We start from the raw sequence: 72,089 nt of genomic DNA, 5'->3' as shown, positions 1-72,089 counted from the left end.
TTACCATGGGGAGGGAGGCCTGGAATGGGCAGGGGAGGAGGAAGAAGGAAGAGGGGAAAAGAGGGGAGGAAAGGAGAGGAAGAAGGGAGGAGGGAGAGGAGAGGCGAAGGAGGGGAAAGGCAGGTCTGATCATTTGCATGCTTACTGAGTCCAGTGGGATTTACTTCCATGGAGTCATGGCTAGGATAGGTAAAACTGACCATGGGGGAGGAGGAGGGGGAGGGGAGAGCAGAGGGAAAGAGGAAGGGGGGAGAAAAGAGCAGAAAGAGGGGGACGGGGAGGAGGGGATTGGAAGGGGAGGGGAAGGGATGAAGGAAGGGGGAGAGAAGGGGCAAAAGGGAGGTGATGGGAGGGAGGAGGAGGGGAGGGCAGGTTTGATCATTTGCATGCTTATTGAGTTCAATGAGATTTACTCCCATGCTATCATGCTTGAAAATGAAATGGGCTGCCTTCAAGTCGATTCCAAGTTATGGTGACCCTATGAATACGGTTTTCATGGTAAGCGGTATTCAGAGGTGGTTTACCATTGCGTTCCTCCAAGACTGAGAGGCAGTGACTGGCCCAAGGTCACACAGTGAGCTTCAAGGCTGTGTGGGGATTCGAACTCTGGTCTCCCAGGTCATAGTCCTAGGATAGGTAAAACTGACCATCAGGGAGGAGGAGGGTGGAGGGGAGGGCAAGAAGGAGGAAGGGAAAGGAGGGGATTGGAAAGGCATGGGGGAGGGGGAGGGAACGGGTAAGAGGAAGGGGATTGGAGGGAGGAGGAGGGGAGGGCAGGTTTGATCATTTGCATGCTTTTTGAGTTCTGTGGGATTTACTCCTGTGCAATCATGCTTAGGATAGGTGAAACTGACCTGGGGGAGGGGAGGGAGGGGAGGGGAGGAGATTGGATTGGTGTGCCCTGGGCAGAGGGGAAGCCCTTTTGCTTTCCAAAAGGAAAACATTGTGAACAGTATTATTGTTTTTAGTGTTTCCCCTATCTTTTTGGTCTCCAGCAGGCACATGTAGCCTCCCATCCAAATTTAAACCAAAGTTATCCCTGGTCACATCCACACCAGACCTTTATTTCACTTTAGATAGTCATAGCTTGTGAGTCTGGCTTTTAGAACACTAACAGTTGGTTGTTACTGAGCGTGCCCGACATTATCATTGAGTTCAATGCTAAATTTCTTAAATTAATTAAAAATCAGCCAGGCATTTTTTTTAACTTTTAAACTGCAGAAAATGAAGGTCAGAGTATGGGGTAAGTAATAGGATTACAGGTACTCTGTGAACATGGCTGATTTTTAATTAATTTCAACAAATTATGAGAACTCTGACAGAAAAATGTCCCAAAGGGGTCTGTTTTCTCTCTCTTTTTACACTTTGAACTCTCAATTCTTTCTGTTTTGTGTATCCCATTGGAAATTTAGAGGGTTGTTAAGCAAGCGTTTCTGAGTTTAGGACTATAAGTTTTGTAAGGTTTTGTTTTGAAATGAGCTTATGGGAAGCATCAGAATGGCATGGGGGGTATTTTCAATTTAACATTGCGGAATGTGAAAAATCCCCACTGGGTGTAGTATACAGCCACTCTCGTGACTGTATAATATGGCATGTTTTTCTCTGTGTCTTTATGTGTTAACCTTCTGGGATCCACTGCTGCCGCACTTACCCTTTTTCTATGTTTTTCCCCTACACTCAACCCTTTGTCTTTCCTGTTGCTTAGTATATCTCGGGTGTGGGGAACCATTGCCCCTCCCAATGTTGCTAAACTACATCTCCATCATCCCTGGCCATTGGACATGCTTGCTAGGGCTGATGGAAGTACAGTTCAGTAACAACTGGAGGGCCAAATGTTCCCCACACCTGCTATACCTGTATGCTTGCTATAGCCTTCTACCCTTTCCCCCCACCCTTTCCTTACTTTCCCTCTGTTGCAGAGGTGGGGAGCTCATGGCAACCCCTCCTTCTCTCTATAGCCCCCAGTGCCCCCCGTTCTCCCACTGTTCCCCCAACCCTCTGGGGGAATTTAAGAGGAATGGGGGGTGCTACAGAGGCAGGAATCACAAATAATCACCTCCTCCTCACCCTTTTGCCTGCCAGGAACATCCATTTCTGGAGTTCCATCAAAGACAAGACTAGATCTAACCCAATATTTTGGATTTGTTTGTACTTTTTATCAAAACCAATAAACTCTTAAGAATAGCATGTCTACCCTCACACAATAAAATGGAAGACCATGGAAGTTCACCATGTGAATACTTGAAACTGCCTTGGATTGGAGGGAAGGAATTCTTACTGGCAGTCACTGATATGGGGAACATTTTGAAAATCTGAATCTCAGGTTTCAAATTTTAGAATTTGACTGAAGTACATTTGGGGTGGGAGGGAATGAAACTCAAGCTAAAAACCAAGGTTTGTTTTTACATTTTAGGGCACTGATGACAAATATTAACTTCCCAGCACAGCTTTACAACTGCCTCTCTCCAAGGATTTTGAACTTTTTGAAAAAAAAGACTAGAGGTAATGGGAAGGCAACAGATCGTTCCAAACTGAAGGAACAGAGACTCCTCTGATGACTAAAAGCATGTATAAATATATATTATATTGAAATAAATAAAGATAGCCAGCAATTCTACAACCTAATAATCTCTTTGTTCAATCCAAGTGCCATTTCTATTAGTTGTTGCACTTGTTGGTGACATTTATGTGGTCAGAAATCTCTGTGTGAGAACTATTTTTTAATTGTTTCTTAACTGGCTAGTTCCAATTTGGATACTTTATTGTTTGTTATTGATGCTTGCACTCCAGGTGATGGTTGAAAGGAAAATAGTTTCTACCCTGTGTCAATAATCCTGTTTAAACTCTGACGGCACTTGAGTTTATTTTAAAACTTTGTTAGCAGGTTTTCTACTTTCCATGACGCTCTGAGCTCATTAAGTTGCATTATTTTAGAACTCTAGACCTGGCTCTGTCCACTGCCTTCCAAAGCTATTAATCCTGTAACAAGGGAAATCGGCAACTATTTGTATAAATCACTGAATGAAGGGAATCAGTGCCGTGAAATAACCAAACTTTTCTTCAAGAGGACAGACAAAGCCTGTGGCCCTTTTCCTCAGCACTCCTCCCAGTATAATTTGCCATCCTAGCAGGGCTTCGGTCTGTCTATATCATACACTCCAGTTGTCCCTATTTCTCAGCCACAGACCCTGTTTTGTGGTACGTGCTATGTCCGGTAAACCAAATCATGACTGTTTTGTGCCTATTTGCCTTTTCAGAGATGCTCCATTAGCATTTTGTCAGCGCGAAATGTTAAGAGTAGTCATTTTTCAAAGTTCCTCCCCAGGTTTCCCAGAATTTAGATCATTAAGATGTGAGATGAGTACATTTTTTCTCTGGTGTGCATGCATACAGTCTGACTTATACTGAGTCAGATCATTGGTCCATCTAGCTCAGTGATTTCTAGAATGATTGGCAGTGGCTCTCCAGGGTTTCAGGCAAGAGTCTCTCAAATCCCTGCCTGGAGATACCTGGTATTGAACCTGGAACCTTCTGCACACAAGGCAGAAGCTCTACCTACTGACCTATGGCCCTTCCCCTAGATCAGCATGGAGTACACAATCTGCTGTTTCACACATTGTAGCCGGTAGGGTATGTTATGAAATGATGAAGAACACTTCTCATTTCCTGCTGTATCTTGAACCAAAAGAACATCACCTAATAAGAGGGGGATGACAGGCAGTGGTGATTGTTTCGAAAATAGAATTCTTTTAAGCATGTCCCTATTTTTGACTGTACAATGTTGAAGGGCCTCACTCCAGAAGTTTCATGTGTTTTTATGGTCATACAGGTTGCTTCCACAATTTAGAACTGCTCTAGCATTGGTTTTCTGTAAATCAACTGGATGTGGAATTAAGATGATAGTTCCACGGAGCACTATTTTCCCTATAATAATCTATCAAAGCCTATCCCCATGGACAAAATCTTACTCCCATAGCAGTGCTGGAAAGCTCCGGGTCCATAATTTCTATGGTTCAATCAATGGGAACAGATAAGATCTGTGATTCGATGGTAGGGGTGTGTGGTGTGTGTGTGTGTGTGTGTGTGTGTGTGTGTGTGAGAGAGAGAGAGAGAGAGAGAGAGAGAGAGAGAGAGAGAGTAAGGAACCTGGGGGAGGGGGATACACAATTTCAAGAACATCTATTTTTCTTAGATCTAACTTTTGTGTGCACACTTCACACACACACCTTTGACTCCTGCAGCAATCCAGTTTGTCTGCCCTTCCTCCCCCACCACAATAACTCTGTTTTCCTCCCACCACATTCCCTTTCCCCTCCTCATCTCCCCCTTTCCCCTCCTACCCTCTTTGTCACTCTACTTTCTGTGATAGGATGGATATTCTTTATTCACTCAGTTATCATGGAGAATGCGGATTATATCAGCGCCGGCACATTGCACTCTAATGTTTTCTATGCAGTTCTGATATCTCAGACTTCAGATTTGTGGTGACGTTTTTTGTCTTAAAATGCAGTTGCAGTGCCAGCTTGTCCAGTGCAATGCAATGTGCTGCCACTGACATAATCCATATTCTCCATGATAACTGAGTGAATAAAGGATGTCCATCCCAGAATAAACAGCCCGTGTGAAAACAACTATCATGATAACAGAAAATCTGCCTTTACGTTTCCTTAATTCATTTCCAGTGCATCCTATACATGCTTACTTAGTAGTTAGTCCCATTCAATTCAACAGGGCCTACTCCCAGGTATTTGCAGCCCTCGAAGCCTTGCTATGTGGCCCACAGAATTCTCTACAGGCCACCATCCCCTCACTGGCCTTTTTTTTAGTTTTGCCTGCCTGGAATGTGGTTTTGAACGCTGATAACGCCTCTTGCTTGTTTGGATGGGAGACAAAGAAGGGTGTGTGAATGTGTATAGAAACTAGCCTAATGTATAGAGGTAAAATTTACATTTGTTGCCCTGCCCACTTTGGCCTCTGGCTCTACCCACCACTGGCATGTGGCCCTCAGACTGAAAAAAGGTTCCCCGTCCCTTCCCTAGTAGGAAACATACATTCCTGTATAACAGCAATCCATAATGTTTATGTTTCTGCAGATGTTTGGTATTATTTCAAAGGCCGCCAGGTGAGAGGTATGGATGCCTTATGCTTCCCACACATGCAACCAGCTGGAAGCACATTCAAATACTAAAGACGCTGATGAAAGACTCACTCTGATAAGAAACACTGAGATATCAGCTAATGAAGGGCATGAATACGGAGAATTTTTTAAAATCCAAATATATTAAGATTCCCTTTATGAAAGAAAAAAAAATACTTTTTCTCCCTTTTATCTATGTTCCAAGCACTCCATAGGACCAAACTCAAGGCAAATGGTTCTCAGTCTTCCCATATTCATTAAAGCTGCTGCTCACAGAGCTGCAAAATACTGGGTGTTTCCTAACACAGCATATTTCCTGATTAATTAGCAAGCTTTCTGTTAACCCTTTTTAAAGCCTTGGGCAACTGGTAATGTGCCCATAAGAAATGACATGCACAACAAACCTCCCAGAAACACACACACTTTGGGTATCAAGTCATGGGAACTAAGAAATGATCCACACAGTGATTATAAATAAGGGTGCCACCTTTGTTACCGGCCTGTATGGTTCTTTGCCTTTACATTTAGCCAATGAAGATTTTCCTGACATTGAGATAGATTGTTTTTAAAAATTACCTGCTACATTTCTGTGAGCTGTTACAGGTGCAATGTAAAGACAGTAAAAAAAAAAAAGGCAACCCAAACTACAATAACAGGTCATTCAGTTTAGTATTATGTTACAGGAGTGGTTCTAAACATTATTCACTACAGAAGAATGCCCACAGAAGAATATGTGTGAAGAATGAAGAAACCAAATGGATTTTATCATTCTCACTCCAACTCAAGAGGTTTTCTCAGAAAGCCCTTATAGTGTATAGTCCAAGATAACATTTTTCACTGGCGTTCTTCCATGTAGACATTCCATAGGGGTCACTGAGTTCATCTGTTGCATCAAAAGCAGCAAAGAGTCGCATTGCACCTTAAAGACTAAAATATTTATTATGACATAAATGTATGATGGCATTTCTTTCTACTATGAAGGAAGCCCATGATATTGGAATCAGTTCCAACTAGGGATGGGGTTTGGTAGCTGGTTCCTATCCATTTGAATTCTGACAGTCTGGCTTTCAGCACCGATCCACCATTTTTTGTTCCTGATTGTTTGCGCAATTGCTGGTTTGTGGGTTTTTTTCCAGTGAAAAAAAATGTAATTGCTAACAAAAATGCTAATGAAAATGCTTAAGCTGTAGGCACTTGTTCCACTGAGAAGTTAAGAATACATCAGTTTAGAGGAAAGCTGATTACGAAGACAATAACATAAAATTTGGAGCACTTTTTAAAAAAGTGTCGATGACAGCTGCAACCCGCCTCAAGAAATCAATGCCAGTCCGAAAACAATGCGGATTGTTGGATTATATCAACATCTGGTAATAATTCCAATTCAGAGAATCTTCTCCCCCATCCCTAGTTCCAACATGGGGCTGATTCGAGTCCAAAAACATGTGCAGGGCCACAGGTTAGCCACCCCTGTTTTAATAGGACAAGCAAACCAGTTGGAGCACAGCAGAGGGAGCTAAACTTGCCCTAGACAGTGAGGTCACCTTTATTATTGATTGATTGATTGATTCGATTTATATCCCACCCTTTCTCCCAGTAGGAGCCCAGGCCTGGGTCCCAGCCAAAGACATACCTGCAGCCTTTCCCAACCTTTGTGTCCCCAGATGTTGCCAGACTACAATTACCATCATTCCTGACCACTGGCCATGCCGGCTGGGGCTGATGGGATTTGTAGTCCAACAACATCTGGGGACGCAAAGGTTGGGAAAGGCTGCAAGTATGTCAGTGGGACCCAGGCCTGGGCTCTGGTGCACACCTTGATTTTCTCCTACATATGTGAATCAGTTGCCATTTACCATTATGGGGAACAGTGATACGTTTGGGAAAACTGTTGCTATGAAAGTAAATTTCCTTCCATCCCTGACACCAAAAGCCCTGATTTGCTCTGACAGGAACCTGCAGTGGTGGACAATATGATGCTTTGCGCAGAGCACACAAAGACTTATTGTGCCCCTAAACACTCCTGCCTTCCTTCACATATGTGCCTGTCCTAATGCAGACATTTCACTAATAATGAAACAATACCTATCTAACAATAAGAACCAGCAGGGACTGCATCACAGTGATTTCAACAATCATACAAGAAAGCAGTTATTGCAATACTGCCAAGAATGACAAGAAAACAGACTCTAGAAAAGTATCATGGGTGAGCAGACGTTGGGCCTATTAAATGCTTCATTTATTAAATGCAGTCACCTAGACCAGGGATCGCTCACATAGGAGCATAGGAAGCTGCCTTATACTGAGTCAGAGAAATGGTCCATCTAGCTCAATACTGTCCACACTGACTGGCAGCAGCTCTCCATGGTTTCAGGCAGCGTTCTCACCCAGCCCTACCGGGAGATTCCAGAGATTGAAATGGGGACCTTCTGCATGCTAGGCAGATGCTCTCCCACTGAGCTATGTCCCTTTCCCTTCCAACTTTTTTGGACCAGTGGGCATATTGGGAATTTGAAGAAAGTGCAGTGGGTACCAGTCACAAAATAGTTGGTGTGTGTGTGTGGCAGAACACAAAATAGCAGCCACATCTAAAAGGGCAGAAACAGAGACAGGATCACAAAATGGTGTGGGCATGCTTTCCATCAATGGGAAAAGGCACCAACATCAGCCACTGGGGTGCTTACTCACAGAGAGAAGCTCTGTGCCCCTCTCCTTTGTTCAGAACAGATGGGAGGATGGGTGTACAATCCTGACATCCAGTGAAATGTGGATGTGTTCAATGTAGGAGAAGCTGAATCAGTGCAAACAGAACTGAGCAGGAAGAGAAAACCATCTCTCATGGATTGTGTCTTTTTGAGGGACTATTTATTGAGACCTTTCACAGGTAACTGATGAAATACTGGTGGGTACACTGTTGCCCACAGGTGCAGTGTTGGTGACCCCTAGCCTAGTGCATAATTAGCACAGAATTCACCAAGAGGTTGTGATGGCTGCCAACTTAGATGACTTTAAGAAAGAACAGAATAATTTCATGGAGGATAGGTCTATCAAAGGTTATTCGCTGTTATAGCTAAATGGAACCTCTAGTCTGCAGGCAGCTCACTGAATTGCAACAGAGGGCTCTGGACATTCCTAAACCATCAGCTACATAGCTTCAAGGGTAACCTCAAGATGGGGTTCAAAGGGAGGTCATAGATCACACGAGAAATCAGTGTTTCTGAACAGTCTGAATTATACCTTCAGATCACTCTGCTCTCAACTCCATCTCATCTTTTTACATTATTGAGTTCTATGTTCTGTTTCTTGCTGTGTCCCTGCATTTGCTCATTGCCTGCCTTTGTTTGTTACAGATATGTTTAGGTTTGCAGGGGGAAGGGAGAATTCCATATTGTGGTTTTTCCCATTACAGTGTTGCAAGAACACCTGCACTTGGCTGACTTTCTCTTCTCCTAAAGATACAGGATCAGTCTCAGGCCCTGAGCCTGTCAACCCTAGCCCATGCTGGTACCTCTCCTAAGCTTCATGCATTCAAGGTCCCATTTGTACAGGGACCCATGCATGAACATGGGTATATGAATGAACAAATGTGTATATGCTCCTTTGGGGCTTCAGGGGGTACCCACCCCTGCACTAAGGCCACAGTACACAAGAACAGGATCCTGGTTGAGGGAAGACAGCAAAACAGGTCTTCCAACAGCTATTCTGCGCAAAGGTCCTTGGGCTGCAAATATCGAGTCTGTACAGTAAGCTGGTGGCTATCCAGACCATTGCTAACTGGACCCTTTACCATAATTCCCATGACCTGGTGACTACAAAACTCAGTGCTTGCCAGTAAGGGATAAACTGTTTATCCAAATTCACCCTCGTTTTAGGCAAACACAAGAAGACTTCTAAATATTGTCCTTGGAGGATGCCTTCCTATGGTGATTCTTTACCATACTGTGCCTAGCTTCTTTGCTGCTATGCAAAGCACCATTAAAGAACACCCACACACCCCAAAGAATCATGAGAATTGTAGTTTGTTAAGGGTGCTTGGCATTGTAGCTCTGTGAGGGGTGAACTATAATCCCCACGATTTTTTGCGGGAGAGGGAAACGTGTTTGGATATTTTGAATACATTGGAAGACAGTGTTCTTGCAGTCAAGAAAGATGGACTGATTAAGCCCCTCTGCCCTCTACTTAGCCCACATCCTGCCAGGGCTGCCGTACTAGATGAACGGCTCTACACATTACAAGGATCAGGGTTGGATCTTGAATCCTGGAAAGATGCGATTATGATGACGAAGGGACTTCCTCCTCCGGCTCCTCCCCTCTCTCTCCTAAGCCCAATTAGCTCAGCTGCCTCCTACCTCCGAGGGAAGCCTTCCTACGGTGTTCTCCTTCTGCGTCACCCTGCAGCTCCTCTTTAAGTGGGCGCCCGCGCTCCTCCTCTCGTTGTTCTTTAAGTGCCTGGAAAAGTGCAGTCCGAGAGGAGGGAATAATTCGCCGCGGCGGGCGGGCGCATGGTGACTTGCGCCGCCTGGTGCCACTACGCCTCTGCAGCCGGGGAGAGCGCTGCGCGGTGCTACTGTGTCCCACAGGACCAGGTCATTGTGACTAGGGGAAGGCGTCAGTCGGCGACAAGGCAGAGCCCGGCGAGCCCTAAAGGGGAAGCGAATGAATGGGTGATTGCGTCTGGCAAGGGATCCGATTGACCGTCGGGGCTTCAGACGAGACGTTTCCTTGCGTTTCGGAAGCCACGTTTTCTGACGTTCTGATTACTAATTCCATACTATATGTGACGAGAGACCCTGGATATGCTCAGAGGCACTCTTTATTTCATTTCATTTTATACATATTCTAGAGCTCAACCCTGCTTCAGATAAGACTAGATGATTTGAGCCTCCGCCACTTTGAAGGTCAAGTCCCGCGCCGCCTCACCTCTTCCTACGGCTGCCTCAACTCTGTAGCGTTTTTTTTGGGGGGGGGACGGAGCGTTCATAAAGGATGCCACTCATGGATGGCTAGGAGGGGGCGAGGGTTTGGGATGACCACCGAGGACAACATTTTCGCTTGAAATGCGATGTCGCGCCCACGTGTTTGCTTCTGCGCACGCACTAGTCAACAGGAAGCTGTACGGTGATATATTTGGCAAGCATAGAAATGTTCGCGGTGCCTGTGACTCACTTTTAATTACTTTTTGCCTCAGTAAAAGGGCATTCCTCACTTGCAACACACAGATATTGGCTGCAGGCATTCAATCAGCTTATAAGAGTTTTTGCTGGAATCAGGAGGTACTTTGAACTTTCTTGCATGTCGCCACAGGAGAAAAAGCTTGATGTACTGGATAGAATGAATGTGGGAGTTGGAAGAGGGAGAAACAGATCCAGACTGCAATCCTATCAACACTTACATGGGAGCAAATCCCACAGAGCTCAATGGGGGGTCCTTCTGACTTGTACAGTGGCAAATTCAGAAGTTCAGGGCCCCTTCATAATAGTCACAGCCACAGCCCTCCCCCCCCTTTTTTTTCTTTTGCTGCTGGATTGAGAATGAGATCCTTCTTAATTCCTTCTCTCACAACAACAGATGGCCCTAGGAGCCAATCAGCATGAAAGGGGAGTGTTTTAGCTACTAAAAAGAGGCTTCTCAGCGTGGGACTCACCTCCTTTCTCATTGATTGGCTACAATCAGCAGGAAAGGACAAGGAAGCATGTTAGAAGACTCTTCTCAGTGGCTGACAGGCTCCCCTTTCATGCTGATTGGTTCGTAGGATGCTGGAGACATAGGGACCCTGTTCCCCAAAAAGTCTAGGACCCCCTGAGACCCTGGACAACTTCTCCGCTGCTTGTATACAACTGAATTGTCAAACCCCTGCACAGCTCTGAGCCTCAGTGGCAACAAGTCACTATCCCTCTGGGCAAGTCACTGTTCCTTAGCCTCACAGGGTTGGCCCTACTATTTTTTTTTTATTTTATGTTTTCATACATGTATATCCCACCTTCCCTCCAAGGAGGTCAACGTGGGAGGCATGGTCCTTTCCTTCCCCATTCTATCCTCACAACACTGCAAGGTTGGCTAAGCTAAGAGACAGCAACTAGCCCAAGGCCACTCAGTGAGCTTCAGGGCTGACGGGATTTGAACCCTGGTCTCCTAGGTCATAGTCCAACACTAGAACCACTACACTGCACTGGCTTTTGCGCCTACTACTACTAGGCAGAATTGAGGCAGCAGATGCTGGTGTGGGAGCAGTGAGGTGTAGGAGGGCAGAACCAAGTGTGCTACACAACCTGCCCTGCACCACCTAAGCTGCCCAGCTGCCCTTAGGTGCCCTGGAGGACATGGCCCCGTTGCCTGTCCAGCAGCTTTTGCAGGTGGAATGGGGAGGGCTGGGGTAGGGAAAGAATCTTATCCATTGCTTCAGGCAGAACAAGTCATGTATTTATTTAAGGGTGCCCTTCCATTCAAAATGTCCTGGGTAGTCTACAACATGCTACCCTGAGCTCCTTGGAGGATGAGCAGGATACAACTGTGATCAATAGACTCCCAGTGTAGCCTTAGGGAGTTTTATGTACAATTCAGAAATATCGTAGTGTGCTAGGTGCTGAACTGATCACCATGGTGCTTTACAGTCGGTAAGAGTCTGTGCTCTGCTCTAATTATTGTCAGTGTCAACCAGTCATATAAATACATCTGTTAATCAGTGGCTGCCAGGAAGTTCACATGAACTTAAAAATAAGGGAACTACCCAAACAAGTTCTATACACTCATGAAGTCACTGCTGGGTAATTGTGGCTTGGCTATTGATGGAATGCTCTGTAAATCAGTTTTTTTCTTGGTTGATTGGCTGTGACAGTCTATTATTCTTAAAAATTTTAAGAATCTTAGAAAAGGGACTACACCCCTCTGGACACGCACCATTCTATGTCTACACATAGCTCAGTTTCATGCGAGTTAGCAGCATGAGTAACTTGCGTCATGTCATAACAGATACTTACAGGAAAGGGAGTGTTGTGTTTTTATTATATAACTTCCCTGCTGTATTTTTATCCATTTTGTGAACGATAAATCTTAGAGACCATGATGTCCTTGTCATAATAGTGTGTTCAGCACTGTTGCCTTCACTGACTACAAAGATGTGTAGATGGACACATACATCCTGCATCTACATTTGAGCTGCCTGTGTTGTGTTTCCTTGAAGCTTCTTGCTGTAACTTCCAAGATACTTGTATACAGTTCCAGGGCTCTTTATTTTTGAACAAGCCCCATATCATGTGTCATTGATTTAAACCCTCACCACTTTTTACATGTCCCCCTCTCACCCCCCTTGCCTTAGCACCTTTTTTCACTATAATTCCTAAATATCATTGTTGCGGAACTAGCCCTGAACATGTTGCTGGGCTGCTACCATCAATGGCATATCATGTTCTTCCCAGAGCTTGGAAGTAACTAGTTACAAGTAACAAATTACTTGTAATTCATTACTTTTTTGAGTGAGTGGGTAATTCCTTTACATTTTGATTGTAATAGAACTAGGAGTAATTTTATTACTTTTGTGGAGTAATTGTAATGTTTCCAGAATTACCTTTGGGCATTACTGGGGGAGGGGGGGAGCAGGGAAAGTCTTCTTTCGATACCGTTGACCACGGTATCCTGCTAAACCACCTGAAGAGCTTGGGAATGGGAGGCACTGTTTTACAGTGGTTCCGTTCCTATCTCTCAGGCAGGTACCAACGGGTGGCATTGGGGGATGAGGTTTCAGACCCTTGGCCTCTTAATTGTGGAGTGCCACAGGGTTCTATCCTCTCCCCCATGCTATTCAACATCTATGTAAAGCCGCTGGGGGCTATCATCAGGAGTTTTGGGCTGCAGTGTCACCAGTATGCGGATGACACTCAGCTCTATCTCTCATTTAAGTCCTCACCAGAGTTGGCTGTGAACACCATGTCCAAGTGCCTGGAGTCCGTAAGTGGATGGATGGGCGAGAACAGACTGAAGCTGAACCCTGACAAGACCTAGGTGTTGCTCGTGGGTGACAAAAGAAGGCTGGGAGATATCGACTTGGTGCTGAATGGGGTGAGATTGCCCCTGAAGGACCAGGTCCGCAGCCTAGGGGTCATTCTTGACTCCCAGCTGTCCATGGAGGCTCAGGATTCAGCAGTGAGCCGGGCAGCTTGGTATCAATTGCATCTGATACGGAGGCTGCGACCCTACCTTCCTGTGCATCCGCTCCCACGAGTGATACATGCCCTGGTCTCCTCTCGCTTAGACTACTGTAATGCGCTCTATGTGGGGTTACCCTTGAAAACGGTCCGGAAATTGCAGCTGGTACAAAATGCAGCGGCACGTTTGATCACACATTGTCGCCGCCGGGATCATATCACCCCAGTGTTAAGAGATCTGCACTGGTTACCAGTTGTTTACCGGGCCCAATTCAAGGTGTTGGTCTTGTCCTTTAAAACCCTATACAGTTTCGGCCCAGTTTATCTGAAGGAACGCCTCCAGCATCATCAATTAGGCCACCTAACAAGATCAGCCACACAGGACCTTCTCTCGGTCCCACCAGTCAAAACAGCTAGGCTGGTGCAGACCAGAGAGAGGGCATTTTCGGTTGTGGCCCCCACTCTCTGGAATTCTCTTCCTTTGGATCTCCGACATGTCTCCTCCCTGATGGGTTTTCGCCGAGCCTTAAAGACCTGGCTATTCAGGCAGGCCTACAGAATCCTCGGGGTGGATGAGTTTTTATAATGTATTAATTGATGTTTTAGACTACCTTGTGCCTTTTATGATTGTATACTGTATTTTATTATGTTTGCTGTAAGTCGCCTAGAGTGTCCGTTAATTCGGACAGATAGGCGACTAACAAATAAAATTTATTATTATTATTATTATTATTCTGCTCCTCTGATTTGTGGATGAAAATCATGTGCCTCAAACTGGGCTTCTGTGCAGTGTTGCTCTTTCCTCGTGCTCTGTGGATGGGTAGGAGGTGACAAGGGAGGAGGCAGAGAGTGAGACGGGGTGGAGTGGAGAAAACAATTATTTAAAAAGACAAATAGTGGTGGTGAAGAATGGAGTGGAGGGAAAAAGGATCCGGAGGTCAAGAACATGGATAAAGAAGGAGGCAGCAGCAGAATGGAGATAAAGAACTGTGGAGGTGAAACATGACAACATGTGTGTGTGTGTGTGTGTGTGTGTGTGAGAGAGAGAGAGAGAGAGAGAGAGAGAGAGAGAGAGAATACTGTGTTTGCACTTGGCCTCCACCACCCTCTCTGGCTACTGTGCTGCATTTGCAGTATTTTAACTTTTTTGCATCTCAGGGGAAAATGTTTGGGGCAGGGCAGGGTCTGGGAGGTGGTTAAGTGAGAGAGATTATGCTGGCTGGCCGAGTGGGGGGATTGCACTTGGTTTGACATGCAAAGATCTGAGCAGTGGCCTCTGCCTCCCTTCCCACCACCCTTACCAGTGGAGAGACCACCTCTGCTATCTTATGAATAAAAATAATTATTCTACTACCCCTGTATGTGTTTGTTTATTTTTAATGTTGTTTTAGGCTACTTAGATGTGCAGCAGCCAAGGCCAGCACCTTGTAGGCGTTTTTTTAAGTAACTGAAATGTAATTGTAGTGATTACTTTGGGGGGAAAGTAAAGTAATCAGTTACTTTCAGAGCAATTGTAATTGTAATGGTAATTACTACTTTTGTGCCATGTAACTGTAACTGTAATTTATTGCTTTTTAAAAGTAATCTTCCAAGCTCTGGTTCTTCCCCTCCCCTTTCACAACATTTAGTTATATTTAACTCATGGCACAATGTCATCACATTGTAAGTTTGTCCACCCTGCTCCTTTCTGCCATCCGTCATGCATGTAACTGGGTGCAAGATTGCAGGCTAAAAGATAATCATCCTCAAACAGGGTTGTGCTGTTAATCTGGATCCAACTCTACACATCTCATTATTGTTCATGGCAAACTGCAGAAAAGTTTTGGAAGTCACAATCCTGTCACTCAATACATGCAGGTTAATTCTTTTGCAGTTCTGCTCCTAAGGAATATTGATTACACACAAAAAATGTGAAAAAATCACATTTTAATATAAACATATAAAAAGATAATATAAAAATAATATAAAAGATCAATTTAACTTTGTTTCTGCAGAGTCCTGCCCTCTTGTGGGAAAGAAATTACATTTTTTGACAGTCCACTGCCAGATGGTTTACATGAAACATCCTCTTCGTTTTTACTAGACTCCAGATCCCATATTTGCTGAAGTATTTCATAGCCTACTAGAAAATACTAGCCCACTGTGTTCTTTCAAGATCTATAGCAAAATAAATAACTTACAAAAATATTCATTATCCTGGACATTACTGATTTACTACAAAATATAGATTTGGGGAATAATTACATTGTGTGTTTGTTGGACTGCCTTCAAGTCGATCCCGACTTATGGCAACCCTATGAATAGGGTTTTCATGGTAAGCGGTATTCAGAGGGGGTTTACCATTGCCTTCCTCTGAGGCTGAGAGGCAGTGACTGGCCCAAGGTCACCCAGTGAGCTTCATGGCTGTGTGGGGATTCGAACCCTGGTCTCCCAGGTCATAGTCCAACACCTTAACCACTACATCACACTGGCTCTCCTTAATAACTACATTACCTCTTCTTTACCTTAAAAAAATCTGTCATACAATGAAGTTTATATTTCCTAATCCAGAAAAACAAAATTACTGTCATATCAGGAACACTGACATTCCTCCCCTGCCATTGCAATAAACATTTGGCAGAAATTGGAGCAGCCCTTATCAAATCCAATGTTCTCTTTCTGTCAATGCAAGATCAAATGCAAAACTAATTTCAGTGCCTAAGAGACCCAGCCTGTGGCACATGCTTTCAAAGAAGTACCCAATTAACAACTCTAGCTGTTGAACAAGGGGAAGTGTCAGTCAGCAGAATATCAACAGGCAACACCTCAAAGAATGACAAGGTGTCTCTTGTCATCATCCCTTATCCTTTGAGTGTCAGACAAGAAACTTCAGTGCTAAGCACTCCACTGTGAAGATCCTATTTTTTCTTTTTTGCTCAGACTTATGGAGAAGCCGTTGTCATGTTTTTGTTCATTATCAGTGTTGATTACATTTTGCTTAGATTTTCTATCGTATCATTCAGTGTGTTCTAGTTCACCTCAATGGTGCTAGTACCAACTGTGTTTTGACTGTTATTGTATAAAACAAACATGTTTATTTCCACACCATGAAATGGGCATGGAGAAAAGCTCTCCCACACATTGTGTTTTGCTAAAATAATATTTCCACTGCTGGGATTTGTTTTTTGTTTTTTTTTACAGAGATTTGGTGGTGTGTTTGCATTTTCAACAAGCAGGGGTGGAAAGAGGCAAGGTTTGAACAATACTATCACATAAAGAAATTACAATGGCTTCTGCAGAAGTAATAATAGATAGAGATATACATATACAACTAAATAGGTAAATATCTTTTGTTGACCCACATTTTGTTGTTGCAAATTTTGTTAACTTTTGGGTTACACAGAATTCTTCTGTCAGGCATAAGTGAAAGGGAGATTAGATCCAACATGAGCAAAGTTTCCATCAGGGGTTAATGCCAATTTGAAATATGTTTCTGGCCAGTGCTGTCTGCACTGTACACTTCTGGAGATCTGTGCAGCAGTGACGACTAGTGTCCATTTGGACTGGTAGAGCAGAAGGCTGGTGGGGCCAGAGCCAATGACAACTGGAGCCCCACCCCCTAATCGGTTGCAAGTAAGAAGGCCGGCAGGTGAATGCTGGCTGAAGGCAGACTGAGGTTGTTGGGGCAGTGCCACACTTGCCCTAATGGTCCAGCTTCCACTGCTGTGCAGGAATTGTATTATTTTTAAGAGCAAAATCCCCTTCTTTAATTTACTTTGCTTCAAATTTGTGTGATTTCATTTATTTTATTTGTCCATTACATTTATATCCTGTTCTTTCTTCAAGAGTCTCAGGATTGTCCTCTCCCTTTTATCCTCACAACAGCCATGAAGTAGGTTAGGTTCAGAAAAAGAAAGGTCTGACATTCTCATGCAGTCTAGACTCGTGTAGTCTAGTCTTATTGTTAATTTCTAAAAAGGGCTCTGACATTCCAACATGTCTGGAAATTGCATCGTCTGATATGGAAGCCCTATTCCTAAACCCATATGTGGAAAGGGAGAGAAAAATGCTCCCTGCATGTGCTCAGATGTGCAGTTATCATACTTGCTGCTTCATGTGTTCTGGGACTTGAGCCTTGGCTTTAAATACAAGTTCTAAATACTGGCAGGTTCTGACTAGTGTTATCCAGTCTTGTTTGAAGCTGCTGATATGGTCACAGCCTGTCATGTGGTTCTTATGCCTTACTTGTGATTTGCCTTGGATCAAAAGTTCATAATTGCATGGGAGGGGAGGACCAGGTTGCAGAAATGCATACATTCATTTTGCTAGTATCTGTGGATGATATGCAAAGAAGCACGAAGCAGATATGTTTTTAAAGTATCTCATTTAATACATCTATATGCACACTTCTGGAATTTTCACCGGATGTTTAAAACAAAGAAGGGAGAGAAGACCCACAAAGACTAGAAACTAAACTGGGTTCAGCTATCCTTGGGGATATCCCAGCTATCTGAATATGAATATGTGGAAATCTAGGATGTGCTTTTAAGGGCATGTTGCAAAGCAAATTGTCATGTGCGTTGGTTAGGTGTGCCCAACTGGAATGTGGCAAAATGTCCTGTGAACATGCAAGTTGTGTTGTCTGTGGTATGCCCCTGCACCAAGAGACGGAAATAAGTGTAGACTGCATAGCTTATGTCTTGGTGGAATATTGATGGGGGGACCAAAGCCTCTACTGTGTCTCTGCTCTGAGCACTGTGAGGAGATCTGAAATCAATTTTAGAGTGCATACAGTCCCCTTGATGTGCCATGCATGCAAACATTCACTAATTTGGATGCTGCACAGTGCTACTGATGTGTTTCACATGCAATAAACCAATATGATATGAGATCATTTAGCTGCAGATAGTGCAGACATCATCTAATTGCAGCTATACATAGACAGTGAGGTTACATATTAATGTAACTGTGTTTTGTCATTTCAGAAAGATAGCAAAATCATGTAATGTAGCTCTTTAACACACATGCACAGACACATACAAAGAAAATAATAAAAGTTATCATTACCAGGTCAGTTTCTGGAGGCAGCTGCAAAGAAGCCTCGGTGTAAGAGTTCCATTAAATAATGTGAGAGGGATGGTGGTAGTAATCCCAGGAACCAACGCCGGCACTTCAGATTCTGAGACCATTGGTGAATAGTTCATGTTCCTCCACTATTCCACAATGCATTTGCACAATAATTTTGCCCACTGTGACTACTAAGGAGTGGTCAAAATGTGTCATGTAAATATGCTGTTGGACCTCATATGTATGTGTTGGTGTGTGTATATGTATAGCTATAGTTCATTGTATCACCTGGCTTAAATGAACAGGAAGGAGCCCACAATTATGTTTTCCTGGAGAGTGTAAGGCATTAATACCAAAGCGGTAAAAACTAGCATGTGATTTGCTGCTATTTTTCTCTCTGTCGTCAAACGTGCATGAACACTGATACAATACCAAAGAGCTATTAATTGATAGAAAATGAGTACCAAGATGATATTGTGCTCCTAAATTGATATGTGAATCGTCTGCCAAGAAGTTTAGAAAACCAGCACACCTACATGATATACAGAGTTTTCCAAGAGTGGGAGGCAGGAAAGCAAAACATCCTTAATTGCTTACATCTTCCTAGCACAGCCTAAAATGGCAGATAGCAATTTTGGTCCATTAGAAAAAAATCCAAAAGTAACAGCTGTGTAACATCTTTATTTATGACCAAATAAAATGTCACAAAGCACTTGAGAGCTTCCAACTGACTTCTTTCTAGGACATCCTTGCTCTAAAGTTGTGTACAAGTTTTTAACAACCCCTCAAGATATTACTTTTTTTAAATAGCTCCACCCCTTTTTGTTCTTCCTTTCACTTTATCTATATAGCTTGCTAAACAGGTTGGATCAAACAATGCAAATATCAGGTGATATGTCTGATTATTTCTCACAGGTATTGTGTATGCACATATATCTCCTCCACATCTTCTTTGTTGGTGAGAATGTTACTAAGTGAGATGGTGAGTCTTTTTTTATTGGCACTCAGAAGGGTCTCCCAGAACTTGGGTGTGCTCATTTGTTGCATCTAAGCACATCTGGAACCAGCTTGGATTCCTTGCATGCTTGAATGGCAGAATGCTGGGTTGAACATTAAGCCCACAAGATGCAACTGGGTATAAGAAACTCCATCAGTCACTGCTAATCATATTACTTCTAGTGTCTTTTTTCTGTATTGTATGGTATGTTATCTGAGGTTATCATACTTTGGACACATCATGAGAAGACATGATTCACTAGAAAAGACAGTAATGCTGGGGAAAACAGAAGGGAGCAGTAAAAGAGGAAGACCAAACAAGAGATGGATTGATTCCATAAAGGATGGCACAGACCTGAACTTACAAGGTCTGAACAGGGTGGTTCATGACAGATGCTATTGGAGGTAGCTGATTCATAGGGTCGCCATAAGTCGTAGTCGACTTGAAGGCACATAACAACAACAATAATGGTATGTTAGTCTGCACTTTAGATGGAAATGCAATTGGGGCATCTAGTTAAATCAAGGCAGGATATGCTGGTTGGTTGGCATCTATTCCAGGGATGATTAATAGACAAATTATACATGCTCCTATTAGGTATGCCTTTAAATTCTGGGGATCAATTGGACAGTTAGAACCTTCTGCTGTTGTTAGTACATGCTGGGTGCAACAAAGGGGCTTTCTCGATTACCACAATGACACACTCATTTCTCACAGGCAAGCCAAATCACACATGACAGTCTCAGGGTATGTAAAGAGTTCCAGCTGAACTGTGCTACTACATGACAACTCTCAGTCTAAAGAGACTGATAGAAGGGTCTGTGAGTGCACCTGACATCTGCAGTCCAAATTGGGATTCTGTTGATGTGAGATTATGTTGATGTGTCCAAACAGTCAGGTAGGCTCAGTATGGCACAGCAACTGTGGTGAAAAGTCACCCAGAATAGTGCCACCCCACCAGGTTAGCTTGTACTTTTTCCTCGTTGACTTCCCGTTTTGGTAACATACTTACAGGGGAAGCTGCCATCTGAAAGTACCCTGATTTGCCAATCAGATTTTCTTGGAATATGGGTGGTTCAAACAGGGACAGTGTGAGGGCTAGCAAAAGATCTGCAATATATTCTCCTTATACTTTCCTGATTATTTATTATTTATTTATTTATTTAGTATATTTGTATGCTGCTTTTCATCACCAGGTGACCTCAAAGTGGCTTCCATAGCAAGAACAAAACAATATAATAACAACAATTCATATCATCATCATCATAAACAACTACAAGAGTATCAATAAACAACACCACAAAATAACACAAAACAGGCTGAAATCTCAAATCAGTCTAGTCTGCAAAAGAGAGAGAGATGAAAGCCTTCCAGATTCTGATTACCTCTTCTACATGCAGGCATATATTTAAATTAAATGTCTATTTTGGTTTGATTTGTTAATGAATAAATCCCTGCTCAATTAAACTCTAAGTCCTTATCATGCCAGTGCCACCTATAAGTTTCTGAAGGATTTTGGTCTGTACCCATCTTGGGTAACACAGCATCGTTCAGAAATGGGCTGGCAATGTCCAGCCTCCATTGTTTGGAACAGAGCTGCAACTGGTGCTGCTCATACCATGAATATTCATAATTACACCCATAAGAAAAATAATTTCATAATGGAGCCACTATTAATGGATAAGAACATAAAAAGAGCCTGCTGGATCAGCCCAATGGCCCATTTAGTCCATCGTCCTGTTCTCATAGTGGTCAACCAGATGCCCGGGCAAAGCTCGCAAGCAAGACTGAGCACAAGAGCCCTCTCCCTTCCTGCAATTTCCAGCAACTAGTATTCAGAAGCATGCTGCCTCTGATCATGGTGTCAGAGCATAGGCATCATGGCTAGTAACCATTGATAACCTGATCCTCCATGTATTTGTCTAAACCTATTTTGATAAACATGAACATACGAACTTTTGGCTTGGTTCAAATGACATGGTAAGCCAAACTACAGCTTGCCAGAACTGTGCAAATGTGCAGGTACCCAGAGAGGAGCTCACAATCACTTTGCTCCCACACTGCACAGCACTGAGCTAAGCCAAAGTTTGGCTTGGTGTGTTGTCTAAACCTGGACTCACTTGTGGTTGAGCATTCTCCTTGCTGCCCACAAGCTGAAGTTAAGGTTTGATCTTGGCTGCAGCTTGTAGTCAGGGAGGGGTAGGGAGAGGTGAAGCTATCAGTCTTGGCTTCTCTAGGATTTTTGCAGTCTTGAAAACAGTTCTATACATTTCTACAACAGTTTGCATATTCTTTTTAAACTATTTCTCAGGAGAATTTTTCAGCATGTTAGTGTGAATTCCTCGCAATATATACATTTTTATGCAATCTTGCCTAATATACATATTATCCCTAATATAATTCATTTTGCATGCAAATTTCATGAATATATGCATTTTATGCACATTTTTTTTCTTATATACACATTTTTGTACACATCATTTGGTTGGAGAACTGTGTCTTAAAATTGGGAGAAGTGTGAATTTTGAGGAATGTTCATGCACCATTTTGGGAAGTGTGAATTTGGTAGGTTCACATTAAAGTTGGAATGGAACCAAATTTCTTCTCCAATGAGAGGAGAGAGCTTAACCATGAACCTGGGTTCAGGCAACATGCTAAGACAAACTTTGTCTTAGCTCAGCACGATGTAGGAGTACAAAAGCCCAAGAACAAAGCAGTTATGAGCTGGAAGTCAACAGATTTGCATGGTTCCAGTATGTCATAGTTTGGCAGGCCTTTGCCTCTGTCTTTTTAATCTCTTACTCACTTGCTCAAATCTGCAAACATTTGCTTGGAACACTCATAAATATCAGTGGAATTTGCTTCCAAGTAACTGATTGGGATCACTGCTTAAGGTGCCCAGATGAATCCCTTGGTGTCCTCTTGTCATTTTCTCAGTCTTGCTAGAAGATGGTGATCAGACGGTGGTAAAATGTGTCATGAATTTTCTGTGTTGGATCAGACCAGGACTGATTTGAGGTTGTGGTGAACAGCCTCTAACACAGTGTGAACATACTCTTATCACAGTGGGTGGGCAGAAAGTGGAGTGAGATCTACTGGTAGAGCTCCCAGTGATTTTCTGCACATTGGCAAGAGTTTTGATTCCCAGTTGTTTTAAAATAACAACAATAAAACAATATTTGCACCTAAAAGAGGTTGCCGAAATGAAGAAAGCTAATGAGGAGTAGATTTTTGTGTGATTTTTGAGCTCAATTCAGTTCTGGTACTGAAAAGCAAATTCTTGGCTCAGAATGTGCCCAGACTCAGAGGCACCCTGCATTTATAATTGTCACTGTATATGTTTTGTACCTGGATATGGATAACGGATCTTGAAGTTCAAATAAAAAACCAAGTAGATCCAACAAGCCTGAAGCCTGCCAACCTCTGCTCTAAAATATAAAAAAACCTGGCCTGGAATCATCACTGATCAGCCTAGGCCAGCAGCCATGCCCAGCACCTGGGAGAGATATTGATACCTGCTCTGAGCCACCCATGCCAAATGGCTAGATCTGGAAGCCACTATTTTAGTTTCCCATACTGGGGTGAAGCTACATGGGAGGCATTGTGTAGGATTTAAATGGCAGCTGTCATCCTCTCACTACTGACAGGCAAGTTTGTGGAGGTCAACAGATATAGGATGGCACCTACCAGAGGGCCCTGCCAAGAGCCCCCTCAAACATGAAGCTGGCCCTGATCAAAACAAGGACATTTCATTTCAGTTGCCCTGCCCGATGTGATACAAAGTTCAATCAATCACCAGTTACACAAAGTACATGATGTTGTGATCATTAATCCCCAAAAGCAAAGAAGTTGACAAATAATCCCAGTCTACGCAAGGAAGGATCAAGCCCATGGAATGGCAAATTCATTAATCGTAAGTGCTGTAGTAATCTCCAGATGAGAAATGAAGGGCTGTAGCTCAGTGGTAGAGCATCTGCTTTGCATGCAGAAGGTCCCAGGTTGAGTCCCTGGCATCTCCAGGTAGGGCTGGGAGAGAACCCTGCTGCCAATCAGTGTAGACATTACTGAGTTAGATAGATCAGTGATCTGACTCAGGATAAGGCAGCTTCCTATGCTAGATAAAAACTGTGGACTGAAGTCGAGCACCACTGAAAGACACAAACTATTACGCATGATGCCTTTTAGAGCAGGGGTTGTATAGTGGCAGAAGTATCTCTCTACTACAGAGGTTTATTGTACTTTATCGTTCTCACCAGAGCACTGTGGGGAACTGTAAACTTCTAATAAAGTCTTCTTGGCACCCTCATCAAACTATAATTCCCAGGAGTCTTAGGAGGAAGCTAGGCCTATTACATTAGTATACAGCTAATAAGTTTATTGTGTAGAAATGCCATAAGAGTGTGTGTTGTCCCCAGGAAGTCCCTAGTTCAAGTTTATTTTATTTATTAAATCGCTTCTAGATACAGCCACAAGCACCGTTAGAGAAACTAGGCAAGACACACTATTCTCTCTGCCTCTGACATCTGTAATCTGGGGATAATGATTCTGGACTACTTTACAGGGCTGTTGTAAGGATTACTGAGATGTACGGGAAGCCCTGTGAAAATGAAGTGTGCTATATAAATGTCAGTGGTGTTAATAACGGATTTATTTTCATTGATAAAATGAAGTGCAAGCCTTAAGACTTTTGCAAGGCTCTTCTTGTGGTTTGAAAGCCAGAAGGGCAATTGGAAAAATGCTTAAAATGAAGTTTATACACTGATTGAGCCCCTCCCCTAACTGTTTGAGATAGTTCTGGCAAATTATCTCTTATAAAAGCCTTGAGAACACCCAAGATCCCTCAACATGGCTTAAACAACAGGTGATGTTTCATAAATTGATAGTGGCTGAAGAAACTGTGGTTCTGCCTTCTAATTTTTTTTAAAAAAATCTGGTATGACTGCATATTTTAGTCAGCGGATATGTCTCTCAGTGGGACAGGTTCACCATCTGATGACGGTTTAAAATAAAGGCAGGTTGACTTCACTGTTGCATGATCTATTTTTTTTTTTAAACCAGGCTAGAACCCCTATGGTCTGATCAAATTTACAAAGCAAGAGTGTCTCTTAAGAATTAAGACATATAACTAATACATGTTAAGTGATCATAGTTGCTCATTTACATTAGAAGTGCCTCACAGGATCAGACCAACTCAGTCTAGTCCAGCATTCTTTGCAAGAGTCACAGCAACTTGTACAGGACTGGCTCTACCATTACGCAGAGTGAAGTGCCCACTTTAGGCAGCTGATTTTGGGTGTCATGAAAGGACAGCAGATTGTTAGTAATTTAATTTATTGTTGTGTTTTTACTGCCAGGCAGAGGAAGAGGTGCTTGTGGAATTTCTTGACTCAGGTGCCAAAATAATTTAGCCTGTCTTGGGTACTCCCCAGGGGCAGGGTTCAGGGTGCCATTTGCTCTTCTGCCTCAGGCAGCAAGATGTCATGGACTAGCCCTGCCAGCAAATGCTGAAAATTGCACTTGCTGGGAATTGGCCAATTGTCTGCCACTAGACCACAGTCTACTTTCTGTCCACCCGCAAATTAAAAAAAATACAGGGTTGTAAGTCCTATGCAGAGTAGACCCATTGAAATTAATGAACTGAAGTTAGTAATGTGTGTTAATTTCAATGGGTCTACTCTGAGTAGAACTAACAATTAATACCACCCATAGAAACACAGTGGTAATGTCAGGGGAAAAATTTCCTCAAGGTGAAAGCTTACACTTTGCCACAATATTTTTTTCTGTGTGTATTGTTTGTTTTGTGAGCTCGTGGACTGTTGTTTCCTGCAAATCTGAAAAAAGTAATAGGAATTTTGAAATAATAAAGAAGAATCGCACACTACTTATTCCAAGTATAAACTATTCAAATGTGAAGAGGTTCCCACATGAATCCCCATCTTTTTAATTCAGCTCAACCAACACATTGAAGCAGCCATACAGTTGGTTCTTAAGGTGGAATTTTCTGAAGGGTGTTACACATTTATCTGAACTTGTCACTAAAATTCTCTGGAGCTGGGCCAAGATTTGTCCAAAGAGATTTTTCTGAGATTTTCTTCTTCAGCCCCCCCAAGGTCATTTTGCCAATTATTCTCCGGATATTTGACACCATTTTTTGTAATGGTCACAATTTACCACCACCACCATGACCTGGAATGATGCTGGATCCAGGGCACTGAGGAAAACACACAATGGTGGCCAGGCTGCCAACACAGCCACCACAGCAGTAGCAAAACAACCTTAGGAAAAAAGAAAAACTGTCCTGCTACCACCACTAATGATGAAGCCCACTTTCAAGAAAGTAAAAAGTTTCTTCTTTCCCTGGAGAATATTTGGTGAAGTGATTTCCCACACACACTCACACACACATACACGCACAGTCCAATTTTGCCACTGATGAACAAGTTAGAGAATTTCAGGACACTCTTTTCACTCAGATTTAGAAATTGTCCACTAATGTACTGAATTTGTATCAAAACCTCAGCTTGAGTTGACAGAGATTTTACAAGGGCAGAAATGCAGTGAGTACAAATAAGCAGGGAGTTCTTATTGCTGCCTGTTTCTATTTTATACCTTCATTTTAAACATTATAAATGCCATTGATATGTGGATTTAGATTTTTTTTCCCCATGAGAATTAATAGGGAAGGTTATAAGGCTAAATAAATATTGACCTGGGAGGTCGGAGAATTCATGTGTTTGCAATCAACATTTTCCTATTTGTTTAGCTTTGCCTCTGAAAACCTGGAAGGTGTGCTTGATTTTTGCCATTCTGTTTTTTAAAAAACCAGGAACCATTGTAAACCTTATAGTCTCCTTTGGACGTGGCAATGCCTTGGGGAAGACCTCTACCAGGCCCCGGGCTGAAGAACTGCCTCGGGTGTAACAATGGCTTATTGTAGCAACGAGGAAAGAATGTGACCAAAGGAGCTGCTATGGGGTGTGGCCAGGTAACAGCAGCCAGCCCTCTACCTGCTCAGGTGGTTTAGCTTTAAAGCAGCTGACAAGGTAGCTCAGAAGACTAGCACCTGCTGGAGCTCTGCGTACAGGATGGTAGCTGAGCAAACTGGAAATATGTTTTGCTAGAGGGAGAGTTTGGAGACACACCGGAGAAGGCAGCAGTAAAGATGAAGAAGCATCACTCTGTGCAAGGAACTTTTAGCAGACTCTTTGGGAAAAAACATGCCAGCAACAATTCCACCACTTCCCTCTACGTCACCAACCCCCCTTGGATCTTCACACAGGAGGTCGCTTCTGACAGCCTGGCAAGAACTGGTCAGTATATGGCTTCCCTTTTGTTTTCCCTCTTTTGAGCTTTCAGGGAGAGGACTCACAGGAGTCTGCTCTTTCACTGGGCAACTTCACCCGATCAGGCTCCAGCTTGTAGAATATTCAAAGGTGGGGGTGACTGGAACACTCAGAAGTGGGGTGAACAGCTCTGACATTGGTCAGGGTGCTTCACAGGGGCTATGAGAGAGCTTTATTAATCATCAGCCATACAGTTGGGAAACTACAGCCTTTGGTAGGAATGACTGGATTAAACAGAAGCATGTTGGAACCTGCAAGAGTAAACTAGGAGCCTGTGTTCTGCTCTTTTAAAAAAAGGAAAGGAAAAATAACCCAAGGAGAATGTGAATTCCAATAGATCCCTTGTAAAGCAAAGATATGAAGGTAATGGAGTGTAAGATGCACAGCTGATCCACCAGACAGTTGTTATAAATAAATCTCTGACACTTGTCTTGAGAGAGATTAGAGTTAACACTGATTACAACCATAAGGAAACCTCGAGAGGGATATTTGGTGGGGCCTCTAGTGCTGACAGCAGTAGATGTGTTTATTCTGTGAATTTTATTTCTTCTCTTGAAGTTTGTAATTGTGGTGCAGTAGCCTAGAGGCTCACATGGGTGGGTGACAACTCTGAACGGTGTCAGAAGAGGCTGAGTTTAACTAAGCGAATGGGGATTGATCTGCCAAGGTTGGGGTGCTGCCGCCAAGCATTGCTGTGGTGCAATGTCTGTTTGCTTCAACAGGGGCTTGTACAGAAATACCCCACAAATGCCTTTGGAACAAATGGACGTTGCGCAGCATAGTTCTTCATAGTTGACGCCCTTGTAGGCCACCAGAGTTATGTAACTTGTAGCTAGCTGTGTGCTGGTTCAAGATAGGCAGTTGTGCTGACTCTGTCTCAATGTCCAGGACTGGATGAAAGTGAGACCTAATAAAGGAGAATCAAATTCTCTGAGATGACATGAAATGTGAAGCTTTGCCCTTCACTTTTCTAAAAAGAATGAGTCACTTCTTCGCTATGGGGAAAAAAAAGTTATGCGGTGTTTAATTAACAAGGTATGCTCCTAGTCTGAGATATGTCTGCCGATACTGGAGCACTTCTAGGTGCTAAAGTGAGAAATAAGCTTCTTCTGATGTCTGATCTTTTAGAAAGCTTTGCGCAATCACAGACTTCTGTGTTCAGGAATTTCCATGGGGTGGGCCAAGGTTGAACAATAATAACAGTATTGCATCCTAAAGATTTATGAGTGAATTTGCAAAGGCCTCTTCCACTGCAATTCTTCCTATTCTCTGCTGCTGTCCTTTTCTCCTGTTCACACACACTTCTTTTTCTCAGGGCTGTGGGTGACCTTTGGGTCAGGTAAAAAATATGCAAAAAACTCAATATTGTTGAATCAAGACAGGCCTTTCTGTGTGAGGCAATGGAAAGCTGTCATTTTGGACAGCAAATTCCAGAGGGGTACAACATTTTTTCAGAGCTCCAGCTCGAGGACATGTCTCATTCTAAGAGTGAGCAGGGAGAGGGAGATGAACCAATTGGCACTGTGCTATATATGCACTTATGCCTCTGAGCACCCTTACAGGCACAAACAATATTTTCACAAAAAAGGGAAGGGAGGCTCCATCTCTATTGGACCAAGGAGCCTCACTTAAGGTATGCAGTGTCAACCCCTCCTAATGGGAAAGAAGCCTATGTATAGTGGTAGTGAGAAAATAAAAATATGTACATTCAGCATTATTTTAAAATCAAAAGGAAAGAAAGCTTCAGTAGTTTAGGAGCAATTTTGGGATGAGCTGTAGTTCACTAGCAGAGCATCTATTTGGATGCACAAGATCCCTGGTTAAGTCCCTAGCATTTCCAGGTAGGGTTGGGAATATACCCTGTCTGAAATCCTGGAGAGCCACTACTAGTTAGTATAGACCAGGAGTAGGGAACATTTGGCCCTCCAGTTGTTGCTGAACTACAGGTCCCATCAGCCCTAACAAGCATGCCCAAATATCAGGGATTATGGGAGTTGTAGTTTAGCAACATCTGAAGGGCCAAAGATTCCCCAAACCTGGTTGTAGATAATACTGAACTGGATGGACCCAACTCCGACTCCGACTTTGACTCCTTCATAAATGGCAAATGTATATTAACTAGTAATAACACATTTACTGTAGTAAAATGGTAGCACAAGGCATTTCGTCACCACCACATGAATCCAGAGCTTGGAAAAGTTACTTTTTTGAACTACAACTCCCACAAGCCCAATCCCTGGGGCTGATGGGAGTTGTAGTTTTAAAAAGTAACTTTTCCAAGCTCTGGATTCACGTGGTGGCGATGAAATGCCTTGTGCTACCATTTTACTACAGTAAATTTGTTATTACTAGTTAATATACATTTGCCATTTATGAAGGAGTTGGAGTCGGACAGTAGAAAAATAGAGGAGTCAGAGTCAAAGCCCTGGTGTACCGACTCCACAGCCCTGGATGGACCAGTGGCCTGACTCAGTATAAGATACCTTCCTATGCTCCTAAGACAGTATCTGGGATGTTGATGCATACAACCAGAAACACTGACATGGTTTCATATCCAGGTTAATGGCTGAAACTAATAGATTAGTTCTGAATAACAAATAACATTTTGTTATTGGATCTCATTATTAATGGTTTGTAAGATGCTATTTTAGCTCACTTGATTTTAGATGGTCTGAGTCAGTCTTCTTCAACCTGCTGTCATCTAGATGTTTTGGACTCCCAACAGCCCAAGGGACCATAGCCAATGATCAAGGACAATGGGAACTGTTGTCAAAAACATCTGGTGGGCAGCAGGTTACGGGAGGCTGGTCTGAGTGATACCATTGTGTTGGTCTCCATGTCCTAGGAGAACATACTTGTGGAGCTTACCATGTGGTCAATTCACATAAGCAATGTGGCTTTCTCACATTGTTATCCCCATATCCAAGCTTTTTTAAGGGCTAGTGCTGCTGGGCTATTTACAAATGATCGTTTTGCTGTCCCATTGTTTCCTTGTATCTCACCATTTTTCCTTTGTTGGAATTGCACTTCATATACTTTGGAGTGAAAACTTGTACATCTTTTCTTTCTGTATGTGGTAGAACATGACTTGGGCCACCTGTGGTTTCTGTTCACTGTTGTTGAAAAGTGATACAGAATTGCCCCCAGTCTGTCTTTGACTGCCACTGAGACACCTTGAGAAAGCTGCCAATTTGAGGTGCACCAGTGGGTATGGACAGTACTAAGGTTCCCCAGGCTTGGCTATTATACAACCCACCTTCAATGTTTGCTGAATACTTTCCATGCTGCATGTGCTAAAAGAGATCTGATGCTTAGGTTAATCCCTGCCTTAGTTTGTGTCAGATGAATTGCAAAGTAAACAGTTTACCCAACCGGAGATGGGTGTGGGCTTGTGGGTGTCACTGACTCAGAGATTCCTGAATCTAGTCCCTGGTCCCTCCTTTTTCTTGGCACCACCCTTACAGATATGGATGCCATCAACATAAAGAGGCTTCTCGTGTGCAGTGCAGCAAATGACATAACATATCTTACAAATAGCCCCTACTAATGCATTATAGCTATTTGAGATGGGCATGTTCAGGCAGAGGATTCTCCTGAAATGGGGGGATGCCCCTTGTGCAAGTATAACCAGAAAGTAAGAGTCACCCATTCTGTCACCACTTTTCTTCATGTCCTCATCAAGCATAGCTTTTTGTGTCCTCCATGCATATTGGTTTTGAAGAAGCGGGGAAGAGGAGATACATGCCTGTAGCACATCCATCTCCAGAAAGCCTCCCACCCTGCCCACTGATGCCTGTTTCCCCCATTAGTTCTTTGCCCATTGCTGCCTATCCACAAGGCAGTTTGTGTCTTTTACCCCACGTAATCCCCATAGCCATAGCAGTACTAGCATATTGGCACTGGCAGTGTGGAGGGTATAAAATGTAGAAATAAAAATAACTTGTTTTCCCTTTCTTCAGAAGGCAGGACTAGAACGGTTAGGTGAAAACTGAAAGGAAGTAAATGTCAGCTAAATATTAGGTGGAACTTCTTAATAGCAAGAGCTGTGCCTTTTTGGCAGCAAAGCAGACAGCTTTGGGAAGTGCTGGGCTCTCTTTTGCTTGACATATTTAAGCAGAGGCCATTTGTTGAGGATGCTATCATGGCAAGATTCCTACATCGAGCAAGCAAGTGGTTAGACTGGATGACCTCCAAAGTCCCTACCCCTGTGATTCTAATAAATGTGTCCTGTGTCTATGTTCAATGTTCATGCATAAAACTGTAATGTGAGACATGAAATAAGCTCCTGCCAAATGCTAGCACCAACGAACTGAGAGCAGAGGGCATCTTTTATTATTTATTTGTATCTCTAAAATGTATCCTCCCACTTTCAGTGCCAGTCAGCATTCCCAGGAAAACTGTCCATCAAAGCCAGTGTGTTTCTAGGTCCCTAAGGAGACTCTAGCATTGAGCAGAGGTGCAAGTTCTCCTTAACCTTTCAGCCAGTTCCATGTTTAACTGATTTTACTGAATCAAAAAATTAAGGGTATGTAGGCTTTGTTTATGTACTAGTGTGTTGATTGATTTGACTGAAGACCAGCAGAAAACCACTTTTTATATTGGGCTTTTGGGTGTTCAGGCATATCTGGGCATATCTAAGAGCACTCAGTGGTCTCCTGTTGGCCCGAATCTCCTTTTTTCTGATTGTCCCTCCCCACCTGTCATTAGAGTGCCCGTTATACATGTCAGGTTTTTTTGTTAGTCTCTGGAAAGGCTTTGCCATGTTTTCTTGACCCAAGATGGTTCAGTTTGCAAAGCCACACGTTAACTAAGGTCGCTTCCAGACAACCTGTTTACTGAGCATTCATCCTGATTTGTTTGAGAGTAGGCTAGACAACATTGCTTCAAGAATGTTATCTCACAGTTCCCAGTGCATTTCACCATCACTTTCCTTATCACAAAAAAAGTCAAAATTTGAAACGATGTTTTTAGCGGTGTTTTAGAATATTTTTAACTGTGTTTTAGAATGTTTTTAACTGTTTTAGTATGTTTTTCTTTTTGTTAAATGGTTTTGTTTATGTTTGCCACCATGGGCTCCTTTGGAAGGAAGGGTGGGATATAAATTAAATGATTAAACAAACAAGAATCCCAAATCAATTTTAATTACACATCCTGAATTTGCCAGTACATGACAGAATCCAACCTCAAAACACCGACAGTCTGGAAGTGCCCTAAGATTGTGTGGTCCTGCATTAAGAGGAATTGGACAGGTGTGGTCCCTTGTGAAGTTTACGCCCATGGCATCTGCATAAGAGACTTCCATCGTGGATTTCACCCCAGCTTTTTATTTCAAAAACAACAAAATAATCTTGTAGCACCTTTTAAAGACTAACACTTTGATCGTGACGGAAGTTTTTGTGGACCAGCACCCACTTCATCAGGCGCAACGTACTGTTTTTACCTTCAGTAGGTTTGGACTTAAGGATCCATTGTTGTTTATTTGTATGCCACTTTTCCATAGTAAACCATGTTCAAAGCAGCTCACAACATCAAAGAGCTTGCAAAAGAGAATGTGCTAAGTTACAAGACATAACAAAATTTAAATAGTTGTACAAACCATAGACTCATTAAAACATCTCCTATTAGTAAATATACCATAAAATTAAACAATCTACTGATAATTCATAAGGTCTAACAATAAAAATACAAGAACATCATCCAGAAAACAACAAAAGTAGTATGTCTATCTCCAAAGCTAAATCTTGACCCCATCCTGGTGGTCTCTAACACCTTCAGCAACAGAAGCAGCCTTTGTAGCTAGAGTCAGTCAGGGCCCTGCCCTCCTAGGGCAGACCTGAGAGCAAGCACCAGTTCTTGCAGGACTCGCAGCGAGGTGTCCTTGGGCACCTTCAGCAGCAGCAGTCTTTGTAGGTGGAGTCAGTCAGGGCCCCTGCTTCAGTCTTACATATGAGCCTGAAAATTCAATTTTCTGTTATGTGGACTAAAGAGTTGGAATTTGAAATCTACGGTTGCACTCTCAGTACCAAGGCTGACAGGAACATGCAGAATTTCACAATTCTTTTTACTGTCTTGGGCAGGGATGGTGTGAGACATTTGTGGACTGTCAACAATTACTGAGGCGTAGACGTTGGCCAAATATACCAAAACCAGGAGCAAGCCAGCTGAGTTGTCATGTTATTCAAGTTGGCTTTTGCAGCTGATTCACATGCCAAACTGAGACATGCCCATACGGGTGTCCGTATAGGCATATATCATAGTTTTTGCTTCACAGGAGCGCACTAACTTCATCTCTCAGCTGTTTGGCTTCCTTCTCATTCCATGTCAGTTGCTTGGCACAGGTAATGCTCATAATGAGGATTTGTCCAAAAGCCTTAGCACTGTAGATAGGACAGGAGTCTGGAGGGGATTTGGGGCAGAGAAATGATGGGACGGGAAATGGTTAAACTTTCCCTCCTCTTTGCCCCCCCCCCATTTCTCCAGTCTAAATTACTTTCTTTCAAAGTGACTGTGCTTCATGATTAAAAAAAAAGCCTTGGGCATTATTAAACATATTGGTATGTAGCATATATTTATATAGACCCTAAACCCACCCTGTTTCTGTATGTATCTTGTTGTTGATTAGGTATTGTACCAAATGGGCAGAAAGTTAAGACACTTCCAGGTGATCTGTAGCATTCAGCCTGATTTGTTTATAGGGAGTTTAGACAACACTGGCTCTTTAATGACCATTAATTCTGATTTGTAGGCAGGCAGGTCAAATTAAGTTGCATGAAAAAAAATGTTATCCCACACTTTCCAGTGCCTTTCCCCATCACTTTCTTTATCATAAAAAGTCCAATCTTAGGGGAAGTGGGTTTGTAATGCAAGACCTCCTAATCCACTATAATTGCCCAACCTGAATTCGCTGGTATGTGATTGAATCCCACCCCAAAATAGTGACAGTCTGGAAGTGACTATCTGCACCAGACCATTTATGGGTGTGTGTTTGTGTGTCCATCTCCAAGGGCAATCTCCATTCAGATGATGATGATGATGATTGTTGTTGCTGTTTATTTATTTATTATTTGATTTATATCCCACCCTTCCTCCCAGCAGGAGCCCAGGGTGGCAAACAGAAACGCTAAAAGCACTTTAAAACATCATAAAAACAGACCTTAAAATACATTAAAACAAAACAACGTTAAAAACATTTTAAAAAGCTTTTAAAACATCTTTTAAGAAAGGGTTAAAACATATTATTAAAAAAACACATATTAACAAGCAATTCTAACACAGACGCAGACTGGGATAGGTCTCACCTTAAAAGGCTTGTTGAAAGAGGAAAGTCTTCAAAAGGCGCCTAAAAGATAGCAGAGATGGTGCCTGCCTTATTGTTGTTGTTGATAATAATAATACACAAATTACAAATAATTAAACAAATTATAGTCACAAGAATAGGGTGGGTCCTAAAACTATGCATCTCAAATGTCAAAGGCCAGTGTAAAGAGGTGCTTCAATAAAACAAAAGATGTATGTATGTATGTTTATTTTATATCCCGCCCTTCCTCCCAGTAGGAGCCCAGAGTGCCAAACAAAAGCACCGAAAACTCCTTAAAACATCATAAAAACAGACTTTGAAATATATTTAAACAAAGTATCTTTAAAAACATTTTTTAAAGCTTTAAAAGCATCTTTAAAAAAAAAAGGTGTGAAGGTGCCACATACAAATTTGTATAGATTCAGTTTTTCAGCAAGCTTTAAAAAGTGGATGCAAAGCCATATCAGAGTTTCTTAAGTGAGACATCTGATCTCCAGACGGGGGTACTGAATAAGAGATGGGGACAGGTTGGTGGATACTGCTGCTGCCTAGCTTTCCCACGGCACGTTAAACCTGCCTTTGGCAAGCAGTTGCAACACAGGAAAGGCAGACAAGCCACTTGAGCAGAGTCTGTGTGGGCAGAGAGTACACTGCAGGATGGGTGGAGAAGGAGAGCAGCTCACAGAAACCTAAGGGGGGGGAGTTTGTCAAAATGTAGGAATCTCTAGATTGCACAATCATGAAATAAGAAATGACATACTATACATGGTACCTACAATCCTCATGCAGTATGGTGTAAAGACCGTGCACTGATGGGCAATGGCTGTCCAGGGTTTCAGATATGGAACATTCCCAGTCCTACCTGGAGCCATGTGGCACAATCCTGTGCATGCTTACTCAGAAGTAAATTGCATTCAATGGTGCTTACTCCCTAGTAAGCATGTTTAGAATCATAGCCTTAATAACATCATGAGAGCAAGGCTGTGAACACACTAGCCGCCAGAGCAAAACATTTCCACTAGCCACACCTGGAAAGGGAATGGGTTGATCTGCCAATGAGTTGCGAAATCTCTTTGAAGTTGAATTTTAAAAAAATGTACTCAAGCAGCTCCCACTGGGTTTTACAGTAAAAAGGGGTGGAGTTTGACTAGCATCATATGCCCCCGTTTTCAGAAGAGAAAGGTGGAGACGCACTAAAACCGGCAGAACAGTGAGTGTGTTTCTACCCTAACACTTATTTATTTTTATTTTATTTATTATCATTATTTTTACCCCACCCTTTTTCCAAAACTGGAACTCACGGCAGCTTCCAGATAAAAGCACACATATAATTAAAAACATACAAAAGTCTAGATTAAAATCGAATTAAACAATTTACAGTATTAAAACCATTCATACATACAGTTAAAATAATTCAAGCTCAGTTTAAAATAATACAGTTAGACAATAGCAATGCAGCACCCTTCAAGTCCTGTCCTTAACAGCTTTCAGTTCCAAAGGCTTATTGCAATAAAAAAGTCTTTGCTTGCAGACGGAAGGACTGCAAGGAGGGGGCCATTCATGCTTCCCTAGGAAGGGAGTTCCAAAGCCTCAGGGCAGCCACTGAAAAGGCCCTATCTCGCATCCCCACTAAATGTACTTGTGTAGATGTGGGGATTGAGAGAAGGGCCTCTCCTGAGGATCTCAGGGCCCGGGCAGGCTCATATAGGGAGATACGGTCTGACAGATAGCCTGGACCTAAGCCATGTAGGGCTTTATAGGTCATCACCAGCACTTTTAATTGTGTCCAGAAACAGAGTGGCAACCAGTGGAGCTTTTGTAACAGGGGAGTGGTATGGTCCCTGTAACCAGCCCCAGTTAACATTCTGGCTGCAGCACGTTGCACCAACTGAAGTTTCTGAACACTTGGGGAATACATGGGATAGATTTGAACAGGATAGATTTAATAGTCAAATTGAAGCATGGAGTGTGGGCTAATCTCTACTCATTTTCGACGTGACCGAGCCAACCCAAGTCTCCACTTGGTGGCAAAGTAGTCATATGAATGGTGCAATATAACTTTGTGTGCCATTTTGTGTACCTTGGATGTGGTCCAACTGTGACAGACATACATCCAAATTGCAGTTCGCCACCTCTTCAGAAGGGTTCCAAGAATGGAAAGAGGATGTGATGAGCTGGAGTTTGAAAATGTGTTGAAACCATCACTCATCCAGTTTCTTATATTACATGTCAGCTTGGACTGACTTCTTTCTCTCATGCAGCTGCATTTGGGGGAACCTTCTTCTTGAGGGTGTGTCGAATCAAAGTTATGATGTGGATATTTGTAGCAGCAACCTCACCCAGATTGTTAACTTCAAGGTTAATCTGATTATCCACTGCTTTTTTTAGCTTAGTTTGGCCATCTAGAAGGACAACCAAGCATAGATTAAAAGAACGTTGGACTCAGTGGCCTTTTAGGCCCCATCCAACTCTGCTATTCTATCATTCTATGACAGGTGAGTTCAGATGTCAGTGAGACCTATCAGGATGATAATCTAGAAAACTAGGTATCCAAAGAATTTCAGCTGCAAGCTAATGAGGAAAGCAAAAATAAACAGAAATGGATATTTCATTGAGAAGTGTTTACTCAGGTCTTTTCCCTTTGTACTGGTGAGAATTATGCACTGCATTTTCTGCACAAATTATCCACTGTAAGGAAAAGTGCCTGCTGGTCGCTGTCTGAGGCTGTGAACACATTAGTTGCCAGATCAAAGCGTTTCTATTAGCCGCATGTGGAGGGGGAATAGGTTGATCTGCCGATCAGTTGTGAAATCTCTTTGGAGCTGAATGTTTAAAAAATGCACTCAAGCTGCTCCCATCAGGTTTTACAGTTAAAAGGGGTGGCCCTCGTTTTCAGAAGAGAGAGGTGGGGATGCGCTGGACCCGGTAGGAAAGTGTGTGTGTTTCTATCCTGAGTCAATACTGATTCAGTACTGTATGTATACATCTCCTTATTTAATCCTTTATGGCAGAGGTAGGGAACCCCAGGCCTTGCTTGCCTGGATGGAGGACAGAGTGGGGTGTGCACACATTGAAACCTCTGACTGTTGTCATTCATTGGCGAATGACAACAGTCAGAGGTTTCAATGTGTGCAAGTCACATCCATGGCTCCGCCCACTTTGTCCACCACTGGCATGCGGCCCCAGGAAGGTTGCCCATGAGGGCAATACACTTCTGTGCCTGAAAAAGCTTTCCCACCTCTCTTTAATAAAATTGTCTTTTTACTGTCTCTCCCTGTCTATCTGTCCAATCTTGAATCAATAATGCGATGTAATTTATTGGGTTGGGTGTGGATCTTTTAATGTGGCTATTTCATTCTGTTATATTGCTGATTGTGCATATTCTGCTTGTCTCCCTTCTTCCTCTCTGTTTTACTTTAATATTCGCTTTCTCTACAGCAAAGTGCTACAGAACAGCCCTTTAAGCAGAGGCGGGGCTGATAGCCTTGGAGTATCTCTGCTGATCCTACCTGTTAATCCATGCTGCTCAGCTGAGAACCTTATTAAAGTAAATTATGGATTGTGGTGCTCATTACTAGAAAGAACAGCTCAGAGAGGTATGGTTCCATAGCAAGAACATAAGGCTGGAACCTAGGAAGTCCCCAAGTTCTGTTCCCATCTCTAACACCAATTCTGTCACTAGGGTTCCTCCCCTTGTCATCTTTACAAGGGAAATGACTATAATTAACACAGGGTTGTACTCAGCTAAGTCCTACTCAGAGGAGACTCATTGAAATTAATGAACCTAAGTTAGTCCGGTCCATTAACTTCGAATGGATTTACTCTGAGTAGGACTAACATTGAATACTACCCACAGTGTTTAGAAAGGATGCCTGTACAGTACCCACAAAATAGGCCAGATCCTTCTACAGGTGTAAAACAACTCTTTCCAACAGGATTTGCTCCAGAGAGTATTAGGGTCAGGTATTTGCTGAGGCTCCAGAAACACTTTCTTTTAAACTTGTCAGAGGGCTCTCATGCAAGCATGATTTATAGACCCAGTTTCCTCCACACTGGGGGGGCACTGTGATTGAATTGCCCAAAGGACCCCCTCCCCCCAAATTGTGGAGTCACTGGCTTTACAAAGTAAAAGTAAACGTTTTACATAAGTCTTGCAGTGAAACATGCCTCTTTATTATTTCCTTTTTAAAATGCCGGTCATTTCACTGCTTTTGTAAATGAAGCATGACAATATCAGCAATGACAATAATAGTGAAGTTATGGTCCTTGCTCTGTACTGCTGTTCTGTTGATTTTGTTATTGGTCTTGTGGTTTTATTTTTTATGATTTGAATGATAATTTGTACTTGTGATATTTTTATAACCCACTATGGGACCATTTGGTGCAGGGCAGAGTATAAATATACAGTTTGTTTATTGTAGGAAGTGAAGGTTTGGTAAACAGTTCCCATAATGCTTGCAAACACACACACACACACACAAATGGAGTAAATATTTGATTGGGAAGCTAGAGGCAGGGTAGAATAGGAAAAGCAAACAGCCTTTCTAGAATTAATAAAAGAAAAAGGCATTATCTTGAGGTTTTTATTTCATTATTATAATAATTATTATTATTTTAAAAAGAACTTAACTGGCCTTCATCATACTCCAGGGCAGTGCACAAAAAATACGAACAAAACTATTCACATAACATATGAATACAACTTTTTTAAACATGACACAACAAAAGACAAGTAAAAAATGTAAGATGAAGGAACAGGGAAGGCAGTTCCCAACTAAAATCTCATCTAAAATGCCCGAGTATTATGCTTGCACTAACCCTAATGCAGCTGCAGTAGGAGAATATACCATCCTCTTGATGAGGATCATTAGAATCCATCAGTTCTAGGAAGCCAGAAATAGCCATCAGCTAGAAGCCATCATAGCTAGCCATGGCAAATAAGAGTTTTGGTTGTGTGTAACATAGAAAGTATGTTTCTTGCTTTAGAGAAAATGCAAAACCAAATACCTCATTATCTAGGGTTGCCAGGTTCAGTCCCTGAGACTGATCCTGTATCTTTAGGAGAAGAGAAAGTCAGCTAAGTGCAGGTGTTCTTGCAACTTTCTAATAGGAAAAACCCTTCCCCCTGCACAACTTTTAAAGATACAAAAGACCTCTTGGTTGCTAGGTCACTGACACAATAATAATTTTATAGCTTGAGATGGGTTGCTAACATGCCCTAAAGAAGGATGCAAGGTGTGCCCTAGTGCTGTCCCTAACATTGTGTGTGTTATGTGCCTTCGATTATGACTTATGGTGACCCTATGAATCAGTGACCTCCAATAGCATCTGTTATAAATCACCCTGTTCAGATTTTGTAAGTTCAGGTCTGTGGCTTCCTTTATGGAATCAGTTTCATCATTTTAGCTTCTAGTGACAGTTCTGGTTTAATTTTTTCCAACACTCAATTATTTGTCTTTTTCGCCTCCATGGTATGCACAAAACTCTCCTCCAATACCACATTTCAAATGAGTTGATTTTTCTCTTATCCACTTTTTTCACTGTCCAACTTTCACATCCATACATAGAGATCGGAAATATCATGGTCTGAATGATCCTGACTTTAGTGTTCAGTGATATATCTTTGCATTTGAGGACTTTTTCTAGTTCTCTCATAGCTGCCCTCCCCAGTCCTACCCTTCTTCTGATTTCTTGACTATTGTCTCCATTTTTGTTAATCACTGTGCCAAGGTATTTATAGTCCTTGATAAGTTCAATGTCCTCATTATCAACGTTGAAGTTTCATTAACCTTCTGTTGTCATTACTTTAGTCTTGTTGATGTTCAGCTGTAGTCCTGATTTTGTGCTTTCCTCTTTCACTTTCATCAGCATTCATTTCAGATCATGACTGGTTTATGCTAGTAGTATGATATCGTCTGCATATCTTAAATTATTGATATTTCTCCCTCCAATTTTCACACCTCTTTCATCATTAGGCACAATGAATTGACCTGCCTCAAGAACCAGATTTGGGGAAACATTAAAGGATAACTGTCAGCCACTCATCAGTTATTGTTATATTTCTGCCATCATCTCAATTTTTCTTCCTCAGACACCAAAATACCCTAACTATTTGTATTCTGCACCCTCTGAATTATTGTTGTTGTTGTTGTTGTTGTTTATTTCTACCATGCCTTTTGGCCAAAAGGCCCTCAAGGCGGCTTACAAAAAAAACCCAAATATAAAAATACATCAATATAAAAATACATCAATAAAAACAATACAATTTACAATAGGCAATACATACATAAATAAATGTGGGTAAGAATAAGGATGGGCACAGGAGAAGTCCAAAGGAATGGATCTGAACTGTTTCCTTTATAGGTGCCTTTCCTTTATCCCTTTCTTACCTTGCCTGGCTGCAGCATTAGTATGAGGAGGAATCATTGCAGCCATTTGCCCAGGTTATCCTGAGGCTGGGGGTACCCAAGGGAAGATGCTGTCTTTGTCCGACAAGTGGGGCACGCTGGAACATTTCTGTTGGTAATTATGAACAATGCAGGATAGTTTCCTAATTGTTTCCATTCCTTGGTGCTGTGCTTAAGCAAGAGTGAAGCAGCCCAGTAAAAGGAAAAAGCTAGAAGTTTAATCTAAAGCCTCACTCTGTACCTCCTGTGAACTCCTATTAAATTCACTGAATGGAGAATTCCCTTACTCTGTTTGGTGTTTCTTTCAAAGCTACCAGACAAAAGGCTCTGCAGGCATGCTGGTTACCAAGCTGAAAACAGTGATACTCTTGAGCAACACTGAGGGCTTATTGTCCCTCTTTGCTCTGTGCCTGATTAAATGATCAAAATCTGTTTAAATGATAAAAGTAAACCCAGGCACTTGTGTATCGAAAGCAGACTCCCTGCCCATGGGATGTGCAGCTGGCAGTACTCATAAAGGAAAGGCGGTAGCTTTTGATTCATCTGGGATTGTGTGGTGTGTGGTTAGCAACAGGTCATTGCTCACACTTTGACACCACAATCCACGCTTTGCCTGCCAACACCTGTCAGCCACCATCTGAGTGCAATTGGTAGCAGAAGCTGGACAGACTCAGCCACCTGTTCTGTTGAGGGGGGATAGGATAGATCTACAAGTCAATGACAGAGTAATTTTCACCAGATTTGAAATACTGTATATGGTATGCTCTGGAGATGGGCTATCAAGATTCCTTTTTCTCTATTGCTTTCTGTGCTTACATGAGATCCAGTGTAATATATAATAAAATTAGACTGGTATTTGAATGGGAGGTACCTTGTTGGGAATCCTTACTCACTAGGTTGATGGGGGGGAAGAAGGACCTGTGGCCCTCTAGGTGTTGTTGGATTACAACTCTCATCATCCCTGACTACTATTAGCTAGGGCTTAGGGGAGCTACAGTCCAACAACATCCAGAGGACCACAAGTAGCCCAACCCTGTCCTAGCGGTTGTTGAGGAAGTCACCAGTTGTCATCCTAACCTCCTTCACAAGAGTTTCTTTGAGGACAAAATGGGTTAACTCTGAGCTATTTGGAGGAAGACCAAAATGCCAATGTGTTACTTTGGAATAGATATGCAATACATGAAAACAGCATTGTTTATGAAAGATAGAAATTGTCCACATGTGCAATGTAGAGATTGCAGCTGCTGTCAGTTATATACATGAGTGGACTGCCAGCAGCATGCAACCATTAGGTACATTTTATACTTGTACAAGCCTTTCATAGATGACTGTTGTTAACTTGAATAATGGACTCATGTTTTAAGACCATTATATATTCTATATTTTATAACTTTGTTTAAGTGTGTATATATAAAAATGTCTTTTTTGATATGTATAACATCTTTCTACATAACTGTACTCAAGGTGGTTTACAACCCATAGAAATGGCCAAGCATGAATGTGGCACTAACATGTTTGCAAACACATGCACTCACTAGTTGGAGAGCTGCAATTGGTGGCAACTCTGTTTACATTTAATAGCAAAACCCAGTTTTATTTCTGTTTAATGTGTGAAATGGCCTTTAGATGCTCTACAAAAATAACATATGAAGTGACCCTCAGTTCTATGGAATTCCGTATATCTCAGATCATGAGTCTAAATTCTCTATGTCCAAATAAGCCTGACATTCTAAAAGCTAGTTCATCTGAAATGCTTGCATTCCATATACTTTCAGAAAATCCTGAACATACCTGCATAGTGATCCTCATGGACAAACATAACAAGCAATTTAGACAGCATGATCACTTTGCACGAGCCAAACAAAAGTGGAGCAAGTGTGCAGCTATACAGAAGATATTACAGACATGGCCAGCTTAAATTGTTGTCTTGATAGCTCTCTGATTCAATATTCCAGTTTAAGCAGTGATTCAGGGATTTTTGCATAAACTCATGGAGTTCTGCCTATTACCCTCAAGGAGATGTGATGGGTCTCACAGCCACACCTTTCAAACAATGTTGGCACTTGGTTGCCTTTTATTGCTTACTTGCTTCTATTTCTCTTTTGGCTTAGGTGAAGTGGATGGCATTTATTATGGGGATAATCGCTTTGGTTCAGTGACAGATTCTGGAACAGCAACACTTAAGGCACGTCCAAGAGTCCGGCCTTTATTGACTTTCTTACCTCTTGTGAGTATTTGCTATGTGCTCCAGGTTGGCCTGGGTTTAGCTTACATGTATATGGAATGTAGTTGTGTTATTACTTCTATAGAATGAGACACAATGTAAGGCAGAGGTGGGCAGAAGGTAGGTTGGGATCCACTGGTAGATCTCTGGGTGACTTGCAGTTGATCTTTTGATGGGATACTTTTAGTGGTCCCCCATGAGTTTCAGCCAGTCTGAAAAACAATTAGCATTCAAAACCTTTCACATACTAGGCATATGTTGCTAATATGGAATCTTAAGTTCCAGTGCTGTATGAATTTTTTTTAAAAATCATAATAAATTTATATGTAGGTGGAATTTGATGCCATGGAGACTACATAGAGGGCATAAAAAGAGTTCCAATATGAGGAGGCAGATTTCCTGCATGTGGTTTGGAGGTGGGTCCTGTCTTGGGGCATGAAGTTAATTGTGTGAATGGGAGGGTTCTCTCTTGATTTACCCAACAGCATCAAAGTGAATTTCCATTAAGCCCACAATGAGGGGGTCTTAAACTCCCCTGCTCTACCCTCCTTATATCCTGGATGCTGCTGAGGTCCCTTTACAGCTATTAACATTACAAAAACATTCACATTCATTGCACTTCCACAATTAGCTTAGTCTCTAGTTTTGCCCTTGAAGTATTGGAAAGAACTTGTGATTTGATTGGATATGACATTCCACGAGACACTACAATTGTTCTGCTCATTATCTTGGGAAGACCAGCAGATTGATGAATTTCTTAATAGCAACAAAAAATGTTATCTCCTCTTAAGAAGGGGATCCACCACCGTCTCTTTCAAGGTGGTGAGAATCTCTCTTTCTTGCAGTGAGGCATTAAACACTCCCTGGACCCTCCCAGCAGTACCTGGTAGCTATCTCCACTAAGCCATGGTGGGCAAGGGTCAAGAGAGAAGTAGTTGGCCATATACCTTCAAGCACCTTGCCTACATACTTAAACTGCAATAACTGAAATTGATCGTAAACAATAAGACCAATGGTTCTGTAGACATTCCCTCCAAAACAGTACTAATAGCAGCCTCAAGGTTGGAGTAGAGGCAAGGATTATGCTTTGACACAGACTGGATACAAATGGTCATGTTACCACATCTGCAGTTGCCCTGGCCTGTGGTAAATGTTTTTAGTAAGATGCAGTCAGCCAGCTTACCAAGTGGTCACGTACACCATGGGTAAGTTAGCATTTATTCAATGATTGCTGTATATTCAGTTTTCCTCACCAGGACCCTGATCCAGTAAAATATGCCACTTAATGTTATTCTTCAGGTGGTAGGAGATGGATCCAAAAGGCTGGCATGAATGAGAAATAGGAACTGAAACCACTGTGAATGATGTGGTATCCATACTTTCCCAACTCTCTCACAAGAGAGAGAGAAAAACAAATGAACAGTAGAACAGCAGGAGAACTTCCTGTTGGATGGTGCTCAAGGCAAGAAAAGTTAGATGAGATACGGGGAACATTCTCAGCATAAATTTCAACTGGCTCTCAACTTGGTTGACTGGATTGGCATCCTTCATGCAAATATAATGGAAATCATTCTGGGCCATGTGATTTGTAAGCATGTTGAAGTTATCCTTGTTGGATGTGTCATAGCCTGGTAATCTTTCCTTCAGTGGTGCCTCAAATTAAAGATTAATAGAAGTGATGGGGGATGAAGGAAAAGTGTAGAAGAAGGAAGAAGTGTGGGCGGGAATGCTACAGCTGAAATGGCAAAGTGGTTAAGACTGGAGCCCTATTCAAGTGTTCTTAAGTATGTCTGTGGAAGGGATGTGGGGCCATGCATGCCAGTCCCATCTCCCTTTAACCTTGGCCTTCCCACGTTGAGGGAGAAGGTCTGAAGAGGGATTGTAAGCACATTGCTTAATAGAGTTGACAATTGTCCACAACTCCACAGATACAATTTAAGAATGACTGATAATACTGCAGTTTTAGTAATGATTATGTGTTGCAGAATGTGTCCTGGGTGATTCCTAACGAGTAAGAGTGCAGTTTTCAATAGAATCTGCTACTCTCAGAAGTAATCCTTTATTCAAGTGTAGAATGGAGAAACCTTATAGACTATAATCAGGGCTATGTGAATTCTATGATTCTTTTCCAGAAAAATGCAGAACTTGGCACTGGGTGCAGCATTTAATATCCTAAGAATCGCTGCTTTCACTTAAACAAACACCAATTGCTTAATTTCCATAATATATACAGGCCCTGAAATTTTAGTTCCAGGATGCAGAATTCAAAAAAAAAATTATGTGCAAACTATGCACAGCCTATGTGACTAGTGGGCTCTTCTAGGGCTGTTCCACTGCATTTGCTCTTTTCCATAATACTTCTAGAAACACAGTCCCACTGGCTCATGGGTTTGTATTGTGCTCAGTCTATTCATTTTCGCCGAGCATTAGTGTTAGATTTGCTGCTTCTGGAACAACAAGTATGGAAACAGCATGCTTTAACTCAGACATATATTTAAGATAAATTAAGCATAAATGACATGTGATACTAAGATCGGTATGTGTGAGTTGGCTGCTGGAGGGAGCAAGCCAGCAAATAGGTTTTCCTAGTGAAAATTTACAATTTCTCTCTCACACAAGTGTGTCTGCCTTCCATCTTCAGAGCCAGTATGTTGTAGTGGTTACAGTGTCGGACTGGGACCTGCTTGGCCATGATGCTCGCTGGGTGACCTTGGGCCAGTCATTGTCTCTCAGCCTAGCCTACCTCACAGGGTTGTTGCGAGTATAAAATCAGGGAGAACCATGTTTGTATACCATCTTGAGCTCCTTGGAGGAAAAGTGGGACATGCATTTAATAATAAAATAAAGAAAACCCCAGTAAATACTCTAAATAGTTTCATTTCATCCAACTCACCCACCAAATAGGGTTAGTGAATGCTGGAGACCCTGCCCATCATTTTAAAAGTCCAAAGACAGCAAAAGAGCACACAGTTGGAAAGTCTCCTGCCCTTCTGCTTAAGCAATCTCTTCTCCCCACCCTTCTCTCCAGTTCTGCTGACTACAGCAAGTATAAGAGAAGAGGTTGGGAAAGCACCACTTCTGCCTACTACCTTGCAAACACCAAGCTTTCAAACTGACTGGCAAATAGCATGTTTGTAAAAAGGAAGTCTCTGTGTACGTGGGTTTGCAGTAACAGACAGAAGGCCAAGATAGATTATAAAATCTGGTGGTGTGTGTCAGCGCATTTATAAACTGCTTCACAGCCGGAAGCTATCAAAGTGGTGTACAGTAAAAAAATAAATAAAAATGGGACAAAATATACAATCGTAGAATAGTGGAGTTGGAACAGGCCTGTAAGTCCATCAAGTCCAAGCCCCTGTTCGATGCAGGAATCCAATCTGAATGCAGGAATCCAAGTTAATCAAAGATCTGTATCTAAACACAAGATGAAACTCAAAGATATAGACTCAAAAATAAAACAGTAAAAATAATTTCTAAAATTTGTTCAGTTAATATTCCATAAATTACTATGTCATGCTTCATGGAAAACTTAAACAAAAACATCTTCGGTAGCCACCTAAATATCAAGGTGCTAGATGCATATCTAATTCCAGCTGGTAGCTGATTCTAGAGAAGATTCCAGAGAATTTAGCAAAGTTCAATTCTGAAATCAGGGTGACCTCACATGCAGTTTTGAAATTCTTTTGTCCTTTGCCGTGCTTGTCTTCATGGAGACAGCCACAGGTACTAGACAGAATTCAATACATGTTTTTAATAATGTGATTTACTGGTGTCATCTTTAGAGGTGTGCTGTTAAAAATATCCTTGATAAACTGCATCACACATGTGCCTCTTTGAGTGGTAGGAGCACCATTCTCTGGAACTATTATCCAGAACTGTTCTTATCCAGTGAATCTTGGTGAGAAACAATCTGTAAGGGCTGGTGAGTTGTCAAATTCATGCCCATCACTTGATGACTGCAACATGTGTGAATGATCCTACACAGATCAAACATCCCCAATTGCACTTCCACAACACCTCATCCACAATGCTTTTCTGTGAAGTCAGTTCACACATGTGAAGACTGGATTCCTTGAATGCTCACTTCCAGTTACCAGTGCCTACCAGACAGACATGCTTTTAGGTAAATTCCATTCCTTCTTGTATTTCCTTAACAGAATTGTCCATTGAATAACTACTTAAACCAGGAAGTCATGCTGACTAGAGAAGGGTCATGGAAGGGTATTGTACAGCTAGCATCAAGGCATCATTAAGAGGGAGGGAATGGCATGACTCAGGTGTCATTTAGGAAATAATTCAGATGGAGCCATAGTGGTAGCTCTGAGGATGCCTCCCATAATGTTGCTGAATGAAATGGAAAGAATTCTTACATTTTAGGGTGAATTCATGCATGCATTTCAGTAGGAGACTGCCCGTACATTATACTATTATGGAGAGAAACCACAACTGTTTCCCTTACGAGTGTTGTCTTGAGATAGATCCATGTGACAGGACTAGGGATGAGGAAGAAATTAGATTCAGTTTTCATTTAAAGCCGATCTATCAAATTTGCACTTTCTGAAACAACACGAGAACTGAAACACAGCCATCCTCAAAACTTGCACTTATCTGAATATTGTGATGCAGTTCTCCAACCAACCAATGTTTACAAAAATGCATGTATTAGAGTAAAATGTGTATTAAAATGAATATATTAATGAAAATAACATACAAAACTGCATTATTTGGGGAGAATTTGCTTGCAAAAATATGTACAATAGTCAAAACTGCATACAAAAATGTGTTTATTGGGAGAAATTGGCACTAAAATGCTGAAGAATTTTCATAAGAATTTTATAAAATTGCAAATTGTTGGAGAAACCTGGAGAATGGAATTTGAGATTGAGAAAATGAGAAATTGAGAGAACTGAAATCGACAGATTCTTCCATCTCTCACCAGGACTTGTGCCTTGACTACAGACTCCACATGAGTTAGTAAGGCCAAAGAGATAAAGGAATGATATGATTTCTGGCTAGAGGACCAAACAGCTATGCTGAATCACTGTATAAACTCCTGGATTTGACGTTTGTTTTTTGAAAAGTCCTTAAGCTCTAACTTCATTCACATAATTCCTCTCCACCTTCCCACACTCTGTATATAGCAAGCTGTGTGGGCAGATTCAGGGTTAAACAAAGCAGGGGAAACAAAGCATGAGCCATTTGCTCTTGTTGTTTTGGGGCTTCTCATGGAACCCTGAAAAGGTAGTATGTATGTCTTCCCAATAGTGAAATCTGCATGCAAACACATGTAACAAAACACCAACTTTCTCCCCTCCTTTTTTGTATTTTGTTTGTTTTATGAAAAGCAGGCTGGGGAGGACCATGTTTTGACTAGAGGAGTGGCAGAGGGAGGGAGTGCTAATTAGCCTAGGGGATGGCAACCTTCTTGGACTAGTGGACACACTTCAAATTTTGAGAGAGTGCTGTGGGCACCAGTCACAACATGGCTGTCAAGGGGGTGTGGCATAACATGGTTGCTGGGGGGGTATGGAACAACACAAATTACAGCTACTACAGTCGTGACACTTTTCCCATAATTGTATTTCCATACTATAAAAGGCCTAATCTGTTGAATTTCTGCCTGCCATACAGCTGTAAAGGCACAAGAACCCGGTTTTTCCCCAGTGCCAACTCGGAACCAAAGTCTAGGCTACCATCCTGGGAGTAAGCCCCATTAAGCACAAAGAGACTTTTTTCTGAGAAGACATGCATACGATTGTACTGTGAGTTAACTAGATGGTGAATTCTTAATGAGTATCTACTCTTTAGGTCCTGCAGACATGCCTAATTTGCAAAGTTTTCACATTTCCTTTTGTGGGAACGGAGAATTCTTTAACATCCATCCACACTTATTTTCTGCAAATACTACTGCACAATAACTTCTAGGGACTACCTGATCTCAGATGAACCCATCGCAGGAAATATCCATCCTGGTTGCTGAGGGGCAAGCTATGGACATTCCAGGGACTGGAAAATAAGACAGAAGTAGGAAAAGTGCACTTAAAGAGAGGGAGAAACAGCAGCTCTTTAGGACCTCAAGGATTCTTATTGCCTGATTCCCAAGAAGGAACTCATGTATCAATCACAGCTCTAACTTCACTCGTAGATTAAAAACACAGGCGGGCAGGAGCAGTCAGGCTGGCTCATCTGCCAGAAATCGCTTAGAAGGGTACCTTCACATTTTGCTTCATAACATTATTTCGTGGAGGGTTAGAGACTTTTTTTTAAAAAAAATGAAAGCTCTGAGTCTGGGGCCCCTGCCCTGAGATGCCAATGAAGACCTTCATGGGTGCTATTGTACCTGTGGGTGCCACATTGGCAACCTCTGGCCTAGCCCTTTCTTTGCTGTCCATTTTTCAACCCAAGAGCTCCCTGCCATCTATCTTCCCCCCCACCTCTTTGCAGGGCTCCAGATATGTTTGCATTCAGAGTCCAGACAGCAAAGCAACTTGGGGCAGGACTTTGAACAGGAAAATGACTGGTAGGAAACAGCGAATCTAGCTACTGCTTTACTCAGTGCATTGTTTCCCTAGGCTGCTTCTCCTTTTTAAAATTTGTTGCGGCTTCATTACATGTATTTTAAGATAGCATGTAGTTTGTCTCTGAAGCTCATTTATCTCACTGTGGGGAAGATGTGGAAGTCTTCTCTTTCAGTATCACATAGGAAGTGTGAAAAGTTTCATTTTTGTCTCCTTATGCTCAGCACATAATCTTGCCCAAATAACCAGTGCACTGAGGTACGATCTTGGAGATCTCGTAATCTGTATTATTTGGAGTACTTTATTGTGGATTATACAATTGTCTCAGCTTTTGTTTACTCAGTGGCCTTGGCTTGCATAATTTGTATTTGTAAACTGTATGCTCCTACATTTTTGTATATGTTTATTTCAATAATCACCTTTATTTTTGTTCATTGAGTTATGACGGTCTCTTTGCTACCTTAAAGATCAACTTTTTTTCAGAGTAAGTTGAGCAAACTGACCTACACAATGGAATTGGGGTGTCTGTTAAAGGATAGCACCTTTTGCCCAAGTTTTAAGAGTTTTTGATAATGTTCTTCAAGTAAACACTGCACAGAAGGGGTTGGGGGAGGCACTTTCTAGATCAGCCTTTCCCAACCAGTGTGCCTCCAGATGTTGTTGGACCACAACTCCCATCTTCCTGACCATTGGCAATGCTGGCTGAGGCTGATGGGAGTTGTGGTGCAACAACATCTGGAGGCACACTGGTTGGGAAATGCTGTTCTTGATGGTGCTGGCCAAAAGTGTTCTATACAGGTTTCTTGGGCCCCCATCTGAACAGAGGAAACAACTGCAGCATGTATTCCTCCCATGGTGCTCTGGTGCCATGAGAAGTCCAAGGTCTCATGAGAAGAATCAGCAACACAGCTACTTCCCACATCAGCATCACTTTATCGTGAACTTGGTCAGCCTTGGTATGGAAGAAATGACATTGTGGTTTGGGGCTTTTAACATACCTGAGTAATACAGGAATGATGAGAAATGCTCCATCAGCTCCCATGCTGCTGAGGTAGCAAAAGCATCTCTTAGTGTGATTGCTTTAAGGCAAATGCTTCCTGGATACCATACTCTGCCAGTGTGTGAAATAGATGCCAAGTTCAGTACAGGGTGTGGCAAGGAAGTTTTAGTTTTACAGGGGGCATTTTCAAAGCAAAGGCATATGAATGGGCTTCCATCCAATGTTGGGTGTACACAGTTCTCAAGCCATTTCAAATATTGACTCATACCTACACCCATGGCAGCTGGTCAAACCCTCATTCCTTTCTGATGCAGAATTGCATGGGGGATAATGCCTGTCTAAGGGAAAGGCTCACAGGTCAAGAATTTCAGATATATATATCTTTCCACAAAAAAGAAATGAGGGGAGGTAGTTATATTAACCATCCAGAAGGAGAGGACCATATAACATGGCAGTGTCATGGGAAGTTACCTTATACTGAATAGGTCATTGGTTCATCTAGCTCAGTATTGCCTACAATGACTAGCAGGAGTTCTCCAGAATTTCTGGCAGGGGACCCAGCCCCTTATGAGTGATGCAAGAGATTGAACCTGAGTCTGCATGCAAAGCATGTGCTCTACCACCTAGATAATGTGGTTCTTCCCTTCGGGTAGTGATGATCTAATAGAAGCAACCCAAATATTGTTTGGACCAACACTGTTTTGAAGGACACCAGTGAAGCAATGTGTGATCTAAGATTTTTGCACTAGCGTCCTCTGCAACACTGTAAAGGATCCTGGGTGCACATCTCAGATGGCATGCCATGGACAGATGGAGCAGCAAAATGCCCTTAGTGCAATCTTGTGGCTTGTTTTGTTTATTTCTGTGTCATTTTCCTTTTTTAAAAAAAATGTTTAAAGCAGCTATGAAAAAAATACAGATGTAATATAAAACATAATTCAGCATTAACATTTGTACACATACATCCCCTCAACAATGGCATCAGTAGGACAATACATCTAGTTCAAAAGACATCCCTGAAGCCAATGGAATAAATATGTTTTCACTGCCCACCAAAATGGTGAACAGAGATGGAGCCAGACAAGCTTTCTTCAGAAGTGTGGAATTTCACAATCTTGGCACCATGACAGAAAAGGCCTGTCTCTTGTACACACCCACCATACTTCCAAGGGAGAATGGAATGCAGGGAATACCTCTGATGATGCATATGGGACAATGAGGGTCTTATTGTGTTATCCTGGTCCTCCTAGGCCTTACTCTGCCTAACAACCATGACAGAACTTTTCAATACTGCAGTGAAGACTTGCCCCACAAAGGATGATTGATGTGTTGGATGTCTCGTAACTTGCATTCCCCAAGCTTGAAAAGCTGGTTTTAAGCCTCCCTAAATGGTGAAAGTGACTCTTTATGAGTCAAATAAATGTAAGGAAAAGGCTGCTCTTGCTGCTACTGCTGCCCCTTTGTTCCATAGCAACAACATTTGCATTCTACAAAACACAAAAGTGACAAAGGGCTTACAAGACATATCCATAAGGAAATGACAGAGTGATAAGGGGTGTGTATGCATTTCCCAGTGGTATTTAGAGAGCTGCTCAGTACAGATGCCCACAATTTTCAGTTGAACTACCTAAAATCTAAATATTTTTAAATTTGCATTTCATGATGATTGCTTGCTTTGTTCATGTTTTTCTTTCTTTTGGCCCAGCCAAACTGCCACTATTTTCAGTTGGGATACAGTCACATCCTGGCAAATTCAGGTTGTGCAATTAACGCTGATTTGGAGCTCTTGCACATCTAACTGTCTTCTCCCCAGTAATGGACTTTTTGAGATAAGAAAAGTGATGGGGAAACACACTGGAAAGTGTGGAATAACAATTGCTTGATGTAACATTGTATAATGTCCCTGCAAACTAATTGGAATGAATACTCCATGAACAGCTGACATTGTCTGAGCTCCCCACAAAACATGTGCAAACAGAACAGGATGAATGTTTGATAAACAGATTGTCTGGAACCAACCTTTTGACATAGAGAAATGTGTTGGTGGTGGGGCTAGAAGTGAAGATGGAGCAACAGGTTTGTAGGATTGTAGGGATAAGGACTGAGGCCATTCAGAATTGCTGGCACCATCTTGTTGAAGCTACATGGGTCCGGGTTTGGTCAGGGCATAGATAGGAGACCTATGCACGCTATTTTGAATTTCATCATGGAAGAAAGGCAGGAGATAAATAAAACAAAGAAAAACATTCTTAATAAGCAGGGAACATCCTTCCTTGGTACAGTCAGCAGTATTTTAATATAGACAAGTTTAACTGTTCCCATTGCAAAATAAAATCCCATCCTACAAACAAAGCTAAACCTTGGCCTTGAAGACCAGGTTAAATATTAGCAGAATCTCTGAAGGTTAGCTTAAGAATTCTAAATATTTGAGTGTTGAAAGGTGCTTATGTGCAACACCTGGAATTGTGAGATCAAGGGTTATATTTCACAGTATCATCAACAACATTTTGGATGTGCTCGCAGGTTATTTTTAGCAACCTTTTATTTATTATACTGTTGCCAACTTGTGCTTTGTATAATGATTTTCCTGTACTTTGGAGTGACAGGAAATGTATCATTGTGTAAGAATACGCCTACTTAATTCCTGGGTTGCTTGGGGATTTTTTTAAAAAAAGAATAACCCAAGGAATACTTCAGGGTCTTACAGCATCTTCAAGACTATAGATATATTGTAACCTAAACATTAATGGGCCAGAGGCTACTTTGTCAGGTGCATGAGGTGGTCTATACTTGTTGGTCTCTATGGTAGAGGCATTGTGATGTTCTAGAATAAAAGTCAGTTCTTTGAAATAATGCACATCTGACATCTATGGTTAATGTTTCTAGATCTCATGGTTGCCAAAAATGGAAACATGATTGAACTGCATGCCCAAAGCAACATTTCCCAAATACAAGCATATATTTACAACAAAAACACATCTAGCTGACAAAAGGTCCTAGCGTAACTATAGATAACAAAGAAGAGATTAAAGTTTGGGCTTCCGCAGGAATGTTTCCAGGGGGTGAGTACATGGAGTCAATACTACAAATAATGTTATAACTAGCATCAGAAAACAGGTGTGTTCACCCAGGCTGCATCTACACCGCAGCTTCTCTATTCATTTTCATATTAACGCTGAAGTTAAGGAAGAGATATTTGAACTGATAAGGTACCAAGCAGAGCAGAGGGCCGGCTGGTACTATGCCCCTTGATTTGGATGGTGCCACACTCACCATGTTGAACCTGCAAGACTCAGTCCTGTTAATCCTGTTAACCTGTCCTTAAAAATGTATATAGCATGGACCCAAGCTGGTTAAACCTGCACCAAGTTGACTTCAGGCTTCTGATTTAAGTAGGTTTAAGTAGGTTAAAGTTTCAGATGCATGCATAGCGAAATAGTAGGCTACAGTAAAAGATAATCAATATTGTCAAACTAATCCTTATACCTAATATACTGTAGGCCCTAAAATGAGCTTCAGTAATGTGTCAGGAAGATGATTACTTTGTGGGTTGCGTGGGCAGCATGCAGGCGGGGCCATATCCCATCATAAGGGAGTTGTTGGGTACCTGCTCTTGGAGGAAACAAAAGCTTAGAACTTGCCAGAAGGGGAGGCGTAAATTGAAAAGAACCCCCTCTTCAATAATTGTCAGGCAAGAGACAAAACACCACTGGGATGCGGTTACAATCAAGGTGCCATGTCCCTTTCCTGGAGCTAGAGAACTTTAGAAGCACAGCTCTGTCTTCTGAACTAGCCCCAGTATGTCCACGTTTTACTCATTTCTAATTGATGGGAGACAGATTCTAGAGGGACAGAGGGTTGGGGCTTTGCTGTGTTCCAGGTATAGAGGGAAAGACTAAAGGAGCCTTGAAGGATTCAGAAGAAGGGGTGGTTTTAGGATTAGGATAATTCTACTGCAGAAAGAGTGGCAATGAGAATGAAGATTTATATACACGTTTTCATAGCATGCAGTTAACACCTAAGATGTTGGGACTACTAGATTTTTTAAAGAAACTTTACAAAACTAGTAAAGGTTCACAGACATGCACGTTTTCATAGCACACAGTTAACACTAAGAAGTTAAGACTACTAGGTTAGATTTTTTTAAAAAAAAAACACTAGTACATATTTACAATAGGCAAATATTTTCATTCTGTTTCCATGTTCTTTGCAGAAATACATAGGTTAACATAGATCAGAAGGAAAGCTTTCCTCAGTTTAGGGTCTTTGACCATATAGCTCTTTTACTGGTTAGTAGGTTGTGGCCACTGCAAGGACATTTGTTTTGTCCTTCATCAGTCAGTATAGCTTTGGTTCACCACAAAAAGGGATGTTTCAACAATTTATCTGCCCTTTGACATTCTGATTTGTATATGATAGTGCATGTATGGAAGACTTTGGCCTTCAATTACAATCTCCACAGAATGATAAAACAACCCAATGAAAAGCACAGTTTTCTGGATTAATAATTATCAAAGAGTGTATGCATAGTGGAGCAGTTAAAAACCCTTCAAATGAAGAAAAGCACTTCAATGCCAGTAAGAATTTCAATTTCCTAGTTATTAATAAAAGCACAGTATTAAAACACCATATGAGATGGCACACAATAAAAGCACTTTGAAAAGCATTGTAAGAGTACTTCTACTTGTTTATTTTGAAACAGTTGCATGTGCATTGTGCTTAGGGTGACCAATAAAGAGGTCAAAACAGCACAAAGATTTGCATAACATTTGTATGTGTTCTGGGCTGTGCAAATTTAGAAATAATTACTAGAGTTTAAATAGAAATACATCTCATCTTAAATAGAAATACATCGTAGTGTCCTTTGTACCACCACCTGCTCAGTCTGCTATCTGGGTGCTAACTGTAGATGGGCACCTTCAAGGCCCCTCCTGCTCCCTCTTCTTAGAGTTCTCTGTCTTTAAACTGGACTTATATCAGATAGCCCTTCAACAGAGAACACCTTCAAATAGAGGTCTTCTGCCTTTCAAATAGAGGACTATCCTCTGTAAAGGAGTACACAGGGCCACCCTACATGTGTCACCAAGGAGAAAAGGTACCTGAAAAGTACCAGCATCCCTAGCTGTGTAAGAGTGCTGAACCTGGGACACTGGAAAACTACTGTATGTATATGTCTAAAATACAATGAGTGGTTAAAGTTTTTCAAAATTACATTTGCACCTGGAGCTGATCCATCTATTAAACCTGAAATTTTGACATTAACAGTACCCACATAGGAAAATAAAGATTCTTGCCTTGATCACTTTATTTATGAAGAAATTATGGAGTATGTAGTTGCTCCATGATTAGTAGTGGGACTACTAAATTACAAGGATGGGGAATCTGTGGCCCTCCATATGTTGGTATACTATGTCCCCCATCATCCCTGAACATTGGCCATACTGGCTGGGTGGGGTGATTGGAGTGGTGATTCCAACAACAGGGCCATAGGTTCCCAACCCCAGGTATACTATGTGAATTCAACCTCTGAGGGGATGACGTTGATGTGGGTCTCTTGAACTATGGTGAGACAGAAACTCAGCACTGCTAAATAAACCACTGTCCCAAAAAGGAGGAAGTATGAGTTCAACTCCTGGCAATGATCTCCCTATAAATTACATTCATTAGTGTAGGTTCAGAGAGTAGCAGGATCATTAAATGTCTTTTTTATGGAATGTTTGTGAGAATTAGTCACCAGTGGAGGGGCATGTTGAGTTCTTTGCTTTGGGGGTTGATTAGGCCAGAATCCCTTGTTTAGCATTCTATGATGCTAAGGATGCTTCACACTGAAATGACTTGAAGTAGAACTGGGGGGGAAAGGAGAGGAAGGTGGGCATCCAAAGTAGCACAACATTTACTTTGACACTTTCACAAGCATTGCAGAAAATCTTGATAACCAGGCTTAACTTCCTGGGTCAAGCAGCATGTGTGGTGCACAAGATTGCAATTACTTATTACAGTCATTATTTTACTTAACCAGCTTTTAGAGAGGAGGTGGGGGCAAAACCCAGAACAGCTATGAGTTTTACAAGGGATCAGTATGTAAACAGGGATCAGTATGAAAACAGAATTTTGTCAGTGGTCTTATTATGAAAACCATTTTATAACTACATTGAAAGCCAGGTATGCTAAGGACAGAATTCACACCATTGTTTAGTGTATCCCTACATAACCCATGGGCCAGCACCAAAAGAGCTAATTCAGGTGTACCCAAGGACTTGGGCATACCTGGCTGGAGGTTTCATAAGACTTTTATCATATCATATGTGCTGATGGTGAAAGTGTAAAAGGCCATTCTTCTTAGGTGTGAATAGAGTGGTAGCATGACAAATTTGGAACTAAATTTGCATACTTCAGATCAATACATGAACCTGCTTCTCTTAATCTAGGGGTGGAGAACCCATGGGCCAAATCAGGCCTGCCAAGCTGTTGCCTATGGCACATCAGCCCCAGACTTGTTTTTTTTCCCTCCGACAGGGAACTTGACAGGAAACTCTCTGAGATCAGAAGGAAAAAATTCACAAGGTTGTGCTCCCAGCTGGGAAATCAGGATACAGGTCACTTCCTGCATGTGTGTGCTAAATGTATGTAGGGGTGCTGAATACGTGGTCTGTGTGTGTATGTGCATATATGTACTGTATTGATTAGTGTGTGTGTCTGTGTGTACATGTGCGCACATGCAGCCGTCAGAGGGATGGCTATCTCTCAATATGGCCCTTGGGCCAAAAAAGGTTAGCCATCCCTGCTTTTGTTGACATTTTATTCAGCGTTTTGCCATGTTACTTAACATTTATCAATGTACTATTAAGCAATTTACAAATTCTCTTAAGTGAAAGATTGATAAATAACTGCCAACTGAATAATGAATTGTCAAAAGCAGAGAACTATACATCAATGTGATGAACTCTTGGAATGTCAGGATGAACACATTAAACAAATAAATTCTGGTTTGTTCTGAAACTGAAACTCTGAAATTGCCACATGCTTAAATCTTTGAATGTTCCTGCCTTCTTACTATCTTTAAAGTCTATTTTCAAACCTTTTCAGAATGCTCAAGAGGCACATGGAGTGGCTGTACCAACACCATCAGTGCCAGAAGGCTTTGAGGACAAACCAGCTCTAGGTAAGACGACAGTTTTTAACAGGGTAACCCAACAACTCTTACTTTGTGTATGTTCAGTACAGTTTGTCATTACCTTTTCTCACACTTAAATGCTAAATCTTTGAATTGGCAAGTTTCTTTCAGTGTCACTGTTAACATCCTTGCAATGCCACTGCAATGACATATTTTGTGGTGCTGCACAGTCATAAGAACATAGGAGGTTAGAGTCAGACCATTGGTCTATCTGGCTTAGTACTGTCAACACTGACGGGCAGTGGCTCTCCAGGATTTCATACAGGAGTCTCTCCCAACCCTACCTGAAGATTCTGATGTTTGAACCTGCAAAGCATATGCTCTGTGGGTCTTCTCAAAAAAAGGTTGATCCATCCTTAACTGTTCTTACAACTCAGATGCAAAGCAGCATCTACACCTGTGGCTGTATTGGTGCCAATGTGTGTTTTTCTTCAAGATCAGAGCTAGGAAGGGCAAGGTTAAATGTCACCTCCCTATGTGCTCTGGTGCCAATGAAAATTGCTTCCCTGTGCCTTGTGTTAAATAAACTAACCACATTTGCTAACAATGAGTTGTTTCCAACTACATGCTCAGGGTAGACCCACAGAAATCAGTTGACCATTGATTCCAATGTCCATTGATTCCAATGGGTCTAATCATGTCCACTGATTCCAGTGGGTCTATTCTGAGTATGACTCAGTTGTATATAACCCAATGCGCTTAGCATCCCATCTAGTTTGACCCTGAATTGTTTGTCAACTGTTATCCAAAATATTAAGTTATCAAAAATATTAGCTTAGAAGTAATGGGCACAATTCACAGAGAAGGTCTCCCAAACAATCTCATGCCGTAATTTGTCTTGTGCATATTTCCTATTCATATTTCACCCTTCTGTGGGGCTTGCACAGAAGAACTTCCTAGAAGATCATGCACAATGTGTTTACCATGTGTTCAAGCTGATGACATAACAATGAACATTTTAATGTGACATGCAATTATTTTTTAAGGAGCCCAATTTTTTGTGATCAGTTAAAAATAAAACAAAAAGGCATTTACATTTGTTTTAAAATATTCACCTTTTTGATCATTAGCTTCTGACAGAACATTAATTTTCTTCTGGTTTTCTGGATGTCCTATATTGGAGAACTTCCAGTAATCTGCACTGAACTGAAAGGGTGATATTCAACTAAGTCATACCAAGCGTAGACCCACTAACATTGATTTCTTAGTCTTGACCAAGTCCATTGGTTTTAGTGGGCCTACTCTGAGTATGACTTAGGCTGCAATTGAATATACACTTACCTGGGAGTAAGTCCCATTGAACTAAAGGAGGTTGCTTCTGGGTAGACATGTATTGGATTGCAGCCTTAGTCAGATACCACCCAAAATATTTAGTGTTGCTAAGAGGAAGGCTGGCACAAAGTTAAGGGCAGCTATTGTAAAACTGAATCAATCTCTTCAAAAGCACGCTCAGCTAGTTTCTGCAGTCAGGCAGCCATGGCAATTATCAAACATATTTAAAAATATAAGGTTACTTCCCTGTTAATGAGTAAGTGTTGTTTGCTACAGCCCATCATTCACTGGGAAACTGGAAAGTAAATGTATTTTGTTTGTCCTCCTTCTTTGATAGCGACCCTTGATAGGGTTGCCAGTCTTGCAGACTCCAGTATCTGTTCCTGCTGAGAGGAACATTTCCTGGACACCAACTGCATGGAGTGCTGTATGTAGTTTCACATAACAGCGACTAGAAATAACCATTATATTTCCATTGAGAACATAGAGCTTCCAAAAACTAAAGGAAGTTGTTTAGTTAGAAAACCAGTCAGTGACCAAAGCAGTCCTCTTTGTTTAATGGGATTTCAAAACTTTAGTCACTACAGAATCTTCCAGAAAGAAAGAAAACCAAAAGTAGAAACAATTATGAATGGACTAGTAGGATTTTGTGCCTGTTCTTCATCTTTTGGTGAAAGAGGGCGAGTATTTTTTAACGATTCCCAACCCCATCCCACCCCACCCATCTTATAAAAGTGATTCTCATTATTGCCTAACAGAAAATGTTCACCTCTCCTAGTGTTGATTAAAATGAGAGGACATCTCAACACCATTGTATATGCTGTTTTCTCCCTAGGGCTTGGTTCTCAAATCAATGGCAGTTACAGAAAGTACAATTCGGTTCTTGATCTGAGGTCCAAGGCATTTGAAGAGAACTGCTTGGATGATGATTACATCCCCCCACCACCATCAATTCCTCCTCCTCCACCACCACCACCACCACCACCACCACCATCAGTTCCTCATCCATCACCAGCATCCAAAGTTGACCTGCCACCACCTTCTGTGGATATTCCACCTCCACCTTCCATGGAAGCTCCACCTCCACCCCCACCAGTGGTGCCTCCCCCACCTCCTCCTCTTCCAGGAATGTCAGCTCTGTCTCCTTCATCCCTGGCTCCACCTTCATACTCATATTCCAATTTGTCTTCCCCCAGCACTCCATCTCCACCAGACTTCATTCCTCCTACTCCTCCTCCGGCTTTCAGGAATAGTGTGGCCGCTCCTATGCCTCCCATTTCACCATCACTTCATACTTCACCTTTCTCAAATGGTGTATCCAAATGGAAATCTGAGACTGTTCTAAATCTGAGGCAGCCTGAAACCATCTCCCCTAATCTGAACCTTGTTTTTCCAACAACCCCTACCCATAAGGAGTCACAATTGCCTCAATCCAGTCCAGAGCCTCATCTCACCTTTCCAAGGTCATTTAAAATACCTCCCCCTACTCCTGTGAGAACATCCTCTATTCCCTCAATAGAAAAAGAATCCAGCCCAAGAGATGAGCAGCTCCCTAAGATGGCTCCTCACAGCCGACCTGCCTTGCCATCTTACTTTACTGTACAAAGTGCAGCTGTGGTTCACTCAGAGGGAGAAGCTGGACAGCAAGCCACTTTGGAGAAGCCTTCCATATTAATCACAGAGTCTGGAAGTCCAAACCTAACATCAGATTCTAATGGCTCCTCTGCCTCCCCACTGAAGCATGAGGCATCCCTGGTCAAAGACACAGAGCTTCCTTCTTCAGACTATGAAGCCTCTGATGATGAAGACTGGAAGGAACGCAGCAACCTGGACAAGCTAAAGCATGAGCTCTCTGTTCTGCTGTCCTCTTCATGTAGAAAGGACGACAGGCAGCAAGACAGAACTGTAGCTGCCAAGGCTAAAACCAGCATTACTGATAGCAACCAGGTTATTGCACATGAACTAAAACAAGCTAAGCCTGCTGTGATAAGCCCAAAGTCACCAATAGGTACAGAAAGTGAAAGGAAAGAGAAGATAACTGCTAATACACCTTCTGCAGGCAAAGCCTTCCCTAGTGATGCTTCCTCAACTCCAGACGATAAATCCACCAATGTGCAAGCAAACTGTGTTATGAAATTCAAAGATGAGTTGGAAGCCTTGTTCTCTCCCACCAAGGATGGAGGACCACCTTTGGCTCTTGCAAACCTGAGACATAATCCAGAAACAAAGAAACAAGTTACTCTTCAATTTGGTGGCAGCCAGATCAATAGTGGTGAGTCCAGGCTTCCAAAACCCACAGCAAGTCAGAATCCACCAATGTTGGAAGTGACAGAGAAAGAGCCTAAGGTTCCTAGCACCTCTCCTGGTTACTCACTACCTGACAATGCTTGTAAACCTCCAGCCTCTCTTCTGAAATCAAAGAATGAACTCTTGCTTCCAGCTGCATCTTCACCAGCCTCTTCTGGCACTGCCTCACCGGTACTGACTACATCTCCTAATATGGATTTTTCTCTCCTGCAATACAAGTCGCATAGGACGAGGTTAGGTTCTGTTGACAGTCTGGCCTCTGCAAGTTCTTCCCAAACTACAGAAGATAGACCAGTTAACACAAATAATAATGAAAATCAAAGAGACTCTGTTGAGCGCAGACCCTCAGAGACATCCACACCTGCTAGGAACACAGAGAAAGTGAATAGTGATGTTTTCATTCATCCTGTTACAGGAGAAAAAGTAGAGAAAGGCTCCCCAATGGCTCTCCTCTTAGCTGCACAACAGCGGGCCAAAAGAGGCAGGTGTTCTGCCTCCACCTCCCGACAGAACAGCTATATATCGGAGAGGCCCCAGTTCAAGTTATCAGAGAAGTTGCACAATAGCAGCCAGTCAGAGACTGGGTCATCCACCATTTACTACAGTGACTGCAAGCCCAACTCTGTCATGGTTGTACCAAAGTCTCCTCAAAAGGAATCCCTTGCAGTCTTAGAAAATAAGCAGCGCAGTGGAGCAAGTACATCTGACAGCAACATCTGGGGCTTGTCAGAATTAGGGCAGAGGGTACATAAGCCACAGATATTTTCCAGTGTTTCAGAACAGTGCAGGAATGCACAGAAAGTCAGGGAGATGAATGAATCTCAGAATCTTCCCCCTTCAAATAGGCATGGTACTTCCATTTTAGTTCAAGACTTTCTAGAGTCCAGCCACCCGAAGGAGCAAGGCCCTCACAGCAGGCCAGAAGCTCCCTGGCAGTCTTTCACTGCACCTAAAGACCACACCAAAGACAACAATAATGTGGTGGAAGAGGGGTTTGATTTTGAGATCATCCCCCCCCCACCAGAGTTCAGCAATTATGCCAAAGGGGTCTCAGGTGGTTATTCAAATGGAAGAAAGAATCACAAAGCCCTTAATGTCCCAGGTGACACTCAAGCCTCAGATAAACAACCTAATTCAAACTATAACTATGGTAACAGTTATTCCCTGACATCCAAACCAGCTCTGGAAAACAGCATGAGGACCAGTGGATACAGTCACTATAACCCAGGTGGGAGCTACTCTTCTAGCTACCTCAGTGGCTACTCCAACAGCCGGCCTCTGATCAAGAAGCGCCTGTATGTGTCAGAGATGGATGGATCATATGGCAGGTCCCCCATGTCTCCTCGCAGCATGAGTGTGCCCAACTCCTCCTACAGCCACACTGCAATGATATACAACTCTCAGGCTGGGGAAGGGATGCGGCGGGTCAACTCTACTCACAGGAATGTTCCCAACAGTGCGCAGGGCAGAAGGGTGTCCCTGGAATTACCTGGGAAAATGGTGAATTACAATAACGCTGCCAGTGATGGCAAGTATAAAGGCCAGAATGGAGAGTACTCTACCAATACAGCAGCTGCTGGCAGGTATGTTCCACTTGCAATAAATGCAGGAATTGTGATGTGAGGAAGGACCTGCAGAAAAATGCTGCTGGTCAGGTGTAGGCATGAAGGTGACAAATCCTGCAGTTCCCACTGTCTATAGATGGAGATCTTTTTTTTCTCCTCTGGAGAAGATCCTCCCAACTGCTCATTTTCATTAGAGCAATATCCCACATCTGCTTGTTGCAATCCTCAGTGCAACAACTAGAGATCAAGTTCACAATCCTAGACAATCCTGTGAAGAGCAGGGGAAACTGCACATGTAAGCACTTTTCCACTTAAAATCAATGTGCCTGTTTGGCAACATGATTGACTGCATCAAAAACATCCAAAATACTTCCAGCTGGGACTCAGGAAAAATGGCCTTTCAAAATTCTCCATACTCTTTGTGGGTGGTGAAATTGGGGAAGGGAATTTCACTCCAAGAAAGGATACTAAACGTGTTTATTTTAAAATGTATATATCAAAATGTCCAGGACATCTTGGTCATCCAGCACTCATCATATCTTAGTGACGTTAAGAATTTAGTTGGGGAAGCAAAGAACCTGTTCAGTCTCTGGGAATAATCAAGACGGCAGCCATAATTATGTACGGAATCTTAGTGTCAAGCTTAACTGCACAGATTTTTTTCTAATTCTCATCTCAGTCCTTGGTTTTGATGAGTAGCATGTTATTTTTTTACCAGTTCTGTTAAAAATATGAAGAATTCTCACATCCTTAAATGGAATATTATATGTATATACACCCCAGATATCCTGTAAACTCCAGCTTTTCTAAAGTAGCTAGCACATAAACACATACAGTAATGCATATTATATAAAATAATTCTGTATTAATGCTTATTAAATTATGCTGCAGAAATATAATATATGAGGCTTGATTCTTGTATACAAATTATATACATTCTGAGCATATAATTATGTGTATAATTAGTCAAGCAATTCAGGCACAAGTGGATGCTCAATGCAAAAGGTGGTCTGACGCAGGCAAAGCATAATTGGGTTGCAACTACCAAATTCTGCATATAAATAAGTTTAAAAGGGATTCCATCATGTGAAAAAATATTTAGACTTTATGCCTACAGTAACCAAAGGGCATCCCATCATTAAAATCCCAGCTTCCTACACTGACTCTTGAAAAGAGTTAACAGGAGTGGCTGCTATTGTAGAAACTGTTGTCCGGTAAAATTTCTTCCTTCAAAATGCTTTCTTGTACTTGGAGTGAAAGCTGACCACCAGTTTTCTTATATATTTCCCCCACCACCCCATATTGCTTCTTGGGACTTTGCCGTATATTGTATGACTGAAAATTTCCATTCATCTGATGGTATTTTTGCTTTATCCCTTCCCCTTTCAGACCTTCCCATGGAAATCCACAATATGGTGGAACTGCAAATACATTTACCGTCAGGCCTGGAGCAAGACAACCCATTTCTTATTCATACCAAGGAGGTCTTCGATAAGGCATTTCATGACGAAGCTTCATCATCTCGCGTGTAGCATTGGCCAAGTTAATACATCATAGGTCTCATCTTCTCCACTTTATGGTTCCTCCTTTGATAGCTCTTTAGGGAGGCACAAGAGCCTGCCCTCAGCCTAATGTTGTCCCAGTACTTTCTTGTAAATAGACTGGTTGTAAGTTATTAGGGAGAAGGTAACAATGAGCTCTGAGGGCTTCTTTGCAAAAGGGATAACAGGGCAAGATATGCCACACAGTGACTCAGCAACATTTGCTTAGCATAAAGCAGGTAATTATATAGACTTCCCTGTGACTACTGCCAGCTTGGCCTGTAGGAGACTATCTAAAGCAGCAGTTTATGGAAGAAATTTTGCCTTTCAGCACCACCCTCATGAGTATTCATCTGTCACTCAGAAACAGCAAAGGACTATTGTCTCCATCCTAGAGGCGGCAAGGAACAGACAAGGAATCCAGGGCAGGAAGGGTGAGCAGGAGCCAGGATTAAGGGCAGTTACATAGCAGTAGCCCCAGTAGCCATGTGGGGCCCAGAACTGAAATCTGAAGAGCCTGGTGGTTGGAAGAAGGTAGCATAGTTGTGGGAAAGGGGTATGGGGATTTTCAAGGATAAAGTACAAGCATGGCAGAATAGATGAGAAGGACTAGGGCTACCTACTTTTTTGTTGCAAATGTGGTTTTAACACTGAGATGGAGCACCCGTGACCCTCCAGATCTTGTTGAACTACATCTCCCTTCATCCCTGTCCATTGGCCATGCTGGCTCAGGCTGATGGGAGTTGGATTCCAACAACATATGGAGTCCAACAGGTTCTCTGTCCCTGCTTTAAGAGTTCCATGAAAAGAAAAAAACTGAGCAACTGGGTTTTTTTTCTCATCACTGCATCTCCAAGCCAGGAAAAGCCAAGTCTATTGGATTTCTGTTTGTCAGACAACTGTAAAAGACAGGAACCCTAATAGAAAAGAAGTCAGCATCCAGCAAGCCTAGGAAGCATTGTCAGACTCAGATGCTCTTGGATCTGTTGGAAATACTTCGGACTGGAAGTTTTTCAGACAATTCTAAAGTCATTTTTTTAAGACTAGGATTGTTTTGTATAACTCACCTCCCAGTCTGCAGACAAGATTGAGACTTCCCAAGTATCAATAGCTGTACAATGCAAATACAGAATGTTAAGATTATTGCTGTCACTTTAAAATGCAACATCTTAATTTAATTTTGGAAAGAGATTTTAAAGTAAGAAACTTCACCAGGTTAAAGTGTTTTGAAGTGCCATATATTTCCAGGCTGCAACCTGGAGATCCTGCTTGTCCCTTTAAAATAACATAGCCTCTTTGGCTCCTGCACTGTGCCTCCATTAGTCCCTTCACCCTTGCCTTGCCTACTGTGCTGGAAAACTAATTACAGCAGGTGGCAGAAGGACAGAGTGGGGGATGTGGAGGCTGCATGCTGTCCTGGAAATTTTAAGGAGATTGGACCCATGTTAAGGATGCAATCTGAGCACCCTACATTCAAAGTGTAAAAGACGTCAAAGCAGGCACCTACTTTGGTTTGAGGTGTGTATATTTTTATGATTGTGGGGGCATTTGATAAAATGGGTGCTGGCACCTATACAAATTATAGCCAAGATGGGTGATTAAGAAGGAAGCAATGCAGGTTTAAATGTTGCCCTTGGAAGTAAATCTTATTGATTCAATGGGATTTACTTCCAAATAGGTGAATTTAAGGTTGCAGTTTTAATCCAACTTGGCTTGTTTGCCCATAAGTGAGAGTTGTTCATAATATAATTGTTCATTCTATATATTAATCTGTTGGTCTATTCTCTGTTAAATGGCTAACAGGCAAATGAAATGTTTTTGTCAGTGACTAGGAGATAATTTTGAACATCTTATTCATAAATTAATCACATAGTCTATGCATGCAGAAGCAGCGGCTTTTAAGATTGCCCTCCCACCAAAAAAACCCCTCCCAAACCTCTATGGATTTTACAGAAAAAACAATTATATACCCAGGAACAGCTATTCATGCTTGTAAATACTATTGTAAACTATAAAATATATAGAGTAGTAAACTTAAAACCATTGAGTTCAGTGGGTCTATGCTGAGTGTGACTCAGGTGGATGCCACCCCATATACATTAAGTCTTGCTGATTTGGCCTGATGACAGACACTCTTTAATATAAAATCGTATCTCAAAAGCATGTAGTCTCAGTTCAGGTCAATTTATTTAGGTGGCTGGTATTCCTCTGCTCCTTTGGATTGCTTCATACATAGAACCACCAAATACCACATAGGAAAGGACTGCTGTACCTTTGAGAACTGTGTAAAAAAGGGGAATTTATGCAGTGCTGCAAGAGTGAGAAAAAGTCTTTTCTTCATTGCATTTGGAATACAAACATATACATATCTATGCAGAACTAAGTCCTATTGAGGCCAGTGGGGCTTACTCTCAGATAAGTGGGTATAGACTGCAGCTTTAGTCCTTATTTATGCATTACTCCCCACCCCCACCTCCGGTACTTCTTTTCTGCACATGAACTCACAAGGCTTGGATCTTAAGGTAACTTGGCTTAAAGATGTTCATGGAAGGAAAGTTTTCCACCCTGTCCTCCCTCCTACAGCAGTGGTGAATGGTGCCTGTTGCAGTGGTGAATGGTGCAGGGTGGAAGGCAGGGAGCCCAGTCGGTACAGCCAGAGCCAATGACAGGTAATTCTACTTTTGTCCCCATCCTCCTCCTGTCTGCTGAGTTCTACAAAGGCATCAGAGAGATTAAGGAAGAGGAAGTTGTGAGACAGGGCCATCGTCTGGGCTGGTTGTAAGTAGAAAGGTAGGTGGGAGGGGGGCTGGCTGAAGTTGGTGGGGTAGTGTCCCATTTGCCTGAATGAACCAGCCTTCACTGCCCCCCAGTGTCCTATGCCCCTCTCCCAATCTTCTCTGAAGCACTGTAGGGGCCCAATGTGGGATGAAGTGCGGGTGGAACGAGGAGAGGGAAACTTTCCTTTCAAGCATTTCGTTAAGTTAAATTATATCAAGATCCAAGCCATTAATTTTAGACGCTGCAAAGAAATTAGCTTTCTCCACTGAACACACAAGCAGCTTGAGCATCTTCCAAACATTGAAGCACACACATATCTAGTGTACGTTGTACAGTGGTGTTGGGGAAATGTAACATGAAATGGTCTCAATGCCTTATACTGGAGACTGCAGATTCCAGACATACCATGTTCTAAATTTGTTGCAGCTAAAGGAATAGCCAAATGAGATATGGAAAAGGTGTGCAGTAAATAAGAGTTTTCTCAACCCTTATCAAGGATGTAGAAGTTCATTTCAGAGTGCCAACATTTATAAAAGATCATTGGACTTTAAACTTTCTACAGCTGAAACAAACTGATGTAGTAGTTTGTCATGACAAAGCAATGTAAAGACTGTAAAACATGTAGAGAATGTATTGTATTACGGAAACATAAAGCACTTGGAGACAAGCATTTTGAAAGCACTTTTTAATTTTCCTCTGTATGCAACATCTTCTCTTTAGTTCACTAACTGTGCAATCCTGTACATGTCTACTCAGAAGTAAGTCCTATTTGAGTTCAGTGAGGCTTACTCCCATAAAAGTGGGTACAGAATTGCATCTTTGGCGTTTTCCAGGTCATTTGTGTACATGTGTGGAAATATGCACATGTAAATTACACTCTGGACAGTGAAAAAAGTGGATAAGAGAAAAGCAACTCATTTGAAATGTGGTATTGGAGGAGAGCTTTGCGCATACCATGGACTGCAAAAAAGACAAATAACTGGGTGTTAGAACAAATTAAACCAGAACTATCACTAGAAGCTAAAATGATGCAACTGAGGTTAATCACACCTTGGACACATAATGAGAAGACATGATTCACTAGAAAAGACGGTAATGCTGGGAAAAACAGAAGGGGGTAGAAAAAGAGGAAGACCAAACAAGAGATGGATTGATTCCATAAAGGAAGCCACAGACGTGAACTTACAAGATCTGAACAGGGTGGTTCATGACAGATGCTCTTGGAGGTCTCCGATTCATAGAGTTGCCATAAGTTGTAATCGACTTGAAGGCACATAACAAATTACACTCAATATTCTGGTTTCTTAAAATTGAGAATGATCTCGGCTATGCTAATTTTAAAAACTAGTTGTTTTGCAATAAGTGTGTGTGCTTATAAAAGCCATAGAAAGTTTATCTGTCATTCATTGTATTAACAATTTGTAATATCTGGTTTTTTTTTTCAGAGTGACAGTTACTAGATAAAATGTAATACATTTCAAACTACTTTTCTGCTCAGAGTAAAATGAGAATGCAAAGGTTACTGTTAGTAGCTACAATCCACAGAGTTGAACATGAAGAAAGAAAACTAATTCTGGCAGCCGTAAGAACCATGTCAGTCACATTAACCCATAAATGTGCAAATTATGTGCATTCTTTTCTTGTAATTGTGTGCAGAAAGCACAGGATCACACAAATTGTTTGTTAAAGAGCAGTCAGAGATGGCGAGTACTACCAATGCAAAATTAATACTCCAACACTGAATTTTTGCTGTTTCCTGTTCAAATCATACTGGTGTTTTACGAACAATTAAGACCATAGTACTTAGGACTTTTCAGGATCAAAGCCTGACTGCTCTGTGACATTCCAACCATTAATTGCACAATCCTATACATGGCTACATGGCAAACCCCTGAGTTTGTTAGGGCATCCTCTAAGATAAGGAAGCATAGGATTGCAGCTTACATATCCATATACTATACATTTAAGTACTGCCACAGATTAATAGCCTGTGTTATTGTTACAGTGAATGAATATCTAATGCAGTTATTTTTAAACATTAATGAACACTAAAGGAATCAGTAACTTACCACATGTAAATTATTGACCAAGCCTGTAATATGGCTCCAGACTTGCAGTACTTAGCATATGCACAATTGTACCAGTATAGGAAGCTTCACTTGTGGAAGAACAAATATGATTTAGGCTGCAGTCCTATACATGTCAACTCAGACAAAATTCCCACAGAATATAAGTGTGTATATTGTATATTATTGGTTGTATCCAACTAAATTCTAGGTAGAGTAGACCCATTGAAATTAATGGGCCTGAGTTAGTCAAAAAATGAGAAGTTCTCTTCATTTGAAACACCGAAAGAATGTATTAAACCAAGTGCATCAAAACTATATCCAGTTTCTCTACAGGCATTGGTTGTATGCTGCAACATTAGTTACCAAGCCTTTTGATTAGAAGAATATGTAACATAGGACCCCTCCAGACTGGTGTTTTATTACAGGTGTATTTTGCAGCATGTTTATCTTGACATAAGAGCATTAGCAGTGGATTTATTCTGCTTTAGTTTGTTCCACGATGCTTCCCCAATGCTACCACATTATTGCTGTCCAAATGGGCTGTAGTGCAACAAAAGCAGGACAAAATAAACCATAACATTTCTGGTGTAAAAAGTTATGGGATTGTAGCAGGAAGGTGTGGGATATGCACTTGGAAATGAAGCAGTGTGATCACCCCACTGTTTTTAAGGCACAAACAGTACTGAAAGCGGGATTGTGTTTGGGTATCCTGATAGCATCATGAATGGGAAAATAAAACGGATGTCTGGAGGGGCCCATAAACTAGTATTTTGAGATTTAATAAAAACGTATGCATGGAATAAGGTGGCTTTTGTAGAAGGTTTCTTGCCTGTGCCTATTTGAGTCAGGCATAGTGTGCATTACTGAATATGCGCCTAAGATTTACTTCAAAGAATGTCTGGAGGGGCCCATAAACTAGTATTTTGAGATTTAATAAAAACGTATGCATGGAATAAGGTGGCTTTTGTAGAAGGTTTCTTGCCTGTGCCTATTTGAGTCAGGCATAGTGTGCATTACTGAATATGCGCCTAAGATTTACTTCAAAGAATTCAGCTTAGCGGTCTAGCCTGCAACCCTTTTCATTCTCATTCCAGAGATCAGACAACAAAAAAATCCACATAATACAATGCAAATGTAGTAAATGTAATGTATGTATTCTGATATAGCCTATTTTGTACATTGTCCTAGTTCAAAGTTAAGTGCTACTTTACTTTTTTAAAGTTAAGCTATAATCCTTGCTCATGTGCAGAAATGCTTGTAAATGATAAGTGGTGAGAGAACAATCAGCAACTTGGGAGCGGCGGGGCGTATAACTATCTCTATTTTTAGAAGTCTGGGCCATAATCTTATTTCAATTGTAAACATATCATTTTATTTGTATCCCGCCCTGCCTCCCAGCAGGAGCCCAGGGCTGCAAAATTAAAAATTTAAGAGCCCTGCCGGATCAGACTAAAGGCCTATGTAGTCCAGCATCCTGTTTTCACAGTAGCCATCAAAATGCCTATCGGAAAAGCGCAAGCAGGACATGACCCTCCCCACTTGTGCTCCCCAGTAGTTGGTGTTCAGAAGCATATTCCTTCTGATACACAACTACGATAGCTAGTAGCCATTTATAGCCTTATCTACAATGTATTTGTCTAAACCCCTTTGAAAGCTGTACAAATTGGTGGTCATTCCATCTCATGGGAGCAAATTAAGTATTTCCTTTTGTAGGTCTTGAATCTTCCAACATTCACCTTCATTAGATGACCCCAGATTCTTCTATTACAAGAGGCCTCTATCCACTTTTTCCATGCCATGCATATATATCTAATGACACAAAATATTTGGAGCAAGCTAGGGAAAGGACATTTTGTTGCTTCAGCATGCATCTTAGGAAAAGCCTTGTTTCATTTCCCAGCATGCCAGAATTGTTGCCTACAGACTAAATTCCACACAAGGCTCATGTCACATATTAGTGCTGATCCTTGTATTATTATAACGGCTTGGCTGCTACTTCCCCATGACTAGATCTCGCATGGACCATGGCAGATGATCCCTATTCAGCCAGCCCATACTTCCCTTGATGTTGTCTTTAATATCAAGTCCAAATGAGTCATCTTAAGTGGAGATGCACATTTGATGGGGCAACATGGGCAGGAAAGCTTGTTCTGCTGCTTACTGGGACTCAGGCTATAAATAGAACACAAGTCTTCAAAGCTGTCCAGACAACTCCTTTCAGCAAGCCCTAACAGGAGAGTCTTTTGAAATGGCAAATACTTGCATTAATTCTCTCACAGGCCTGTGAAACTTAAACACAACCATTCTTGATTTTATATAATGGGCATCAGAAGTGTACAGGCGTGTGCATGCACAGGACTGTTAAAACTGCAGCAAAGGCGCCATAAGACCCTGGAGGAAGCAGCAAAGAACAGAGGAAGAATCCAGTCAGACATATTTGGGAAGCAGCTTTGGGGAGACCAAGTAGAGACCCAAATCTGGCTCTTATCTGAAGCCTTGTACCCTGAATTTCACCGGATAGCATGCTCTGCTGAAAACTATCCCTTTAAAAATCTTGGGAATTGGTATTTCCCTTCTCCTAGGCATGGCAAGGGAGTATATTCCTAATTGCTGTGTTTGCAAACATGGTCCTGCTATTTTCCTTAGCACCTTTATTTTCAATGAATGGAGAGAAGGGCAAAAGGTTAGACAAGAGTCCAATCTGCAAAGCAGGGATGGCCAACTGTATTCCTGGGATTTCACTCTATTATACCACAAAATTATACCTGTGTTGTCCTGTTTCCTCTTTAGGCCCTTGGGAACCATTTGCATCTCGTAGAAAACTGCAGTAGCATAGCATTCAGGATGTCTTAAAATTCCGCATTGTTGTTGTTGTTATGTGCCTTCAAGTCGATTACTACTTTTGGCCAGAGCTCGAAAAAGTTACTTTTTTGAACTACAACTTCCATCAGCCCCAGCCAGCATGGCCACTGGATTGGGCTGATGGGAGTTGTAGTTCAAAAAAGTAACTTTTCCAAGCTCTGCTTTTGGCGACCCTATCAATCAGTGACCTCCAAGAGCATCTGTCATGAACCACCCTGTTCAGATCTTGTAAGTTCAGATCTGTGGCTTCCACAATAGGAACATGGAATGTGAGAAGCATGAACCAGGGAAAGTTAGAAATTGTCAAGCAAAAAATGGAACGTATTAGCATTACAATACTTGGCATGAGTGAATTGAAATGGACGGGAAAGAGACGTTTTCAGTCAGGCAACTACAAAATATTTTATGCAGGAA

At 41.8% G+C, this 72,089-nt stretch overlaps 2 protein-coding genes across 2 annotated transcripts in view; one reads left to right on the top strand and one right to left on the bottom strand.

Annotated features, from left to right (window-relative positions):
- The window catches only part of CIMIP3 (ciliary microtubule inner protein 3), a 13,707-nt gene extending 1,614 nt beyond the window's left edge, over positions 1–12,093 (bottom strand). The window contains exons 1-2 of the mRNA XM_061630605.1: positions 12,032–12,093; positions 9,484–9,775 (exon numbers count right to left, since the gene is read on the bottom strand). Coding sequence (XP_061486589.1) covers positions 9,484–9,775; positions 12,032–12,093 — 354 coding nt within the window. The remainder of the gene's footprint in view (positions 1–9,483; positions 9,776–12,031) is intronic.
- A 14,034-nt stretch (positions 12,094–26,127) lies between these two features.
- Positions 26,128–67,416, top strand: C6H6orf132 (chromosome 6 C6orf132 homolog). Its single transcript, XM_061632032.1, has 5 exons — positions 26,128–26,628; positions 42,477–42,592; positions 57,194–57,269; positions 59,389–62,443; positions 63,815–67,416. Exons 1-5 carry the CDS (start codon positions 26,481–26,483, stop codon positions 63,918–63,920), a joined length of 3,501 nt encoding a protein of 1,166 aa, XP_061488016.1. The 5' UTR covers positions 26,128–26,480; the 3' UTR covers positions 63,921–67,416.
- Positions 67,417–72,089: the final 4,673 nt, after the last annotated feature.

Source organism: Rhineura floridana, chromosome 6, assembly GCF_030035675.1.
Source record: "Rhineura floridana isolate rRhiFlo1 chromosome 6, rRhiFlo1.hap2, whole genome shotgun sequence".
Lineage (NCBI taxonomy): Eukaryota > Metazoa > Chordata > Lepidosauria > Squamata > Rhineuridae > Rhineura > Rhineura floridana.
This window is presented reverse-complemented; position numbering and strand designations above follow the sequence as displayed.

Bases quoted from the DNA above. Each gene is read 5' to 3' on its own strand.
- C6H6orf132 (XM_061632032.1), top strand. From the start codon at position 26,481: ATGAAGAAGCATCACTCTGTGCAAGGAACTTTTAGCAGACTCTTTGGG. The intron at 26,629-42,476 runs GTCAGTATATGG...CTTTTGGCTTAG, and splicing joins TGACAGCCTGGCAAGAACTG to GTGAAGTGGATGGCATTTAT. The intron at 42,593-57,193 runs GTGAGTATTTGC...AAACCTTTTCAG, and splicing joins TATTGACTTTCTTACCTCTT to AATGCTCAAGAGGCACATGG.